Source organism: Corvus hawaiiensis, chromosome 3 (genome assembly GCF_020740725.1).
Source record: "Corvus hawaiiensis isolate bCorHaw1 chromosome 3, bCorHaw1.pri.cur, whole genome shotgun sequence".
NCBI lineage: Eukaryota > Metazoa > Chordata > Aves > Passeriformes > Corvidae > Corvus > Corvus hawaiiensis.
This window is the reverse complement of record NC_063215.1, coordinates 75,298,844-75,351,775: the sequence shown is the minus strand read 5'-3', so window position 1 is coordinate 75,351,775 and position 52,932 is coordinate 75,298,844. Positions and strand designations below refer to the sequence as shown.

The 52,932-nt window shown below is 41.6% G+C and overlaps 2 protein-coding genes across 6 annotated transcripts; one reads left to right on the top strand and one right to left on the bottom strand.

Moving 5' to 3' along the window:
• The first annotated feature begins 3,307 nt into the window (after positions 1-3,307).
• On the top strand, positions 3,308-16,308 carry AGT (angiotensinogen). 5 transcript variants are annotated; one of them, XM_048298836.1, is made up of 6 exons: positions 3,352-3,413; positions 6,436-6,601; positions 8,909-9,722; positions 13,322-13,586; positions 14,039-14,183; positions 14,634-16,308. In XM_048298836.1, exons 3-6 carry the CDS (start codon positions 8,933-8,935, stop codon positions 14,823-14,825), a joined length of 1,392 nt encoding a protein of 463 aa, XP_048154793.1. In that variant the 5' UTR covers positions 3,352-3,413; positions 6,436-6,601; positions 8,909-8,932; the 3' UTR covers positions 14,826-16,308. The 5 variants fall into 5 exon arrangements, with proteins under 5 accessions (XP_048154789.1, XP_048154790.1, XP_048154793.1 ...); XM_048298835.1 differs by having other exon boundaries at positions 8,906-9,722; XM_048298834.1 differs by having other exon boundaries at positions 6,436-6,605; positions 8,906-9,722.
• An 8,180-nt stretch (positions 16,309-24,488) lies between these two features.
• On the bottom strand, positions 24,489-51,416 carry COG2 (component of oligomeric golgi complex 2). The gene is made up of 18 exons (XM_048298433.1): positions 51,297-51,416; positions 50,591-50,752; positions 49,840-49,905; positions 48,827-48,907; positions 48,111-48,214; positions 46,759-46,867; positions 44,880-45,059; positions 43,772-43,896; positions 42,368-42,494; positions 38,405-38,544; positions 35,158-35,219; positions 33,759-33,910; positions 32,281-32,481; positions 31,414-31,486; positions 30,127-30,269; positions 29,470-29,609; positions 26,500-26,680; positions 24,489-24,923 (listed from the first exon to the last, which is right to left on the bottom strand). The coding sequence occupies exons 1-18, from the start codon at positions 51,363-51,365 to the stop codon at positions 24,822-24,824; spliced, it is 2,217 nt and encodes a 738-aa protein (XP_048154390.1). The 5' UTR covers positions 51,366-51,416; the 3' UTR covers positions 24,489-24,821.
• Between the last annotated feature and the right edge of the window lie 1,516 nt (positions 51,417-52,932).

Sequence of the window (52,932 nt, the reverse complement as noted above, 5' to 3'; positions counted from 1 at the left end):
CTGTTTGTCCTTGAGGTGTTGCCAACCTGTTGCACGACTGAAGGTGATTCATGTCACCTCTTTGTATCCACTTTTACTCTCAGGACAGGCTGCTCTGTCCTGGCTGCTTCAGTCTGGGATTGTCTCCTGCTCCTCACAGGCACAGCATGTGCCACAAGAAAGGACCCAAATCAATTATATGTTGCTGATATAACTGTTAGACTGCAAAGTATTTTGAGATCCTCAGGGAAGGAGGTTTCCTCTGCCCACACGCATAGTGGGCCCACAGTCATGCCTCTGTGTGCATGTGCAGGCTGTGCACAGATCATTCTAAAAATGCTCTTAAAAACTGCGACTTCCACTGGGACAGACAAAAAAAAAAGGCTACAAAAATTCGAAGCAATCTTTACGGTCAGGGCCTGCAAACACAAGCTGTGACAAACCAAATGTAATTTTAGGCTGGAATATGTACTAGTGTTAATATAAGCTTTCTTGAGAAGCTGAAAGAGACGGCAAGATGGTGATGCTCCCTCCTTCAACAGGGAGGATTTGTGTCACTGCCAGGGCGATGGCAGGCCAGGCAGCTGGCTCAGCCAGGGCACCTCTCCTGTGAGGAGGGAGCACCATGCCACACCAGCCCTTCCAGAGAGGCCCTGGCCACCTGAGTCAGCTCCCAGGCTGCCCACTCATCATGTGCATTTTGGCATCATCCAGGCAGACACGCTCTTTCCCTCCACCCCAGCACAGGAATGGCACATGTGATCCTTTGGTTTATGGGAGCCAAGTTACCAAGTTTTCCACTGCTCCTTGCTGTGAGAACCCATGGCAGGAGCAGGATAATCCCTCTCTTTCATCATCTGTACTTTGAATGTTATTATTGAAAAGCATTTTTGCAATCCTCTTTACACAAAAAATTGGGCAAGCTGAGTACATCCCTCATGCTCACCAGAAGCTTTCACAGAAAAGTGGTTCCAGCCAGCATGGGCAGAGGTCAGGCATACAGAGAAAACACAGGAAAAATCACATGAAAACCTATTCCTGTTTTATTAAAAAAGCCAAAAATTTATTACTTTGCAACTGCCTTTCCCCACCAGAGACAGCAAAAATAAACAAAATCAGGCCCATGGCAGCTTGCTACAATTCCCACAGAATAGGGGGAAAAATGGTTTACTAAAGTATAGAAACTTGCCTGACATGTTGCCAAAGTGGTACTCCTTTCCTACTTATTCACTCTGGAAAAAGTCACTGACTACTCTGTGTGCAGCTGAAGTTAAGCCCATGGGTCTGGCAGGAGACAGAGACACATTTCAGACCCCAATGCAGTAACTCTGCTGCAGTTAGTACCTGTACCCTGATTAAAAGAGAAAAATACTGAAACCTGGCTAATTAATATTAAGAGCCTACCCACAGTTTTTGAAAATTGTTCATATTTTCCAGGGTTTATGTTGATTTTGAAGAGATAGCAGCACATTCCTAAATGCTCTGTGCACAGGAACAATGCTGAGGCTGAGGGTCAAGTTTGCTGAGTGTGGTGTTTCATTAGTATAGCTCTACTGAAAGAGTGTCTTCAGTCTGTGCTGCAAAATGAGCCAGCATAAGCTGGCCTCAGCTCAGACATCTCTATTTCTGTTGCAAGTTGAAGATGAGCCCTTAGAGAAGAGCAGGAGAGATGCTGGATCAAGCAAAATTCATGACAGCTGGCTGTCTGGGGATTTCCTGTGTTAGCAATCACACCTGGACCATCATGTTCTGCAGAGGCCAGTGACCATGCCCTCTGTTATTTCATTTAATCTCTTTTTGTACCAAGACCTTTGGTCTCTGCAGCATCCTGTGGCAGTGTCTCCTGCAGTTCAAGCATGCAAAAGGGGTCTTCCTTTACATTTGTTGCCTGATAATTTCACCAGGAATGCACTGATTCTGGCAATATTACAAAAGAGCAATTCAAGACTTTCTGTTCACCTTCTGCATTTTATGTTTATACTTCCCATACCACTGGATTCTCTTCCAAATCGAAATGTCTTGGTCTCTGTAGGTACTCTACTGCTCTACAAAGTTTTTTTTCCTGGATGTCTCACAAACAGTGGTTCTTCCATTCCATCCTTATGATCGACTGCCACACCTAAGGTGGCCACTGCAGCTGCTGATGAAGCAGTAGTCTCCAATCTTCCTTTTGTCAGATCCTGCCACCCAGGCATTCTCTTTTTCCTTTTCTCCCTGTCCTTTTCCCAGTGCCTGTTTGCCCTCTCCATTTGGAGCCTCATTAAGGCTCCAGGCTGTGTTCCCTTACCAAAACAGATGACAGAGTGAATGTTGATGGGATGTAGAGGGTCACGATTACCAGTGTCAACTCAACAGGCTGTATAAACAAACTGTTTGTGGCCTATTTCTCACTCAAGATAGGCTTAATAAAAGAAACCCTCAAATTTAAAATGAATTATCTCTCCCCTCTCAGGCTCAGTTTAGAGGCATAGAAAGGCACAGAATTAATTTCTGGGCATAGGGCAGCAATATGGGATACACATCATAAAGTCACCCCAAGACAGCCATGTACATGCTATTATGTCTAAATTAGCCATATATTAATTCATAATCTATGTATGTCAGACATGCCAACTCAAGTTAGGAACACCTCATGTGAAAGTCTGTGGTTTGAGCCTGTGATTTATTATCCCTCCTCCAGGACTGCTGCCTTTCAGGAGACAAGAACATCATCACAGGAGCACATCTGGCCCTTTTGAGTTCAGGTCTCAGAGCAAAATTTGGGAAAGCTGGAAAACAAATGGAACAAAACAGAATAAAATATTTACTATTGTGTCTCCTCACAAAGTGCTGAATTTTATACAGCTTTTCCCAGAACTATTTAGATCAATGAAAACACTTTTTGACAAAGTGGAGACGCAATGTTCTTCGGCAAAAGAACAGCTGCCTGGTCGATCAGTCAAAATTCTAGCTTGGACACAAACATTTTCCCGTTCAAGGCTGAATTACATGCTGCTGTCTGTAGTGGTAGTGTTCCTCTGCCATGGTTAAAATTTTTGAAGCCCTTTTGGAGCTATTTACATGAAGAAGTGCTGGAGCACCATCACCAAGAGATTTTTCACGGGGCAGGGCAGTGCTTCCACATTAGCGCTTCAGAACAGTGAGGCTGACCAGGAGATCTGATCCCTAGGATGGCTGCAAGGAAACCCATAACCGCAGCACCAGTGTTTTTCCACCCGTCTTTGCTTCCTCTCAGCAGCTACCATGAATAACAAGCAGGAAAAACAGAGGCAGGTTTTGAAGAGAAATGAGGGCAGTAGTGGGGGGGGGGGGGGGGAGGCAGGCCTGGCTTATGCAAGAGTGGGTATAAAAGGGGGAGCCAAGTACCCCTCCAAAATCGGAGAGTGGGGCAAAAGGAGAGAACACACCTCACCGCTGAAGAACAGGTTTGAGAGGTCTGTGTTTCTTTGTACTTTTACTGTGGCTGTTGCCGGGAGAGATTCATTAGAAAACGTGTGGGCCACAGGCTTGTTTTGCATAGGGGATGCTTGTAGGAAAGCTTTGCTTTCACCTTCTTTGGTTCCTTGTTGCCAGAAAGCTTTTTGCCCAAATTCAGCGCAGTGCAAGTTCTCTGGCACAGCTCTCTTTAAGGGGAAAAATCCTTGGGCACCAGATAGGTGAAGGGCAGGATAGAGACTTTGCTTTCTAAAGTTGAAGCTCTATCTTTAAGCACACTCTGATTCCTAAAACCATGGCAACCCAACAAAAAAGCCTGACAACAGAGTCCACATATAGTAATTGGAATAATGCTCATGCACTCCTGCTTAAAAATGGCTCAGAAGTAAAATGAAAGACTAACTGTAGTTAAGGACTACTAGGATGAAATGTGTTGCCAGTGTGGCAGGATATGTTCTTCGTACTCTGAAAACTTCTCCTTTAGAAGAAACTGTTAGAAGATAAAAGACAAAGATCTAAGAAGTGCGCTGGTGTGTGATGCATCTTAATAGGGGAATATTAATTGAGTGAGCACAAGTGAATGGCAAATGAGGGGGGGAGCTGTGTCTGAGCTTTTTCACATAAGGTGAAATCAAATGTTCTCCCTCATTACTGGGGCCAGCCAAATTCCCAGTGGTCTGAAGCAGGAGGAGCACTGTGGTGAAAACAGGACACTGAACATTTCCTGGTGAAAATTCTCTTTCTGGAGAAAGCTAGGTATTTTAATTTGATTACTTTTTTGATGGGGGGGTAAGGATGGGGGGCAAAAGATAGACTTCTGTATTCCTCAAAGACATTGACCATTTTTTATCAACAGAAAACAATAGAACTGAGTGCATAAACACCAAAAGAGATCCAAAGGTCGAGTTGGCTGAAAACCTTGAGAAAGTTCAACTAAACTGAACTTTCTTTATGTGGCAGAGCCACCAGACCAGCATGCTGGAGTTGTTGTTCAGGTGCCTCCTGCTCCCGCTCTTCTTCAAGCCAGCATTCCCTGCAGCCAGGGATGCCTGATGTAGGGCTGGTACTTACAGCAAAAGGAGACCAACAGCTGCAGCATGGCTTGGTCATGACCTTCAGGGGAGCTGGAAGCAGGAGATACCCAAACAGCAACATCCTCTGGATGCTACAGCACAAAGGCATAATGATTTAAGGAAAAAAAAATACAGTGGTTGAGGGGTTTGTGATTTGCCCTTTCAGTGTTTATTGTCCACAGCAAATATATAACTCTGACAGCTGTACTATATATTATTAGCACCACTTGTAGCTTATTAGCCAAAGCCAGTAATTCTTTTTAGTAAGGATACTTTTCAGAGTTTTACAAAACACAAGGTGCCCTTCCATGAAACAGCCTTTATTTTTGTGCCCTCAATACAGAGAGTATTGGGCTGGGTTTTCTTTTTATCTGTGTTCAAGCCTCATCTAGAGGGACACAGCAGACCAGCTCATAGGCTCAGCATGGTCTGGCTCTTTGTGCACACTGCTGATGCCTGCCTAGTGCCTCAGGTGGACCCACATGGGTGGTGGTGCAGAAGATAAAGATTTGGGCTGTGCTCACGTCCCACCCTCAGCTCCACTGGCCTCTAAGGGACCAGCTGTCTCCCCAGGTCTGCCTGTGGGAAGGACTCCCCAGGGTAGAGGGGAAAGAAGGGGGATGGCAACCGGAAAACCTAACTTGATCTTTTGGCATTTAGCTGAGCGAAATGTATTTTTCATGGAGGAACTACTTCTCCCTTTGCTTGTATTCTTAGCTGGGCTAGAAGAATTTTAAAGCTGTCTGGAGATGGTGCAGATGCTCAGGGATTGTTCTGTGGGCAGATGCTTCCTCAACTGAGATGCTCAGGCAGCATGAGGACAAAACACCTTGAATATTTCAAGCTGTTTGTTTAAGCCTTCAGTGTGTGATAGCATGTTATACAAGACTGGGCTCAGAACCACTTTTGGACCTCATTAGAGTGAAGGTAATCAGTTTGTTTAAATGAAAAGCAGAACTGCAGAGACAGAAATTTCTCATCTCTTTAGCGTTAGGCACCTGGCACACAGCCCTTGGGCTGGCTGGACTCAGCTGTTCCTGTCTCCACCTTCATCTCCACCAGCTCCAGCTGCCCAGGTGCACTGAAAACATTCCCCTCTCTCAGCTCTCTCCTTGAACCGAACATGTAGCTGGGCACTGCGGTACAAATCATGCCTGACTGGCCCTCTAAAATCAAAGCACAGATGATAAATCAGCCCTACTCCTGTTAGAGCCATGGGATTTTAACTACTACGAATAACAGGGGCACTGAACAAGACCCGGTCTGATCAATTGCACTATCCCTGGTTTGATTCACTGTTTATTTGCTTAAATAGGAAGAAAGGGCATGCCAAAGTTGAAAGATTGTTTCAAAAGCAGCAGAAAGATCTGCAAATCCCAACCCCTTTTCCCAAACAGGACTTGGGAGACTGAGACTGGGAGGGATGAAGTCTTTGTGATCCAGCTCTGGCAACCTCACCTATCTGGCTTTCATCTTCTCTATTTCAACACGTTTTGTTCAAGAGGAGAAAGAACAAAGCCTTGACATTCTGAACAGATCAAAAGGGAAAGAAGGGGTAAAAACTGAGAGCTAAATCACTTTATTCTGCAGTAGCATACACACCTCACACACTGGTGTGTCCCCAGGCTGCAAGGTAGAGATTAAAGGCAATTTACCTGTGAAGACAAAAATCTGATCCAACCATACAACAAATATAAGTACAAAGAAATCTGCATTCTTTCAGTCTGGCCCAAAATGAGGTATTTTCAGCTCCTATAATCAGTTATTCTGCATAGTAAAACGCCTGTGTCTGTCTTAGTAAATGTGTAACTGCAGGCTGCACAAGTGCGCTGGCTCTGGCTAAAGGTTGTGTATCCACCCCTGGAACTTTCGATGCAGCTGGTGTTAAGGCAGGTTCAGGTTTCATTGGGGCCTGCCTGGCCTGAGGTAACTTTTCTCGGCCCCCCAGGCTGTGATGTAAAGCAGCTTTGCGCAATGCCGCCGCAGCCGTGTAGAAAGGGCAGAATTCCGCCCGCAGTCCCACCGCCCCGGGGGGGAGAGGTGTCGTGAGGAGCTCGCCTGAGGGACGACAGCATCGGAGGGACAACAAAGGGGCGACACCCCCCAGGACAGAGGCGAGTAAGCACTCTTACTGGATTTGCTTTGAATGCTGCTCTTTCAACTCAGGTGTTCACGCTTTCCCAAAGGGCTCGGGGCTCTCTTCTTTGGCCAAATAAACGAGGCTGACTTTCCATAGATGGGGCTTAGGGTAAGTGCTTGGCAGTGAGAACTGCTCCTCTTGCTTCTGGTCATGGAACAAAAGCTGACAGGGGGGCTCCGGCAGCCAGAGAGAAGTGACCACTGGGTGCCAATGGTGCCTAATGGCACAGCCTGCCTGGGTGGCACAGGGTCACCCTCCCTGCTGTGCAGGAAAGATTAAGTAATGCCTCAAAAGAATGGTATGATGGAGAGAACGGTGTGGGGAGGGCATTCCTTCTAATTTGTGGCTTTTTGGTTCATTTTCCTGAGCATCCCAATGGGAAAAATGCATTGAGTAGTCTAGAAATCCACTAGCACAGTAGCTGGGCTAACTGTGAAAGTGAAGTTGGGAAGGCACCTCCCAAGATAATTTTTTAACCAGTCAGAAGCAATGAATAAGCTCTGTCATGCATGTCACATGCTACCAGCAGGTTTGGGGAGGTGAAGAGGGGCCAGGAGCAGAGGCGACAGCAGCACAACTGTGCTGCCCATACAGTAATTTAGAGGATGAGGTGGGAGTTAATGGGGAAGAACAATCCTTGGGTGAAGGCACAGGGACAGATCCACAGCAGGTCCTCCCCTGCATGCCTCTGGGGTGCAAATATTTTCAGGCTTGACCTACAGGCATTCAGTACGAAGACACTTAGACATCCTGAGTGACCATCACAGCAACAGAAACTCCATTTGCAAACTCAGCAGTTAGATAGGAGCCTACAGCCTGGGAATGTAGATATCCATGTTAGCTGGCATATGTACTTAGCAAGATATGTCTAATTACCAAGCATCTGCACATCTCCATTTTTGTATGTGCAAGAGAGTGGTGATACTGGGATATTATTAGGTATTAAATACTTGGGGACCCCTCAGGGGAAAGAATATGGTTATGCATTGTAAATTAGGCTGGGAAGGGGCCGGGTCTTGAATAAATAGATTTAAACCCAAGCACTTCCACCCTGTGTAAAGTGTTGGTGAGACAGACATTGCTCTGTGTGCTCTCAAAAGGCTCAGGCTTCCAGAATTACAATACCTGACAGACCGGTGCGTCTCAAAAAGCCTTGGAGAAAGAGAGCAGAGAGGAGGGCTTGGGTACTGCCAAGGCATTGATAGCATTTTGCCCATCCAATGAGCTCTGCAGAACTTGAAATGGGTGAAAGAGGGTGAACAAAGCTACAATGAACAAGGAATTACTAGAAGAATAAAAATGCAGCTCTGAATAACAGCATTTTGGCTGATGATATGCATTACAGATGCATAATTTTCAACACATTTGGATTTCAAATACACAGATTAACAGTCATATACTAGAAATCCAAGAAAGGTGTACAGCAGAATTACCAAAAAGCTGGATATAGGAAAAGAGAGAATTCTAAAAACGTAAAATTTGTCAGTGGGTATACGTGTGTGTTTGTGTATCCATGACATTCTCATTCCCAATATGCACGACATCCTTTGTAAAACAAGAGCAGCAGGTGGTTTTTTAACTCAGGAGAAGACTGCCTGAAAACCAAAGTAAAACCCAGCCTAACCCTTCTAATTATGTATTCAGATATTGAAGGTTTCAGTGTGAGCACATTTATATAAGGGAGCCTGGAGTGTGTTTGCCTAGAAGCTAGAATAAATGTTTGCACTGGGCTATGAAAAGATACCATGCTCTGCTAGTGCCAAGTATTTTGCTGACTAGACATACAAAGCAGGATCATTCCATGTTTGGACCTTAAGAGAACTGGTTTCCAAACCCACTTCCTGCATAACAGCAGGCAAATTGCTTAGCCTGTCCGTGTGTCAGCAAAGCTCAGTGCAGCAGTTTGCAGAGATGGCTCTGACCAGGTCCCAGGAACAAATGGTGTTGCATTTGTTGCAAACCAAGGTTTTGCAGAAGTCGCATGCTCTAGGTTTGCAGGCATAACCAGCATCCACAACCTTTCCCATGCTAAATCCTTAGAGTACTGCAGTGGGTAATGGAGTCACATCTGTTTTACCATTTCCCACCTGCTGCCATTGGAACTGGTATCTGTCTCATCCTGGGCTTTTGAGGGGGCAGAGTCAGACCAAACACCACTAAATACTGAAGTTCCCACCTTTGTAATGCCAATGCAGCAGTAGCACCTCACTCTGTGATTAAGAAAACTGTACTTAAAACAGGCTGACCAGTCTCCTTTCCTCCTCATTTCTTCTTTCAGCAGACACCGTGGAGGCAATTTTCCAACATGAATCTGGCAGCAGATCTTCTCTGTTTGTTGGCTTGTCTTACCGTGGTGACTTGTGACCGGGTCTACGTCCATCCTTTCAATTTGTTTTCTTTCAAAGAGAGTGACTGCGACAAGCTGGAAAAATTGGTTCAGGAGGGAAACACCATTGTCCCTGTCTCCATTGAGTCCCAAACCACACCTGAGTATGAAGGTGACGTGAATGACAACAACAAGCTGGAAGCCCCAAGCCTCAATGCCTGGGGGAAGGAGGAACGGGGCTACCTGAGGGACTTGGTGTACGTCCTGGGTATGCGGTTTTACAGCACACTGCAAAAAGCACAGAGGGGCCAAAATGTGCTCCTGTCCCCAACCAGCCTCTACATCTTCTTGGTGTCTTTCTACCTGGGCGCCTCAAACCAGACAGCACTTGATTTGCAGGGTTTTCTGGGATTTGTTCCCCCCTCTGGAAACCCTGACTGCACTTACACGGCAGTCGGAAATAATTTACTTTCCAGCCTGAGGACGATCGAAAGGCTTGCGAACAGTGGGGACGAGGAGCTGCTCTTCTCCAAGACACTGAGCCTGTTCTCTGCCCCTGGCATACCCCTATTTCAGCTGTTCATGGAGCACTTGCTCCTCAGTGCTGATGCATTCTACACCCGAGCTGTTGACTTTACAAATCCAGGCAAGGCAGCAAAACAAATAAATGCCTTTTTGGAGGCCAAAAGCCAGGGACAAAGCAAGTGCTTACTGGCAGACATCGACCCAGCCGCCGACCTGCTGTTTGCAGTGGATGTCCGCTTGGCAGGTATGAGGCAGCACTGCTCATTTTGGGAACAGGCATGGGGAAGGATGGGCGGTAACCCTGCTCCTGGGAAGGAAGCGAGGTCATGCCTGGCCAGTGGGGAAAGGGAAGGACTCAGATAAAAGGCTGGACCTCTGCTCCCCACCACTGTGCCAGGGGTCCTGCCTGCACTCTGCCATGAGCCAGCAAGGGCAACAGGGAAGGAGGAGGGGGGGGATGGCATCCAAGAAATTTTCCTCATCCAGGACACTAAGGATTAGGAAAGGTGCGGGAAGGTGCATGAGAAAGAATTGCGCAGCATTTCTGGCAACAAAGGAACTAAAAGTCAAGAGGGGCTTCCAGCAAGGTTGATCTGGGTGTAGCTTTAAAGAAAGCCAAAGTAGCTGGGAGTAGAAGGCCAGAGGTACAGATACAAAAAAAGCTAAAAAATATAATGGGCATGACTCCTCCAGTGGCTATTAAACACAGAAGTCTGGAGGCAACATCTGGCTCAGGAAGCAATCAAACAGTTGCTTTGTCAGTTATGGAAGCAGGGCAGCTTCTACAAACCTAGAAGAAACAAGGCAATTATTTTCATTGACGCTTCATTGCCTAGAGTCATTCCATGCTGCTGGCCCAGAAATCCCCCTGCACTGCAACTGAGCCTTCTCTTCTGAGTGTAGCCACTTTCCTAGATCCTCATCAGTGAATGTAATACCAAAGACTGCACACTTCAGACAGCTTGCCTACCTGTAACAGTATTTCAGAAAACTTGCAGTGAGCCCTAAGTTCCTGAGTGGGCCTCTACTGCGAAAGGTGGAGTTGTGCTGCCCAGAAAACCTCTTTGTGCCTCCATCTTCCCACCTCAAAATTGGATGTCAAGTTTTCTTTGCCTTTCATGGGTGCTGTCATTCTCTCAGCAAGCTGTGTGCATCAGCTTTCTTTTCATTGCAAGGTCTACCACAGATACGATATTACAAAAGTAATTGTGTTACAGACTCTAGCATGGTCACAAGAGCAGATTTTTCCTTTAATAGAACCATTTTTTCCTCTTCTCCTGTATTGGAAACTTGTAATTTGTATAAGCTTAGAAACACATGCTCAAGGGTCTGCCTCACTGGGTCAACTCTACTGCCTCCTCTCTCTCAGAAGGTGCATTTGAAATGTTGTAGTCTCCACATGTGGGATGGACAAAATTGGCTCAAGAACAAATGAATCACATAAGCAACTCTCTTCTAATAAACACAGAACATGACTTTAGCATTTGCTTTGCCATTTGGTTGTGAAGGGGCATCCATGACAGCTGATGCTGTCATGCTCCTTGTCTGTCCCTACAGCTGCAAAATGCAAAAAGTACATTTTTTGCTCTGGAGCATGTTATATATGCTCTGAGATGCTATTAACAGCCATAGCATTGCTAAAGTGACATGAATCAATACAAAACAACAGCTAAATGTTCCCATGGTCTCAAGTGTTGTTCATTTGCACACAGTTTTTTTCACATTTGTACACTTGCTGCCAAGAAGGGTCTGCCATTTAGAATTCAGTGCAGAACATCAGGTGCAAGTTTCACTGATAGACGTAGTGTTTAGTTCTTTGGGGTCTTTTTTCAGTTGCGAAATAATTACAAAATGTATGAAAATAGCACTGTGGGACTGCACAATCTTAAGCACCCCCCTGGTTAAACTCTCTTGAACAGACAACTCGTACCAACTTCATTTTTAACTAGAAATTTGTTAGGATGTTTTTTGCTTTTGTTTGTTTGTTTTTTAAGTAAAAACTTTCCACAGAAAGTCATGCTCTCAGTAAGTTTGTCAGGCTGGCATAAAGCCTGTATTATAGAACATGGAGATCATCACCTGAAGCAGAGACATACACCATTTATTTCCTGCACTCCCAAGTCAGTACTGCAAACTACTATTTTACCCTCCCAGGCTATGTCTTTGCTCTGTGACTGACAGCATTTTTCACCTCAGTCATACTGTAGACACTGGTTTCTTTCCTAACCCAGTGGGGTGCCAAACCTACAACTTCTGTGTCCTGATGTGAGAGATCTCCGTGTAAGAAGCCACTTCTTCCAGTGTGTCAGCTCTCACCTTCTGTAGATGGAAATGGCCATATTAGGGCCTTTCAGGAGAGTACATACCCAGTTACGTGTCTGAGGGCACACCCTCACCTAGCAGGGAGCCATTTCCAACACTGGGCTGCTGATTTGATACTGTTCACAACTGGCACAGTATTAATGGACTCACTCCCAAAGTCAGTAGCAGAGCTTTGAAATTTTGCAGTATTTTCACAAGAATATTTAAAAGCAATTACTACCCCATCTTGTTACATCTGGCTACCTGCAGGCTCTGTGCTTTTTCCTTCTTACAGTCTTGACTTCTGCAAATTCTGGTTATACAGACCCTGTGAAAGTGTCTCCTTTCTGCTTGCATTCCTTATTCTTACAAAAGAAAAAGGTGAACAACTCTACTTCCTTATTCTTAGTTTGGTTACACCTTCCCCATCTCCTACCTGCCGCTTCTTTTGGTGAAGTTAGAGTAGGTGAAAGTGCCTAAATGCTCTTTTAATGCAAGCCCATTCAAGAGGCAAGTGTTCATATGCTAAAAAACCACTTACTGCAGATTAAATATGTTAGGATCTAGCATTTAACTGGATTTAATGGAGGAAAGAGTAGTTAACAGTACATCTAGACCAGCTTCTATTTTAAATTAATATACCAATAGTAATTAATTTAATGTAAGGAGCTGCTTTCTTTACTACAAAATATACATCTGTTTTCCTAATTCTGTAATTCCACTAAACAATTTCAAGATTTCTGATCTCTGCCCTTCTCACAGAGGGCAGTAGTTTCTTTAATGCTAACAGGATTATCTGTCCAACTGGGCAGCAGCACGGATCTATGGCAGTGAGAAAATAACATGTTGAAATGCAAAGCTGCACAGAAGCAGTGGGAGGTGAGAGCAAGGATTCTCATAGTTGTGAACTGGGAAAGAAATTTATTTTAAGGTCTAAGAACTGTTCAAGTATGTCCTTTTTAACCTCCTTGGCTCAACCAACACTTCAGTGTTGTGCTTACAACCTTCCCCATTGCTTTGGTTTGTAAGATGGTAAAAAGGGTGAGACCTCAGGCAGAGCTTGTGCTGCCTTCCCTCTCCTGAGCCCACCCAGCTGCCTGAGAGTGCTCCTGCAGCAAGGGCTGGCCCTGATGGATGTGCTTCCAAACATGCCATCACCACACTCAAGGGAAAGAGAGGAAATCAAGCAGACCCTCTGCACAGGCCTGTGAGCCCCTGGGGACTATGTGGCAGCCTGGGAGGAAGCAGGCAACCAAGCAAGCAGGGACACTTTCCTGTCCCCAGGAAAGGCCACAAAGCCAACAGAAATACAGCAGCTTTGGTCACAGTCCTGATGATTGTGGTCCCTGTGCTGTGAGCTGGTACCACCAGAAGGCAGATTAAAGGGGGGATACATATGTTTACAGTAGCTAAATGTGATTTTATACATGCAGTCCTTCTCTAAGGCACAGTGTGTTGTTCTTAAAAAGACTGGCTAAGGGGCAGAGGGGAGTAGGGAAAAGAGAGAAGAATCGATTTCTCCTTTCTCAATCTGTTTTTCAGTGAATTTTAAGCAAGCCTTCCTGCTCAAAGAGCCTCAGGAGTTCTGGGTGGATTCAAACAAAAAGCTCTTGGTCCCTATGTTGTCTATCACGGGGACGTTCAAGTACAAAACTGATGCCAGTGGGGCTTTTTCTGTGGTGGAAGTCCCCATCAGCAAGACGGCGCTGCTGGTGCTGCTGCAGCCCATCAATGGCACTGACCTGGAGCACGTGGAGTCCGAGCTGACATGGCAGTCCTCAGCCTGGCTCCAGCAGCTGTCCCCAAGGTAGGGAAGGGGCACATGCACCCTCCCATAGGGAGGGAGGGGATGGGGTGAGCCACACAGGCCTGCCTGCTCACCTGGGGTCGGATCCAGCCAAGGAGGCTTTATTACCAAGCACAAAGAGAAACCCCCTGCACAGCCAGGGGGCTCACTTCAAAGGAGCTCAACTTTGGTGGGATCAGCTTTTTATCTGGGGGTATTTCAAGGAAATGAGCAAGTCCCGTTGCATCCCACCCATGAAGTGGGATGATCTGGGGTTTAGCAGCAGACCCAGGGTGAAATCTGGGTCAGTTCACACTTGGAAACAGTAACAGGCACCCACTGTGTTTGTGCCCCCACACCAAGCACTTGTTGCAGCTGTTTTCACACGCCCATTCCCCAGGACTGCCCAGCCACGATGTTTTCACAGTGGAGAACAAGCACTCACTTGCCTCTCTCTCTCCATCTCTCTGCAGAGAAATTAAATTAACGCTGCCGGCATTGACACTTGAAGATAGCTCTGATTTACAGGAGCTTCTTGCAGATATGGAACTGCCGGCACTGCTGGGGAAGGGCGCAGATTTCAGTAAGATAAGCAACGCCAGTATAACAGTTGGAAAGGTACAATATTATCACCGGCATTCAAAAAAAATCATGCTTCCTGCACAGTTTCAGCCTCTTAAACTGAATAAATTTACCTAGAACAAAGCAGTCAGAGCCATGTAGGGGACTGAGTATTACATACAGTGTATGTTTTGGATTTAGAAGGAGAATAATGTTGATAACACAACAGTTTCAGTTGTTGCCAAGTTGTGGGAGGAATGAGTGAGCAGCCGTGTGGTACTCAGCTGCTGGCTGGGGTTGAACCATGACACAAGGGTAACATGATTACAGACCAGCCCAGTGTAAAAGCAGTTATACAGCTTTTGCATGTTATGGACAAGTACTCCCAACACTTTTTTTAAACATCTGTGGAGTACAATGTGCTTTATTATTTACTCAGACTCTCATTTGTCCCATCACGATCGTGCTCTGATGACTCCAGAGTTACTCATATGTTTTTCCTTTCAGGTAATAAATAAAGCCTTTTTCAAACTGGCCAGTGATGGAACAGATCAGCCAGAAGAGCCCGCAGCACAGAAGGAAGATGGGGCATACGTGGATGTAACACTGAACAAGCCATTCCTTTTTTCTGTTTTCGAAAAGCAGTCAAGAGCAATGCTTTTTCTTGGCAGAGTAGTAAACCCTCTGCATGAGGATTAAATGCAAACACAGAGGATAAGAAAGGAGTGGAATGATGCACATTTCCCATCACCACCTTCTTATTCATCAGATACTTTTGTGATGTTGTTGAGTGCTCTACTTAGCTTTGAGATGAAGCAGTTAGCATTTGAAATACAGCTTTTTGAAAGCTAACACCTTGCAACATTTCATCCTTGTTCATCTATTTCATGTGAGGTGACTGACATCCTTCCTCCAGCTTCCATTTATTGTCTCCCTTTTGCTCCTAGTTCCCTTTTTGGATGCCGCAGGGCAGGGCAGTGTTTCAATGCAAGGCATCACCTTGAAAAACAGATATATAAGCAGCATTTACTATAGAAAAGAACCTCTTCATTCTTTAAAAAGATTTTTTAATTGTATGGTCAGTTTTGCAAGAGAGACCCCCTTTTACATTGCAGTGAAGATTTTACAACTATCCACAGAGATTTCTAGCTTCATCAGCAACATTTCCCTTCAAAATGCTGCCAACAGCACAGGCAAGCTTTGCTTGTCCCACTGAGACAAGATTTTTTGCCTTGGAAGCAAAAACATGCTTAGAGGAAGTTTCTTCTTTCTGCAGCCCAGATGGATATGTTCACTTCTTAACTCTATGGAAATGCTAAAAATAGGGTTTGGTAGTACTAATGAACTGTGATGGATAAATTCTCAGAGTGTGACAGAATTATCTCTGATTTTTTTAGGGAAAAAAAACCAAACCACAAGGTCTACTATTCCAATACAATTCAATTTCTTGGATTACTTTATAACCTGTGAGGCATTCCTTACAGCCTTATAGCAAAGAAGGACATTACTGGTTAGAGTCCAGTTCTGTAAACTTTAACATCCAAACCATATGTTCTTTAAAAATAGCATTAATGGCAACAATATATATTAGTATAAATAGTGGATGTGGTGCTGCTTCTTGAGAATAAAATGATTACAGCAGTCCAGTCCAACTCTTAACAGAGTCATAAAAATTTGGATCATTAAAGTGGAACAACAGATTATTAGATGACTGTTGAATTAGGAAGTGAGGAATTGGGAAACAAACCTTGGTACTAAGGAAAGCCTGGAACAAGGATTTCCACGTCCCATCTCTAGATTCATTGTTAGCACTGATGGCACTTAGGAAATAACTGCAAGCCTCTTTGGCATATCATGTGAGACATATCCCACAGCGCACAGCAGCTCATTATCATCCACAGTGGTCGAAATGTGTATCTAATCTAAATGCACTAATGCCAGCAGCTTGCTATCAGTGATGTTGATATGTGACACATCCTTGTAGTTTAATGGAAAATGCCATAACATTACAAATAAAATAACCCTCAAGAATATTAGCCTACAGCATCCATGTATTTATCCGTTTATATTGTATGTATTCCAGATGCTCTAACATCTAAATACTGTACTTGTTTATATACAGAAGTAATTAAGTATGAATATGCAGAGTGGAAAGACACAAATAAACCCACTTCCAAGTTTCTTTGCGACAGTTCAGTTGGGCTTTTGTCCATAAATAAGTTCAGGCTTCTGAAATCTGCTCCAGATCAGATTTATGTCTTTAAGACAGTAAGTTGCATATCATCAAGCACTACAGCCAATGGCATATCTGTAAGAATGAAAGCGGCAGCTTCATAATAATTTAAATGTTATCCTATTTACTTGTTGAAGTCAGAAGGTAGCATTGGCTACAAATGAAATTTCAGATCATGAAATGTTACATTTTTATGAAGAAGATGGAAAATAAGGAAGGGAGCCCCTGGATGCACTGACAGAAAGTTCAGGGGAAAATACCCTTATCCACAGACAGGGGATCCATGCTCTGGGACTCCATACCCTGTTTAGCGGGTAAAGGAAGAAAAACAAAAAACCAAACCCAGTAAAAGCCGCATGCGGGTAAGGCTGGTGCCAGGGAGAACAGTGTGGAGAGAGCAATGCTGGGGCAGTGCCGCGCTGGCCTTGGCATGCCTTTTGCAGCTGCAGCGTCCCTGGAGCTCTGGGCTTTGCGGTTTTCTCAACCCTAACCCTAAGTATAACCCTAACCCTAGGCGGAGCATTAAAAGCCACATGGGGGTAAGGCTGGTGCCAAGGAAAAAGTGTGGCGGAAGCAATGCTGGGGCAGTGCCGCGCTGGCCTTGACATGTGTCCTGTTCCGCTGTATAAAGGGAGTCGGGGAGGATTCTTTTTGATGGATTTCTCGGACGAAAATAAAGCGCAAACGCGGCAATATTGTATCTGAGAACTATTTATTGATAGGAAAAGGGTAAGTATTACTAAAGGGAGGTAGAAAAAAGAGGAGAGAGGAAAAAAGAGAGGGAAAGAAACAGAAGACAGGGACAGGGATACCACGGGAATTCTGAGCCCTTCGTCGGCGTCAGCTCAGCAGGCGGAGCGTGTGTGCTGCGAGCCGCGGTGCATCTGCGTCCGTCTCGCCGCGGGCTGGGCGCGATGTCCGAACAGGAGCCGGCTGCGTGTCCCTTCCGTCGGCAGAGAACTGGTTGCTGTGCTTACGGGCGTGCTCCGGACTCTCAGAGTCCGGTGTCAGCTGCTGCAAGGTGGGTGCTGCGGGGTCGGCTCTGGATTCCTTACGCGGCGGTCGCGGCTCTGGCTCTGGCTGCGCCCGGCAAACGCGGCGGAGGCGGCGGCGGCGGCGGCGTCCGCCCCGTCGGGAAGGCAGCGGAGCACCAGGTCTTCGCGGTGACGGGCTAGTTCACAGAAATGGCAAAGCAGGGCGAAACAGGTACAGGCAGGAAAGCAGGGCCACAGGGAAGGAAAAAACGAAGGGGGGAAGGGGGCGGGGCTGGCCCTACAGGCGAGCCCCCCCCAACCTCCAAAAAACCCAAAAGCAAAATGGCTCTCGTTCTGTTGCAGTTAACTGTTTTCTGTGTGCTAGGCACCTCCCACAAACCAATTTCGCAGCCTTCAATCCGGGCTTTATCCCACAGGCTGAGCGTGGAGGTTTTTTTTGCCCTGATGGGTTGCTAGAAGAACCTTCCCCGGGACAGGGTTGCCACTACATGTACAGCCTTTCTAGGAAAAACATATGTTGAGGCATTAAAAAAAAGTAAGATTGGTTCCTCTCAACATGCCTTTTAGAGCTGCAGTGTCCCTGGAGCTGTGGGCTTTGTGGTATCCTCAGCCCTAACCCTAACCCTAGGCAGACCATTAAAAGCAGCATGGGATTAAGGCTGGTGCCAAGGAGAAAATTATGGAGGAAGCAGTGTTGGGGCAGTGTTGGCCTGTGCATGTCTTTTGCAGCTGCAGTGTCCCTGGAGCTGTGGGCTTTGTGGTTTTCTCAACCCTAACCTTAGCCCTAACCCTAACCCCAACCCTAGGCGGAGCAGTAAAAGCCACATGGGGGTAAGACTGGTTCCAAGGAAAAACTGTGTGTGGAGCAATGTTTAGGCCACTGTCATGCTGGCCTTGGCCTGCCTTTTGGAGTTGCAGTGTCCCTGGAGTTCTGGGCTTTGTGGTTTCCTCAGCCCTAATCCTAACCCTAGGCGGAGCAGTAAAAGTCGCATAGGGGTAATGCTGGTTCAGAGGAGAAAAGTCTGGAAGGAGCAATGTTGGTGCAGTGCTGCACTGGCCTGCCTTTTGTAGCAGCAGTGTCCCTGGAGCTCTGGACTACCAAAGACTCTCTTCAAAATAGAAATTTTTTGGTGGAGAGCACCTCTCCATTGACACCCTGGAGAAGAAAAGGAAGAAGGAAGGGGCAGAGATAGGAAACTAAAAACATTATTCCCAGAATAAGGACTGCAAAGAGAGAAGTGCTGGAGCAAATGCTACAATACCAACAACCTAAGCTATCTGTACAGGTACCCATTCTCCTAAATATTCAAATGTAGAAACACAACCAACCAACCAACCACCCACCCCCCCCATCCCAACCCCCAGCTAAGTCTTTCTGCTTCCCCAGGAAAGTATACTCTTCTGAGACTTTGTTTCTGACATCAGTTTTACATGTAAAATTTTTACAGCATATTGTACTCTTCACTCTCTTCCAATTTCACTGAATTCCTCTGTCAGGCACACCGTGATGCACGTTCCAAGCATTCTAGACACCACTCACATACTTAGCTCCCAAATGCAGTCTACAGCCTAACAATCTAGTGAATGAAGCACCTAAACGCGGGGTCTAAAAGGTGGGAGATTTGGAAAAAGAGAACTAAGGCAAGGATGAGCTTTTTGCATTTCATCAAACAGCACAGTTCATCCCTGAGCATAGCTGACAATTTACTGACAGTTTAAACACCAAAAAATTTTTAAAAGTCTATGCAGTTTGCTTCCTCATCCCTCCAGTTCAACCTTGAAAATACAACAGTTGATGAAACAAGGAGAGTAAATCTTCCTCAAGCAGTCCAGCCAAATACTGCTAGTTATCTTTAGATGATGAGGTTAGAACAGTCTAGTCCACTTCTGGTATAACCTACCAAGTTGAGAACTCAAGAGGAGAACATGACACTGCTCTTTCCCTCCTCGATATTGTACAAAACCTCTTCCAGCTGAATTCCTTCCAAGATTAGAAAGGCATAGCAAGTTTTCTAAAGGTCCTAGAATGGAAGAAGAAAAAGGCACAAAATCAAAACTGCATTGCTGTTATGAAGTGAAATGCATTTAAAAAATTACCTAAGGAATAGAAGAAATAGGATTAGTAGCAGAAGACATCTCCATTGGAACACACTTACATGGTAGATCCTCTGCTCGTTACTGATCCAGTGTTTGAAAATGCTAAAATTCATTTTACCAAAGTTAATTCACACATTTCTTTCACCAGGGGTATCACAGAAATTCGTAATTGATGTCTTACTCCACTGAAAGAAGATTAAATCCTATTCAAGTGAGCAAAGATAAAAGATGGGGAACTGACATAGAACTAGTGATACAGACATTTAAAGCAATCATAGGACCATTCAGTAATTTTGATTTTCTATACAATGTTACTTCCTGCCCTGAAATTAAAGCTGGTCTTCAATGGAAAAGAACAGAATTCAGCCTCTATCCTCAGAAATTTGATGAAGACAAGTAGAAAGCATTGTTATTGCAGGAAGATGTGGAAAATCACTTGCAACTCAAGGGCAAGTAATCTCTCCATGCCTTTTTGGTTTGCTACACAGACTACATCCTTTTCCCCAGTTTTGGAGGATACAAACAAAACTGTTTAATCACTAATGTGCACAGATCTCAGAACCTGTTACTTTGGTGACAGCCGTTACAGAAATGTGATTGTATAGTGATGCACACCTGCCGAAATGAGCAGTTGCACAGATACTAAAATCTCAGGCTACAACTTACACATCCATTTTATAACAAGAAAACATTGCTGAAAACAACAATATCTACAACAAGATGTGTCTACTCCTGACTCATTTATTAGAAGCCTGGAAAAATATAATACATACGCAATGTGGTGTTGTATTTCCCATTGATTCATTTATTAAATGCCTTTCACATTGTTCCCCCCCACTGTCCCCTGCCCCTACTCCTGGCCACTCCCTCGGGTCCTCCCTGTTGGTTCCTGTACCCCAACTCTGCCCATGTACCGCCCCTGAGCCCCTGAGGAAAAGCCCCTGCGCCCGGATCACGAGGTCTCTCTGCCTCTGGGGATCGCTGGGACAAGATGTAAGATTAAAGATCCTCTAAAACCCTCATGGGGAGACCCTTCTCGCCTCCTTCGCTGCCACTGTGTTGTAAAGCTGATAGCTGCTGGAGCAAAACTGCAGAGCCATCCAAAATGGACTACGGGAGGGCGACAGTGGTTGTACTGCCCTAAGCAGCTCCGCTGAGCTCTCAGGGAAAGCTGCAGCTTGCTAAACTAAACCTAGCACTACAACAACACAAACTTCTTGTTCATAAGCAGTAAGAGTTACATCCATTCTGTAGTGTGTGCCTAAGGCTGAGAATTTCCACATGCCTGAAGGAGACAAACAGATCTGTCATCTGACAAGTTGGTTTGTTGCAGTGGGTTAGTTCTTGCACTGGTTTAGCAAGCTGCGGCCTTCCCAGAGAGAGCAGCAGGGCTGCTTTGGGGAGAACGGCTGTTCCGCTCCCCTGCAGCCCTTTCGGGCAGCCCTGCACTCCTGCTCCGGCTAGCTGGGCTCCACAACATGGTGACGATAAAGGAGGCAGAAGGGTCCCTCCATGTGGACCTCAGAGAAGCTTTTATTACATGATGACAAGCCCGTTCCCAGAAGCAGAGAGAGAGACAGGTGGTCAGGGAGCTTGGGGTCTTATCTGGGGACAAAGGGGGGGGCGGAGAGAGCACATGGACGAATCATCTCAGGGGCAGGGGCGGAGCATGGGCGGAGTTGGGGTACTGGAACCAATAGGGAGAACCTGAGGGTGTGGCCAGGACTAGGAGCAGGGAAGGCGGGGACAATGTGGGAAAGGCAGACAATTTAGTAAGAAAAGCAGTGGGGAAATACAACACTACATTGGTTCACTTCGCTGTTTCTTTCTTCAGCAATAAATTTGGATGTTCCCTTGATTGTGTATGTGCCATGAACAGAGAGAAGCTAAGCAAATTAGAAAATCCAAATCCTGCTCTCCATTACTCAAGATTGAATCCAAGCACCACCACATAATTTTAAGCAGCAGGACTTTCATCACTGCCTCCCTTCAAAAAATTAGTTTTAGAAAAGTCACAACAGCCACCTATCCTAATTGCTTCAAAAGCACCATGATCACATGGTTGTGTCTTCTCAACTAAAACACCATCAGTTTCCAACAGTGAGGATTGAAGGCCCTCAGGCTGTGAAAGGTTTGCTCACTACAGCTTCAATGCTACACAACAGCCATGTGCTACAAACCTCCTATCTCTAAGTATTTGGAAAATTTACATCATCTGGGCATTGAGCCCCAAGCTCTCTAAATACTTTAGGAAGAAATAAGTATTTTTAATTAATAATCAGGAACTAGAATTTCCAGGGTTAAATTTTCACAAGGTAAAAAAAAAAAAAAGTAAAAGAAAAAATCAGAACAACAAAACAATACCAGGGCATTCTCTGACTTTAAAGCCTTAAATTCACCTCCTACTGTGCCCAGACTATGTTGTCTATCCTTCACATATGAAAGAGAAGCATCAATAGGCAGATCACTCTAGGTTCAAGAAAGGTCTTCGTTAATCCTTCTACCATTTTAAACCCTAGTAACACTTTCAAATTTCCTGCTATATAAAGATGCACCTTGTACTGATGTAACTAGGTTACGAAAATCCTACATGTGTTCAAGCGAGTTCTAATAGATAATATAATACAAGTCAGAAATATGCCAGCTCTGAATAAATTCTAGATAGTGAATCAAGTTTTAATTTGAAGGAGAACTGTGGTGGCCGGTTAGCCTGTGGTAGAAGTGACAGAGAGAGCTCTCGGTAAGATAGTCCCTGGTACCAGAGACTTAAGTCCGGTCACAGTGACAAAAGCAGCCTCTCCCAAAACGCTTCGTTCTGTTACGGTAATCTACCCCAGTTCTGCTGCCCCGGTTGGCTGTTGGCCGCTCTGCCCCCTTGCTACCTTATGTGTTCCATGCCACAGAAGTTCTCCACTCCAGGTTCCCCCCCTTGGCCTCTGCCCCTCGCCACTCACCCAGAGCTCTCCCATTGGACCCCATTCCCTAGTCCTGCCTTTGTACCGCCCCCATGCCCTCAGATCATTGGTTTCTGGCGCTTGCTCCACTCCCGTATTTAAACCTGAGCTTTGCACAGTTCTTGCCTTTGCCTCTGGAACCCTCCGCAGTGTAGAAGCAATGAACTGCTCCTGTGGAAATCTATGCAAAGACCCTTCCTGCCTCTTTGCCATTGAGCAGTGTTACTGAAGCTACCCATGCGTTTGTGAATGTGTGTGTAGCTGGATCCTGCTGAGCAGCTTCGCTTTGGAGACACTTTTTAGAGATCGCTACACCTCACGCTCTGGCACAGAAGCTGCAGAGCCAGTGATAGCAATAGAAAACAGGTAGTCTGAATGTAATAACCTCTAAGTTAGATACTTACATTAGAAATTATTTTCAAAATTTAAAGTGCTTTAAGAGCTTTTGTCACACAGCACCTCACGCCAACATGGTCTGTGAAAAAACCGAATCAGTTAAATGAAAATTCAAAACCCAAACAAGAGCTAACCATATCCCATGGTGAGGGAAGGCGGGTAAGTGCAAAGCAGTAATGAGAAACAGCAGAATCCTCTCTCTGCGAGTACTTTATTCCAGAGTTAAGGCACACAGTTGCCTGTTTCAAACACTGTCAAGCCCACAGATGGAACTTGCCATAAGAACAGCTACCACAGTGGCAACTTGAGAGAAGCACAGAAGGCAGGAATTTGTGATAGGAAGGTGCCGATTCCAGACCTGGCACAGGTGAGATGTGGTTAGCACATCCTAGTTAAGGCATCCAGACAAAAAACTCTGGCAAACTGTGGGAGAGGAAGCAAGTGTTCTACCCATATCACTGCTCAAAAGCACCCTAAGTTACGGGACAGGTGGCATCTGTGACCACCAACAACCCTGATGTGCCCCCAGACCCATTTCTGGGACCTTCCACTGGAGGACTGACGCGATCCACAGTGTTACATCAGACAGTGTAGAACTCCTCTCACGGGGAGGTACTGAATCGCTCCAAACCAAGCCTAGAGACACTTCAGAGACAGTCAGAGAAGCGGGTATTTGCTTTATTCAGTGCCAGGTGCGTAGGGGATCGCTCCTCCTAACACACACACACAGAGCACTCCATACAGCACAGTATGAATATTCATCACATTCCTTGGGATAGGAGTGGTTAATACAAATTACTTCTTGGAAGTCATTAACATCATTAGCCTATGTGCCACGCATGCACTGTTGTTCCGGTTTGGCTGCCACCCCAAGACAACTGTGTACCCTGGTGGTCACACTGAGGAAGGCTCCTCTTCTTCCTCGGGGGTCCTTCTGATGAAGGTTAGTAGTCTTCGTCACCATGCACTTTTCACCTTTCCAGAGCGCGCGCAGTTCTTCCTTGGCTGATTCAGCGGTTTCTGCGCTCGTTTCAAACAGGTTCTGTTCCTCTTATCTTGACAAGGTGCATCGTGTTTCTCTTACCTTGACACGGCTAAGGCACATCTTGTTTCTAAGGCTTGTGATTAACATTTGCTGACTCTTAACAGTTAACTCGTGCTTACATGAGTTAACTATTGATCAACCCCTCTCCAGTGGGCATTCCCACCTGAACCTAAACATATATGAACCCATTGAACTCTTTGTTTCGTGGACTTCCCCCACCCCCATGGATCAACACTGCAACCATCACGTTGACCAACAAACATCTGGAATTGCAACAATGTTGTGATCTTGTTGCTGGAGCTGTGTGTGGTGATATCTTTCCTCTCCACTATGTACTCATATACTTTCTTTCTTTTCCCTGTATATTTTCCTAAGTGATATCTTTATACTTTCATATTGTTCTATTTCTATAGACAATAACCAAAACAGCTACATACCTCTTTTCCATTGCAACCAAACTGTTCTAAAATAAGATAAATAATCTGATATATATAGATATATCAAAAAAATGGTCATTCAGTGTCCTTTCACTCTAATCAAAAGTTCTGTTAACAAGAACCTCAGTTACTTTGCCTCTGGGGCAGGTTGTAAGACAGCCATCAATCAATACATTTGATTGAAAAACATATGGGACATCAAAAGTTAGGAAGACAATTTATTACATATTATTTTCAACATATAACTTCATTCTTGTACATTTCAAGTTGTACAACAAAAATAAGAAAAACATTTTCCTCTACTTTTATTCTAGAGTAGAAAGTTTAGAACTTTGCTTGCTTTCCATATAATGGATAACTATGATAAATTCTCCATCTTTTGGTGAAACAAGTTTATCGAGGCAGAATATACACTGATTTGTTGCTCAAGATACATTAGGAAGCACTTCATTGCTCTTTATTTGGTAAAACAAAGAAGAGTTGTCTCTCTTTCTTTTAGGGACATTGTTTATCTTCAATCACATGCTTTCAAAAATATCTAGGATGGTTCCATTGTGGCCTGATCCTTGGCAGTTAGAACCAGCTCTGCAAGGGCTGAAAAGCTTTTTATGCTGCTTGTTTCCAGTCCCATCTTTTGTACCTAAAAAGATACAGAAAACCCATTAATTTTCTTTAAAACATCAAAAATCACTAATTATTCCACTTCAAACATGTAGTGAAGCCTATGTTTTATCCTGCATTTGACGTGCAGTAAAAAACCCAACTGCATATACTGCAAACTAAAAAAAATTTGCATCCAACTTTGCTCAGTTAAGTCTCTTCAGTTACCGTAGTGTCTTGCAGAGAAATATTTCACCATCTTGTAGGCAACTTGTAACTAAAGCCAGCTGGAAGTTTTCCAGCGAAACAGTCAGAAAGAGAAACTTGGCTGTAGTTGGTTTAAATGCATTGATAGCAACTAATTTTTTTTTTTTTTCAAACTCCAAATGAGGTTTCTGGGCAATACTTTAAAGATCAATATGAATACATCCATGAACAGCCAACAGCACAACAGTGAAACCATTTCAACAGGCTGCAAGAGCCTATGGTTCTAGCCTTGAACTTCCTGGAAGACAAAAATGACTCTACAACTACAGAGGTTGCAGCAAGTATTTTCTTAGCCAGGAAATCTATTGCTCTGACAACAAGAAAAATATGGCCATGAAAAAACTAAGAGTGCAGTGAAGCAGAAAAATCTGGATCTAACTAAAACCATAATGAAGTGACTCTGAAAAGGTGTTTGCTGCTGGAACTCTTTGTAGTAGTCACATGTACCAAAACATCTCCTAAATGATTATGAATAATCTGTCCCAGTTCAGCTTAAATTCACACTGCAGTGATGGAAAAGAAAAACAAAAGCTCAACCCCAGGCAAAAACTGACAAATAATAGTTTTTGTTATTAAGATTTCCAGAGTTCCACCTAAATCTTCTTTGTGATTAGTCTCGTATCTGAGAAAAGCATCTGCTCACACACAAGGAAACTTAATCTACCTGTTATAATGCATCAACAGTGTCTGCTCATAAACAAGATTGATGACAGCTCCTTGGCAACTAATATTATGGACTCTTAGTTGAAACTTTGTTTATATCTAGATACAATTTTCAGAAATAAAGGAGTACAAAACAGTATGCTTATACATTTTAATGTAGCTACTGCATACATTTTCTTCTTTTATGTTTTCCTATTTAAAATTTCATATTTGGCACTGAAAAGCACTTACAGCACAACAAATCAGGCTGACATCCTCACAGCTCTTGGGAACAGACCCTGACCATGCAGAAAGTCAAGGCTGGAAACACCCCAACCGAAGGCACACAAAAGCAGGGCCATAAAGAAGTTTCTATCAGACCTAATTCAGGTCCCTGCTCTCTGGTCTGTAAACACAGTGTTTCTTCTTAGTGCTTCCAAGCACTAAGCAGTACTTGAATTTTGAGTAGTAAGAAATACAAGCTTTGCATTTGTATAAGAAAGGACAGGAAAGCATGCTAAAGTGGTATCTACAGTCACCAAGGTCTCAAATAATCTCCTTTATATAAAGGTGAAAACACAAAGCAAAAACACAAACCCCAAACCCACACCAACAAAGCTTTCAAGACCAAAATCAAGGTTCCCTTTCCTCTTCCACCTCCCTTCCAAAACCATTAATAATAAAAAAACTCGTTTCTCATAACTTACTTGTTCACCAAAATACTCAACGTCTAGGGCCAGCTGCAGTCGGATTTTGTTATCATCACTCATGCCCCCATTTGTACCAACAGGATTTGAAGTTGTGGTTCTTCTGGCTTGCTTCAACCTTTTTAGACTCTCTTCCATTTTCTTAACAGAACTGAGCACATCAGATACAGTTTCATAATACCTAAATTAAGGAAGGTTAATGAGAAAGAAAAAATTCCACTTTACAGAACAGCCTACTTTATACACAGAAGTACATCACTGGCCCTGCTGACCAGTGCCAGAAGGAATGGCTTTCCTTGCAAAGAAGCTACTTATTATCATTATCAATTCATCAGTATTTCCATTATTAGTTCCAGAGGTAATCTGAAGATTACTATTCAGTCTTGAAGACTCCTCATCACATCATTTTTGACTTGTTCAAGATGTTTGTACTCAATAGTGACCAAGGAATGCAACTGCTCAATTTTAAACAGTCAAAATCAGCCCCTCTACAATCAATAGAATACCGAGTAAAACTGCTTTTACAAACAGGACAAGAATAACAGCCTGACAGACCAAAACTCACATATTCTTAGGAATTCTTAGGAAACAGAGCAACAGTGGGAAATTAAAAGATCCTAAGAGGAGTTACCAGATTGAGCTATTCTGTAATTTGCTATAAAATCTCTAACTTTCGAAGAGCCCCTCTATGAAAACTATGACTGTAAGAATTAAAAAAGTTAAAGAATCTTCCTGATGATTACTTTTAAACAAGGAGGCAACAGAAAGCAGACAAGCTCTTTTAAAGAATAATCAGATAGGGATAGCTAAAAAAAAAGTGCTTGCCAGTGCCATGGAAACTTGTTTCACGATACCATTCCATGAAAAGCAAAAGTATTCCAATGAAAGTCAGTCGTGTTCTCTTTTCATATCTTGGTATTTCCTTGTCCCACTCACTTGTGATTAATTCCTACTTCTGCTGTACTCCCAAGTCCTTCTGCCGTTTAAGCAAATTTAGCCTCCAGTGACTCTTAACTAGTGTATGCTCTTTTCTCTTTTTTCATTTGGATGCAAGAATGTATTGTCACTGCAGGAAATTAATTACTTGCATCCATATTCTCAAGTTTCTTTGACTTGTCTCTTGTCAGTGAGGATAGATATTTTAAAACAAACTAATACACATAGTAGCAACAAACCAGGAAAACAGAATTCAAAAGAAAATTCCTTAAGAAATGAACTTGTCAGTCTTACAGGTGTTTAAGCACTGCCACTGTGTTTAACCTAGAATTTAATTCAGTTTTGGTAATGTTAACATGGAAAGTGAAGAACTGCTTTTTGGGGGGGGGGAAAAGCTCTGGTTGGGTCCAAGGAACTATGTAACAGCTACTTTGCGTGGTGTCACCAGATTCACTGAAGCTTTAAAAGCAAGACTAACCAGACAGAGACGTAGAGAGACAGACAAGAATTCATTCTAAGGTATTTTAGCTCTTGTGACTTGAGATTCCAGGAATCTCTGCAGTTCTTCAGCAATGTTACTTAACAAATGCTGTGGGTTAACAATAAGCTTCTTTTTATGCACTAATAAATGGTTAAGAGACACCAAGCTTGAAAAAAAGAGGTTTTGTGCAAAATGAAAGTGACCAGTCCAGTCTAGACCAACCTAAGCATAGCCCTGTCCAAAATACTTAAGAAAAATTTTAAGAACAGTTAGTGAATGTGTGAAATTGTCTTACAATTTTAAGTCTATTCTGAATAACAACAAAAAAAGCGCACATTAATAAATACCTGAGAGGTAGGTACCAGAAATGGAAGACTAGGGAGGCACAAGGAAGCAAAGAGCAAGAAAGAACTTGTCTTCTGACTATGGTTTAAAACCTCAGTAGTATTATGTGGCTAAATCTCAAAAAAAAACCAATCCATGCTCAGAAGCAGTCAACGGACAATATAATATGCTAAGAACTATTAGGAAAACCATATAAGGACAGACAGAAATCACACATTATACTTCAACCTGCATGGATTCTTCTGTCATCTCTGACTAGAAAGGTCAAAAAAAAAACCCCAACAAAGCAAAACTATAAAGATGGGAAAAGGAAAAAAAGCCATCGAAATAGGCTATGGTGACTCTTTAGTTAATAGGCAAGGCTAGACATATAAAAAAATTACAGCTAGCACAGAGCAAATTGTCCACAACGCAAGAAGTAGGGGGTATCCTGTAAAATTTTGTGGCAGAACTTTCAAACAAAAGCAAGTCTTGCTGTCTCATGTTACATGCTTTACTGGCAGAGCTCACAGAATGCAACATCCCTGCTCAGTAGGAATTTAAAATACAGCCGTAAGAATGTAAAATACAGCTAGACAAATGGAAACAAAATCCATTAAGGAACTTAATGCATATGACTATTCATGTTCAAAAGCCCTCAAGATGCTAACTAGGAAACAGAAGATCTACTAAAGAAAGTGTTGCTTTATGACTGCCTTATTAAAACTGTGAACAATTAGCTCTTTAACAGTTTAAAAAGTCCAACGTTGTTTTTTTTTTTTAACCACTAAAAAGTTGGATAATCATTACATACATTAAAAACCTCAAAGGACAGTAGAACTCAAGTGTCTTGAGAATTCAACCAATGTTCATTGAAAATAACATGAGGTTAAGGTCTTACATCAATTCAATTCTGAAACAGAACGTAAATCTTTAGTTCACTGTTGCATTCCCAGAGCTAACCAGTTTTTCCAATGCCCTATCCACCACGTCATGGTTTCCACAGCTCTGAGCAGGAGCCAGGTCTTTGGATTCCCTGCCCAGCTTTTCATCTGCTGAATACGCAACACCAGAGTAAATTCAAGGAAATATATCCCACCTAAAGAGTGCTATATTTTGGCTTTCTTACAATTGTGTTAATTCACAGTGTTTTGGTTTTTTCCTGTGCCTGTTCAATGGACACTGGGGTTTTTAACTACAGCAAACAACGTTCTGTATGGTTCTCTTACTTTTGTGTGCTTTCCGAGAGAGCACCTTCCAGCCACTGATGAATCATGGGCTGCTTCAAGGTATCTCTGTAGTCATTCTGCAGTCGGTGGAAGGGCTTAAGAGCACTGTCAACATAAGGTGAAGCTTTAGTTGGCACCTCCTGGTAGATGACAGGGAAACAAGTCAGGGAAGAAAGAACCAGTCATTTACTTACTAGAAGTATTAACCCAATTCTAGCACATATGCAAAATGCTAAGGCTGTACCTAAGCAAAGAGATACATAAACCATTTAGGACAAGTCAGTGAAGCGATCATTATACATAGGAAAGGCATCACCACCAAAGTATTCAGTAGTGTTCTACAGCATGATATAATATAGAACAAGGTTCAAAATGACCAAAGCTTTTTCAGAGATGCATGTGCCAGCCATTCCTATTACTAGGGTATGATCCTAAATGCTCTTTCTGCTCATGCCAATTCCAGAGAAAGCTGAGCAGACTCAGTGCCCAAAACAGACTATTACACCTTGGTTAAAATACCTACAGCTTTGTACTGTACTTCACTAAATTGAAGACACTGCCATGGGCTCAGTCAAGCAGATACGGACAGGCCTGAAGAACTCATAACAATCTCAGCACAGGCCTTTCTGAGATTTGTCATTTGCAAGCAGCACTGACCTTGTTGGTTCTCCTGTATAATCTTGGAACTTCCAGTGCACTCTTCAGGTATGCAAAGGAGGACTCAGTGAGATCCTGGATAATTCTGTTATTCAATGTTGGCACACAGGCTGATAGAGAAGTCTTTGAATCTTCCAAGGCTCCTATTAAAGTAAAAATGCTGAAATTTAAACTGAGCTACCCTGCCCAATCACACACAAGTTATGTGAATCCCCTCATCCTCCCAATCTCACTCACTGTCTGGTGTCAAGTACAGGATATGCTTACCAAATAAATACACACCAGCCATTTATAAAACACTGCCAGTAACGCCAACCACTCCTCAGGCAGAAACACAGATAGAGGGAAGCAAAGACAAGAGGAATAAAGTAACATCCTCCAGGTTCAGAGTTTTTCCAGTATTACCAATGAAGCAAGGGCTTGAATCAAAAGGCTCTGGCCTTCCAAAGAAACAGTGAAACTCTCTCTAAATTCCCTATGGAATGACTGGAATATGTTCAACTCAAAGTCGTGATTGGCAATAGACCATCTACTGAGCAGGGGATGCGCACAAGCTCCTACATCTCTGACAGACTTGGACATCTACCAGTAGTTCTGATTTAGAGATTTAAGTGGAATTCATGATGCAGAACTTCTGGCTATGCTTGCAGACAGGGACTAGTTCACTCATGCTACATGCCTAGATTTAATTATTAAATTAAAAACAAACTCCATATTTCACATAAAGAATCATCAGATGAAAGAAACCAAACAAACGAACCAAAGAAAGCAACCCAAAAACCAAACCAACCCAAAACAAAACCAAACCAAAAACCTAGAAAAAAAAAAAGGAGGCTAAAATACTGAATCACTTCTACCCTCTGAAGTTAAGGTATTTAACTATGATACTTTGATAACCCTCTGCCTCACATGATTCATCAGGCCTGAGAGAGAACAGTCATTTCAGAAAAATATTTTAGTTTCAACTGGATAATGGAAACCCTCTTCTTATGTCTTCTTCCCCAATTCTTTCAAAAGTGGGAGGTTAAAGATATGATATGAATCTCCTAGGATAATGTCCCCACTTTCTGGAGAAAAATCCTAAAAGCACTTTAGAATCACTCAATTTTAATCATCGAACATTTTCCAGACTCAACGTGTCTGTTCAAGATTGGTTCTATTTAACAATTTAAACAGAAGGCAAGTTTCATTAAGTATTTTCATCCTAAATAATGGAACTGTAAAAGTTGATTTCATTTGTTTGGCAGAGGGAATTTGGGAGAAAGGGAAGGAGCCTCTCAGCTTTACCTGCAATGCAAGATATATTCTTGAAGCCAATCATTTCAAGCTTTGGTTTAATCATGTCTAAGATGTCAGGAATCTGGAAAAAACAACCCAAGACCAAGACAGATATAGTCACGTTATAAACATTTTAATTACTTTTCCTACATCCTGCACGTTTGAAGTGCATCACAAGACACCTTCAGTTTCCATGGTTTTACTGCATTTCTGGTAAATCAGTACTAGAAGTTTACAATATGCACAGGAATTTAAGCCTACACACTAAATCCTCTACCTTACTATTGTACTCACAGGAAATAATTTAGAACTAACAAAATCCACTTGCAATTTACAACTTCACAAATCACAGAAATTTCAGCCTTACTGAAAATAAATACACAGGAATCATCCCTACTGGAAGAAAATTAACACCATACATCTCTCCTTAAGATTCTGGATCATTAATCAAGTATAATCATAATCATAAAACCTTTTCCAACCTCCAAGACTAAAACCAGCAAACATTTAAAAGAGAAGATAGTATTAAAGCTGAATGTTGCACCACACTCCAAGCTGCAACAGAGACTTTACTAGAAAAGGTAAGATCAGCAGAGTGACACTTCACACCAAAAAACTGCAGAAACATATTATTTTAGGGGTTAAGTCCAGCAGCTACCAATAAAAAAAAGTTAAATACCTGAAGTGGTTTCCCCGTAATCTGCCATTTCAAATAAGCACAGAGTAGGACCCGTATTTCAGGTATCAGACACCCCAAGTTTTAGCATTTAAGATTACAAAAAAATTATGGTACGTTATTTTAAACAATCTAATCCCCTTACAAGATGCCAAAAACATAAATGAAGACTCTTTCTAAGTAAAGTCAAAAGCACAAACCCGATCCTGGAGTTTGTCCAGATCTGCAGCAACATATATCAGCTGAGTACTAGATATAGAAGACAATGGCAGACTTTCTGGAGAAGATCCATTCCCTTGGTCCTCACTGGGGTTGAGACTTAAAGAAGATTCCTTTCTACCAACTGGCACAGGTTTTTTGCTTTCCTTTGTATTCTCACTGGAAATGGGCCTTGCAGAAACCTGAAACATCAAATTGAAACGTGAACTATAGCAATAGTGAAGGCAGTTAAAGTTGGACAAACTGAAACAGTATACAAAGGATTTCTATGCTCTTAGCATTAAGAATGCCACACTTTCAAGGGATATTACCATTCCTAAATTAAATAGATTTTAATATATTTAAAATAAATGTTAAAAAAAATTTGAGTGCACTACGAAGTTGGACGATTTGGAACAAATATGTCACTAAGGTTAGTAGAGGGCAGTCTGGTCTGGCTGTCAAACAACTCCTTTCTCCACCTCCTCAAGCTCTCTGCTGTCAGGCAAGCGCTTCCCTTGACTACTTTTAACTCTGGTACTTATCAGTACTTTTCACGAGATAATTTAGCTGAGAGAACTAAGTCACTGAGTCGCAAAAGAAATTATAAATGGAGATCTTACTGCTGTCTTCAACTACTGAAGGGGCATGTACAGAGAAGATGGAATCACATTTTTCCTTGAGGTACAGTGACAGAGTAAGAGGCAATGGCTATGTACTGTAGCAAGAGAAATTCAAATAGGAGGAAGAAGCAATCAGTCATTGGACCAGGGTTCCCTGGAAAGACTTCAACCACCATCTTTGGATATACTCAAAATTCAACTGCAAGAGCCTCTGAACAACCTCATCTAAGCTGGTCCTGTTTTGAGCAGGAATTGGGACCAGATTACTTCCAGGAATCTCTTCAAATTCCAATTATTCTATTGTGCTGTCTCTCCATGGCACAAGAAACAGAGGCTCACTTGTATGGCTGGGAGCAGGCAGCACAAGAGCAAAGCACAATTTCTCTGCTCAGAAGCAGTGATCATTGATGCTGAGTCAGCTGCCCAGGTAGCTTTGGTAAAACCGAAGTTTTACATTCTCAGTACTAAACAACTGATCCAAGTTATATTATTCCTTCTTATTTGAAGGGTTATTTTTCACCTGGCTCTGTTTCACAACCTCATTCACTCTATCAACAACACAAACAGAAGAGAACTAAGATTTTGGCTTCTTGTTTCAGTGGTAGAGGCAGCATTAAGCAGTATGAAGTACAGCTTTGACAACCACCAGACAGTAGCACTGCAACAGTATTAGTATTTGTGACTAATCACGTATTTTGCAGTGATACTTTTTGTAAACCAAACTCATGAACTGGTTGAAGGTTAAAAACCATTAATTTCCCAAAAAACTCTTAAAAAGAGGTCATACACTTTGCTTCAAAAAGTCTCTTTTTGATGGACATGCCCCATCATCAAGCCCATAAGCAGGCTGCTCTCACCTCACCGATGAACACAGAGTAGCGTGCCAAGATCTGCAGGCTGAGTTTCCACAGGCGGTGCGCTAAAAGCGGTAAAAACATCTGATCTGACCAGCACTTCAGAAGACTCGTCCAGACCATGTGAGTGGCCAAGAGACAGAATGAGCTCCCAGCTAGAAATGATGAGGCAACAAAGGTCAAGTTCCTAAGCACATTTTTAAAAGATGCAACATCAGTGTAACTGCATTGCCGGAGATTAAAAAAAACAAAGTGTTCCAAAAAGATAGAAATGTATTAAGCATTGCCTGAAACAAACTCTTAAAATACTATCTTCTCAGTGCTTTAGATTTCACATTCCACTAAGTCTTGCTGTAGCTGTGCAGGCAAAAGCAAGAAATGAGAATTTGCCTGCAATAAAGACAGAAACAGCTTGGCCAAATAATCCACCTCAGGAAATAACATTTCCAAAATAATTTTGGCAGTCTTTTGAAGTTACATTAAATATGCCTGCCAGCCATAACATAATACTCCCTTAGCACTAAACTATTGCTCCTCTCCCAGTTATATGAGATATTTGCTATAAATATTTGTTTTAAACACTGTACAAATATCTATATTTAAACACAGTACTTTTAAAGCAGTTCACACAGTCACGTTTTAGAGAATACAATTAGAAAGACAAGGAATGTGTCTGCAAGTTTCAGGCCTATGCCTTGAAGTGGTAAGATTTATGTATTTTGTCTCCATTAGGATTTTTTTCTCCTTGTTTTCTTCAGAGAGCACATGTGTATACACACATACAGACATTTATGTGGCTCTTAGCTACGTTGTTCATAAGTACTCACCCTGTCAGCTGAAGTTAGTTCTTCTAATACAATTACAATATGCTTCTGATGCATATACCAGGTTATACCCTTCCACTCTTATTCTCATTCTTCCTGTGCATACCTCCTCATCTCCTCATAAATCAATGTATGTTTTTGGAGCAGACACCAACACTATGAATGACAGCAAGCCTAACTGCTGCCAACAGACAGCCTCTAGCATTTTCACCTCCACATAGTGCTACAACAATTAAGAAAAATATGCTCCAATAACACAGCACAGCCTTTTCGTTGACACTTAGAGGATGTCAAATGCTAACTTAACTCCTTCTTGCACTGAGGGGATGGTTCTGTCAGTATGTTAATGACTGCTGCTAAAGAGGGGGTTTTTAGTAAGCAAAGTGATCACTGAACAGAACTCTCACACTGCCATCTCTATAGTCATGTTTTATACTGTTTGATCAAGTTAATGAGAAATCAGAAAGCTCATGTGAACCACGGGATGCATGTTACTGAATACTCAAGAGACAGAGTAATCACTGCTACTTATACAACTGATTCCTTTACAATAAATATTTTTTGCAATAAAAGTTTACCTGGTGCTTCCTCTAGTGTATCTGAAAGTGCTTCTTCTAAGGTCCCTGCGATTTCTCTGAATCTGAGAGAAAGAAAAATTTTGAATATTACAATTCAAAAGTTGCTTAAATTGATGCCTAAACATTTTTCAGTGTTTACTTTAGTATTATTTCAATGTGCTATCAATGGATACACACAGATTTTAAATCTGGGGTTATTTTTGCCCAACTTATATTGGAATATAAACCACACCAGCATTCAAACACTTGAAAGAGAACCTTTGACATTCTACAGACACATACAAAGCTTATGCTTTGGGAAATTATATAAATCATGGTTGCAAACATTACCAAAATGATAGCTCACAGAGTGACAAGTCCTCAGCTTCAAGGAGTGAAGTTTTTTGTTTTGCTACTGTTTTTAAACTAAAAGCAAACAAATTGACACATACTTGCTTTAACCTTCAGATATGTCATGTGATACAGGAGCTCTAGCTTTCAACATGTTTGTTAATGAGCAGTAGCGTAAGATTTTGCAAACAATTCTGTACCTAATAAAAATCAATAGTTCCTCACAGGACACCTGGTTTTTAAAAATTCCCCCATTTAAAAATACCCCTTTTCTAAAAATTCACCATTCAAAGCAAAAAAAAAGAAAAAAAAAAAAAAAGAAACAAACCAAAATCACACCTCCAAAATTTTTTCAGGTGTAACAGCAAGAGTTATTAAAACCTCTAATACTTTCTATACTTCCATCATTTTAAGCTCCCCTATAGGAAGTTATATTGTCATTGGTTTCCTCTTTTTTGCTTTTATGTACATCACAGAAACTCAGTAAATCTTTCTATCAACTTACTAATTACAAACCTGTAGGGCTTCTCTTACAGTCTCCTGTCATTTCCAGATCAGAACAGGGGCCCACCCAGCTTTTCTTGTTCAAACTCCTAATGGACTAAGATGAATGTTTGGCAACTAAACATGTTTGTGAAACAGCTTCAAAACCTCCTTTCTGCCTATGCACTGCTTCCATCAACAGAGCAGTGTCTTTAAGTCTTAGGGTGAACAGGATTAGAGAACAGAGTAAGATTTTTAACAGTGACAATTTTTGCTGAATACTTCTTACTTAAGAAATAATTTCCCCAGTGTGGGGTTCGTTACAGTTCCACAATCAGTTGTACTGACATAACTGAAAGAATGAAACACGGGAAGGAGTTACTGGGGCTTTTTGTGCCAGCACTGCTACAGAAGAAATGCCTGAACAACCATCTGTTCCTCAAAGGATCATTTCTAAAGGTTTTAGTACTGGCTGATTTTTCTGGGTAATTTCTGTAATTGAAAAAAAAAAAAAGAAACCCAACAATCTTAACTATAAATGCCATAGTGTGAGACTACAGTTCAATAAAAATCTTGTATGACTTAAAGGATATTAACACACACCAAGAAAAAGCTTTCCTGATATATATAATTAGCATGTTGCATTATTTTCACAGTTATGCCCTAAAGACTTCATGGACACTTCCAAAGTTAGCAGATTATTCCAATATAAAGTAATAATATGGTTAAAGGTGAATAAGCTGCTCTTATCCAACCATTTCTCAAAATAGTACACTATTTAGACTTACAGTAATCTTGGATTAAAGGAAAATGGTTTTTTAAAAGTGTTTTAATCAATCAGAGCTCAGAATACCTAATGGGAAACATTTTTGAAGAGAAATAATATGCTGAAGCTCCATTTCAATTTTATGAGCAAGATTATCAAAGTTTGATCAATTGATCTCCTACTAGAAAAGTTGCACTTGAAACTAAAGGGGCAGACACAGAGACCTATTAATGACACATATCTGTTAAAAGGATCATAATGGCTGCAGTTCCACAGACACTTCTAGTCTGTGTACCACAATAGAATAGAATATTCCTCACCCCTTCCCTTGGGCCAGCATGAATATTTGTACAGTTTAGTGGTTTGGGGCAATTGGCTGGAGCTGAACATCAGACTTTTTTTTTGTACTGAGTAACGATCCTTATCAGTTCACTACACAACTGCAGGAACAGATGTGCAAGCAAAAAACCAAACCAGGGTATCAGATGCTGTGACTGCTGTTTTACAAAACACCATGGACCACCAAAACACTAAGATCCAGCTCCGAGCCCCATGATCTTGTCACTTAATATTAACTCTACCACTCATAAGATTTCTGCATGGAATTCTTCAGCACAAGGGTAGATTCACCCTGGATTAAAGAAACTGTATAAATGTGACTATGGCAGTGTTATTGCCAATTACAGAATTGTGCAATATAAAAGGTCACTAAAAAGTGAAAAGGTGATCCAGGTTTAAAATAACCATAAATTTTTCTTCCCCCTCTTTTGGAAATTCTACCTATTTTTTTTTATTTATTTATTTTTTAAGAGGATCTCAGAAGGCTTCACACCAAGAGAGATCACACACGGCACACTTGGGACACAGGAGACGTCATCAATGGTTCTGCTCCTTGCCTGGAGGGTTGCTCTCCAGCCCTACAATGACATGTAGACTAAACTTTCTAAAAATACAGCTTTACATTCTATTTTGCTCATTAAAATTCTAACATTGCTAGAATTAAAATAGGACTTTCTTAGGTCTCTCTGTTCTCTTCTAGCTGTAAGGTCTATAAAAGGTAATACTACAGGTACATCAGACCTGCTGGTAAAGTAAGCTAGAAGTTATTCCTTAGCTCCTCAGGAATAGGGAATAGTGGGACAATCTTTGGGAAGGCAATGTTACAAGACCCAGCACTTTAAAGAGTACAGCCTGTGAGACAAAAAGAATATCAGAAATATGGCTAGATCTGAAAAAGCTGCAAGTTCTCAAGGGCTTTAATTCTATATGTCTACAAAAAAGATTTCTTCCCTCATAGTAAGTATTCCTCCGAATTTGCACAAGTAGCATTCAATATACAGCTTAGTTTCAGGGACACTGGTGAAAAAGAATTTGAAACAAGAATTGAAGACTTACTTAGATCTGTTCCTGAAAATCTTACGAGTAGCTTATCAAATCTGGTGTAACAACACAATACATACTGAAGAGTAGCTATGTGTTTTTTGCTAAATTGTTGAAAGATATATAAAACAGTTACTTGACTTAGTAATTCAATTCTTAGTTTGATTTCTACTATGATTTGTTGACAAGTGAAACTTTGAACAACAAGGAGATGTGACCTTAAGCCAGATCATCTTGCTGTGACTAACCTCTACTTTTGAAAGACTGAACAAAAAAATGTACGCCAACCTTATTTGAAAATATACAGGCAAATTCCATTTATTGTTAAAGCTGTGGTAAGAGGGATGAGCTCTTAACCGTTTCACGCTGGCCTGGGAGCCGCACTGTCGTTCAAATTTCCGTACGAAATCCATACTTGTGGTGTACTTCTGCAGGAAGAGAAGGAGCATTTTGATCACACACAGGCTCCCAGCAAACAAGGAAGGTCTCCACCCATTCAGCAGAACTCTTGTCTCACGCTACAACTAAGCTCGAGGTTCAGGATGGGCTGACGCTGCCCCTTATCACCGAATCATACAAGGCTAAAATCCTGGACTCAGTGAAACCAAAACCAAATTAACTCGTAGGTGTTACTCTATGGTAACAAAAGCTAGTCCAGGACACTTCTAAAAAGCTAAAACTCTCCAAGCAGAACTGATCAGAGATTCATGAGTATTTCTGAGCTCAGTCACTGGGGTGGTGCTGCACAGTACTAACAGAGTCAGGTGCAGGAGGTAAAGGTATACATACAACAAACACAAATAATCAGGAATGAAACTCAGAAGTACACATAACCAACCACACACGAGAATGGAAGCACAATATTTTTGTCTGTTACACAAGACCCATATTATAAGAATTTATAGATATTTTTCCCTAAAAATGTTTTGCAAATATCAAATATTTGCAAAAGAACTTCAAACAATTTCAGACAAACTAACTTCATCCAGTGTATACTTCTAATAAAATGTTTATGAATATTATGAGTATTAAATTGGATGCAAGCAAAAAAACCCAAAACATTAATCCCCAAACACACTGTGGATTTGGTCTCAACAGTATGAGAACACTTAAAATAATGAAATAATAAATTAAATCATGCACAAAGCAGAAAGCCAAACACTTGATGAAAACCAGAACAGTACCAAAAAATGTTATTTCATACAAAATAGACCTTGTTAACAGACCACAAAACTTATGTAAATAAATTTAAAAACAAAATAGAACTGCAGTTAAAATTACTTCTATGGAATGAAAACTAGTTCTGTTTCTGTGCAAGTTTCTTCTACTAAAAAAAAAAAATAGGAAACAGCCATAAAACCTATTATATATTCTCATAAACCCTCCTCTCCTGAATTAATGAAATAAGCCTGACTGAATCTCTCAGTGCTTCTGACTTCACTGCAGGGTTAGGGTTCAATCCACAATCCAGAGCACTATGGGAGTGATGTGATTCTGCCTCTTGTGAAGCAGTAAAACATCAGGAGAAGCTCCTGCGTTGCTGCTTAGAGGGTCTGCTCTCAAAAATTCCTGTGAACAAAGGACATGAACTGCTACGGAGACGCTTTTGTATTGTGTATCTCAGTAAGTTCATAACTTTCTTTTAAAGGTACAATTACAGAATATCTTTTTTGTGACATGGCAGTTTCAGTGTCAAGACAGTATTCTGAAAAATGCACACAAAAGCTTTTAAGTAAGTTCTTTTCTCCTAACCTGGTTGTATATATAACACAATGGACCCATAAAAGGTATGGGAGTTAGACCCGGATTGAATGACAGATTAGTTCTCTTTCAGGCCTCCTTTCTTAGATAATAAACCCAGCACTGTAAAAACGTCAACAAATTGTTAATGCTCTGCTACCCTAAGTGTAAGTCAGAGACATAAACCAAACACTCTGTAAAGACCTATTGCTTTCAGAACAGAAAGGACCTCAAGAGTCATTTATCTCAGTACTGGTAACATTATATCCAGGAGAGGGAACTAACTACAAGATTCCTATTTCAGCTTCTAGGATTGGATTGTTGACTCCACAGTTACTTAAGAGAAGTAAAATTGGGAACAAAAATGGAGCAATTTTCAAACAGAGAAATCTAAATTTAACCTCAAATGAATGTTTAGTGATAAAAGGAGTATTCTTTTCAAATACCCATAAACCTACACACCTGACTCAAATAAGGGCACATCAACCTGAAATAATTTTAAAAAACCACCTTGCAAAAACAAACACTTACTTTAACACACTTAACATTGTCAGTCTGATTTTTAATGGATTTAAAACAAATGTTTCAATCCCTCTCTCTCCTCTACACCTAAAAACCTCTTAACAGATAATACTGCATATTCAAACTTTTCAGCTTTAAACCTATACATAGATACATATGGAAATAAACATGGAGAAAAATACTTTTCTGCATTTATCAACCTAGAAAACAGATATGAAAGATTGCCGTCTAAAATCCGTGTAGCATTGCTTGGCTCATCATCAGAGCAAAACCAATTTTAAAGGTCTTTCCCCCCACTCTTATTCAGAACTATTAGTCTTTAGATAGGTATAATAGCATTTTCACACTTGGCATTTCAACCTTGTACTGATTTTTAAGCAAAATATTTTAATGATTTCAATGACTCTGAGTCGCTTAAGTAGTCAAAAGCAGTCTGGAAAGTATTTTGGATTTACTATGTGATTTACCTGAAAGTCATGGGCGGGTGTTGGGTTTTTATGGGGTTTTTTTTGATTGTTGGGTGCTTTTAAAATAAACACAATGCCTTCGTTGGCCAGTATCAGTGTAACGTAAGACCGCCTTTTAAGCAAACCCAGCTTTTCTGAAGACAAAATACATTCCTGTGTACACCATGCAGCAGAGTACAGCAAAAGCCCAACAAGGCTCACAAACTGCAGGAGTATCCAGGGCATAACATGAAAGCTTGAATAGTGACTTGAAACTTTATGGTAAACTTAAAATTCTCACGGGGGGGGGGGAACACACTACGGTGTCATTTGCATGGCACTACCACAGCTTTCTTCAACATCAGCTTTCTTCAACATCCATGTAATTTGTTTCTTCTTCAGAGACAGCACTGCAAACACTCACAGTCATGCCTACCTACCTGCCTTCAATTATTCAATCTATCTGTACGAAAGTGTTCTTAAATTCCAAGGAAAAAAATCTAAGTGTTTAGTAAAAGCAGTTTTGCAGGAACACATGAAGAATCACATGCCTTATAAACCTCCACCAGCAAGCCAGCATTTCCTTAAGTCATTTGTCCTGATATGTCTAAGATGCCTTACTTCAGACTATTTATCACTGCCTCCCATCTCTTATCTTGAAAATAAAATGTTTCACACTAATCACAAGTCAAATTTCCAGGAATAAAAAAAATCCAATTTTTCAGTAATCATGGTTAAACACAAGCAGACGAGACGTGAGGAAAAGCAGAAAGCTCATACTTTCTACTTTTGACATACTGTAAAGTACTGCCAGAGCCAATCTTCATACTAGGCCAAGAAATCTATTTCACAATTAGTAAAAGATGATATTTTAGAGACAGAGCAGCACTGCCAATGAAGAAAATGCAAGAGTGACAAGTACTTTAAATTCATTATTTAATGTATACTTGCTTCATAATTATTTAATGTAAGTTTACATTATTTAATGTAAGCTTGTGATACCAGAGAAATACTACTTCTGTATTCTAAACCCGATGGTGCTGCCTCCAAGTACTTTCAGGTTTTAGGTAACTTGGGTTTATAATCACAACATAATTTGCAGTACTGTAAGAAAGCAAAAGCTAAAACAAGCAAGTGAAACAAAGAAATTTTTTAATCTTCCCATAGTAAAAAACAAGTTGCAACCCAGGTGTTTAATTCACATGACAGCTCTTGCTATACAGAAGTTCTAAACTTGAGTGAACACTGGAGTCATCCACTCCCACCTTCAATTATGTTGCAATTCTACTCCCAAAATGAACATTAATCCATCTGACTAAATGGCATTCAATAACTTCTGCATGAGCTTTCCTAACAAACTTGAGGGGAGAATTAATTCCTATGAAAATTGAACCAAGTGGTTTGAGATAACATCCTCTTCCAAGCCATGCAACAACATGAATTTAGACAAAAACAGCAGAGGGAAAAAAGCTAGAGAACATGACTCACCCAATTCTCATGTGTGTCATGGAAATTAAAAATGGAAAGAACGAAAATTAATTACCTCATGGAACACGTCTGGGTTTCCAGGGTTAAACAGTGATGGTAACTGCTCTTCCAAACCGCGTACTATTTCTGGCCACACTGAATTCACTAAGAAATCATACCCAGGAACAATATCTGCTTTTTCACTGAAAAAAATTTGCAATTATTCCATAGTTATAGTTTACCACCAGGCTTCTATTTGGAGGCAGGAATAACTAAAAAATACATGCACTGCATTAGACAAAATGCAATGAAATTTTTTTACATATTTATGCTGATTCCCTTAAACTGTTTTTCCTTTGAAGACTCCTTATCTGATTCCACAGTCTCAGCAAATCCAAGGTATTTTTTGTAACTCTCAAAGTGTTTAAAAACTTTTGCAAGTGTGTACTGGAAAATTAGTACATTTCAGCTGAGAACGCCTATTATTATTGGTATAATTCAAGTTTTAATAGCTCCAAACTTCTAAGACCTACCAAGTAGGAATAATGTGACTAATGCAATGAAAATAAGAACTTTTTCCTAATTGCTCCAAATTGTATTTATACACGATACTGTGTTTGAAACAAAGGATTAAAAGCTACCTCGATTATGAAAACTTATAGATTGAGAGCAGAAGAGATAAAAGCATTCAATTCCAATTTAGTACACCCCAGTACAAAGTAGAAACATTCCATTATTAAGAAGAACAATTAAAACTTGCTGAGGGATTAAAAGAATTGAAATGTTAGTAAAACTTAGGAGTCATAAAAAGCTCAGCAATGGATGACTAATTGGAAAAGTAATTCTGCAGTCCCTAGGGGCTACAGCCATAGTTCTGCTAATTACAGCAGCCTACTATATTAACCATCCTGAAAACAGATGAATAAATGGATACAATTCAGTAGACCTGAATTATTTAAGCTTGAAAACAGGCAATTTAATTGCATAAGGAATTAAGCACTTTTTGAGAAGACAGTGGAAGCACAAATCAATTAAAGCTGTAGTTTTGGTACATGCAATAATCAGTCAAACCTCTGAGTATCATCCCCACTTTTCTGATGTGCACTAACAACTCAGTAACTTCTGAACTTATATTTTAATAGCTTTTTTATGCTCTTCTCCCTGGATGAAGTGTTCAGTCATATTTAATGGGTTCACAAAACCAAGCTATCTGACACATCATATTATGAACAGGACTCACTTCTACTAATGAAATACAGGATTGTTGCCTCTGAAGGTCTGGGCCACAGCACCAGGAAAGTCTGTTCACTGTTTTGTTTTGAAAAACACAGGCATGAGATAGAAATCAAACCTGACTATGAATCTTCAGGAAAGGCCAGGTAAGTCATTAATGCATGAAAGCTAATAATGCAAAGCATTTCAAAGCATATGATACTTGTTATAACTTCAGTGCAGCTGAGAGAAAGCCCCAGATATTTACCTGGAAATTGCTCCCCCTGTTACTTCACGCAGGAGACGGCAATGATGAGGAACAAACTCCAACAGCCTATTGTACATAGCCTGGAGGCCATTAGGGTGGGATTGCACATACTGTTCCACAATCACCTGCCCGGAACAGCTCAGTGTTAAACGCCAGAAAAGTGAATATAAAATATGCTGTAATGAAAGACTCACTGTAACAATCAAATACTGGGATAGTCAGTATATTACTTTTTTTTATTATAGCTTCCAAGTATAACTTGCCAGCTTGAATTATTACTTCCTTTAACACAGCACTCTTAACTGCCAAGACTGGCCCCAAAAATGGGAAGGAGCTCCCTACTTTTAAATGTGAGCCATTGTGTCTGGCTCCCAACCCACTGCTGCACCACTGTCACCTGAAGCAGTCTGTCAAGTTAAACAGGCAACTGGCAAACGGTAATCAAACTCAGAATAAAGCAAAACTCCTTCTAAATGTAGAGGTGGTTGGTCCAATCCCAAATACAGGCAAGCCAAAGCAAAGAATCTTCTCTGACATTGCTAAGCCTTTAATGCAGCTAGCAAAGCAGTTTGTCTGGACAGTACCTCATACTCAGTGAAAAGGGATAATCTCTGCCATAAAGAGAAGGAAGACAGCAGGACAAGAACAATAGCTTGTTTCTTGGTATTCTCCCACATGTCTGAACACATTTGCCTCTTGCCACATAAACAAGTGGAATGGTGCAGAAGTGGTGAAGAAATAGACCCTGAGAAAACCGAGGGGAAAATGACATGCCCCACACTGTAGAAGTTGTTACAGCACTTAGCAGACACCCAATGAAAACCTGTCCTAAATGGGAGAGGTTTGTTTTTTTGATTCTCTAGCCCAAGAAAAATGTAGGTAATAAAAAGAATCCCAACTGGATATAACTGGAAATTGGTGACAGGCAGGCAAGAGAATTCCTCCATCCTTTTTTTCTTAAACAGCAACAACAAATTGACATTTTGTTGGGGCTCAGTTCTCCTGTTCTCTCCACAAAGATATTTTGAAGCTGCTAGCAAAAGCTGGAGGCTAACAGGAAAAACAAGCATGTTTGGAAAACAATTGGAATTTTTTTACGTTATCTCACCTCATCTACATAAGGTTTTACAAGCACTTGACCAACTAATGCCTCTGCATCTCGTGTTTTGTCAATTGTTGCGTAAGTGCGTAGACAGTGGCGTATTATGTCAACATTTGAAGTTTGAAGGCCTTCCAAGAGCAGCCCTTCCAGAGACTGCTGCAACATGGCTGTTATTCCAGCTATACGCTACCAGGAGAAAGAAAATACAGTCATAAAAAGCCAGAATCAAAGCCTTGTCATCATTGTTGAAGTAAATTCATCCAGAAGTACCTAAGTCAGCTTTCTATCCTCACTTGAAAAGTACAAAAGTTTTGGTAACTGCCAGTGTTGAATGAACATTAACAAAACTTAATGGGTTACTGATGCTATGTAAGACAGGATTTACTATAATAAGGCTAAAGGCAATTATTTTCTTCTATATGTTGTAAGTTATGTGGTAATTTATCTCAGGTCTGCTTTATCCTGAGGAAATACATCAATAATTGTTCCTTGTTCAACTGAACCAGTATGTGACAATAAACAAAAGATTTACAATAAGTGACCAAGGATAACAATTGTAGCATTTATCCCTCACTGTCAGAGACTAAAAAGACAGTGTGTACCCAGCACTACTTGTCAAATTACCACAAACCAATGACACTGAGTGACACCAGCAAAAACCAAAGCAGTTAGATTCCTTCTGGCTTTGGCCAAACAGCTGCTTCAGTCTACACATATATCCCCCTTTTGGCAAACCATTTTTCCTGCTCTCCCGCTACATCTTTTCTACTAGATCCAACTCATTGCTACACTTCCTGCAGATATACTCATGGCCCAAGATGGTCCCTTCTGTATTTGACGGGAGTTCAGCAACACACATTAAGGTAGTCAGTTGAACTATGAACATGGCCAGAAAAATTTCTTCTCTGCCTTTTTACATGCTGCATTGTATCCATCCATCCTAAAATGATTCACAGAATTCATACTGAACGCACAAGGTCAGGAACCCAGCTGCCAAGTAGTCATGAAAGCTACATTTTGAAAGCAACAGGTACAGGACAGCAGTCCTGGCAAACAGCATTAAGGAAGCTACATGACAGATGTTCTCCCACCACATACACTACTCTGCTGCTCACGCTCACTGCTGCTATTATCCAAGTTTCATAACTCAGTGGCCAGAACAGTCTTGTAAACTGTCCATGTAACAACATGATTCCATGGATGTCTGGAGCTGAAACAAGTTTATATTGCCAACAGGCAGAGGTACAAAGTGGAAAACTGGAACTATGAACTACCTTACTAGCTTGAAAGCCATTAAGAATGACACCTTCATGGTAATCATCTTAAAGCATTACCCCACCTCCATATTCACAACTTTCTTTAAGCACGAGTTTTCATTAATTCCCTCTCCCCGCTGAATGAAGAAAAAAATCCCACCAAAACATCAATTAATCTTTTACAGTAGGTAAAACAGTACACTAGGAGATTAGTAATGGCCAGCGTAATTTCATGAGAAGACAAACTTTAATATATTCAAGCCAGCCACTGTGTAGGCACATTCCATTTATATTCTGGTCTGTACACTGCAGCTAACAAAACCAACGTAAATCTCTACAGTAAGGCCTCAAAATCAATAAGCAGACGAACTGAAAGACACATTAGGATGACAAAAATGTCTGTCGTATTTCCTACTCTTATTCTCAGTAATTTATCCTAAAGAAGCTAGCAAACAGGGCAAAAATCCCCAGAAAAAGCAATAGTTCTAGTCAATTGATAAAAATGACCCCATGAAACCCATTTTTCTCCATAAATTAATTCAATAAAACTCTGTGGAAACAGGTATTTGTCTTCCAGTTATACTGGTTTTGCTTGACTGTGCAAGTCTTAAGTGTCACGCAATACTTACTGGTCTCACTTTATCCAAAAGGGGCATTCCTTTGCTTTGTACTGCATGAAATTGTAGTTGATTAAATTCTGTGGCAATTCTCTCTAAAACTTGTCCAGTTAGAAGCGGACTGGAAGAGATGATATAAAATGAGAATACCCAGTTAAGATCCCTTCAAACCAACTCAATTTCATCTGTAACAAGTAGACAGAGCTCTCCCTCAATTTCAAAATATTTTGAATTCTGATAGGTACTACTATAATTAGTGCAATCACACAATAATGATTTGGAGCACACTACATGATTAGTGAGTTTTGCAGCTCTAACATGAAGTGGGTGAAGCAGAAGCTGAGAGGAACATAAGCTCTTGCCTCAGCAGTATGAAGCACTTTTTTCTAGATGGCAGTTTTATTATCACATGAAAAGTCAGTCTTAAGAGAGCTCAGAAACTGCACAAGGTGACCTTCACCATCCGGATTTGTTTCTTACTTACCCCTTCTGTCATATAGTAAAACTAATGACAGTTATCTCTAGAGAAATAGTCCTGCTCTTCTCAAGTCCACACAATCCCAATAATGAGCCAAATTTTCAGCTGATCAAGTATGATCTTAATTGCAAACTTAATTCTGCAAAGTGCCTCACCCAACTGAAAACATCTGCTTTTGTCCCTCTAGGTATCAACCTACTTTTTGGTACACCTCCCCCCCACTACCATGTGATCCAGCACACTGAACTGAAGAGACAGTCTCACACTGTGTCTTCCCTCCAGCTTAAATTGTACTTGTGTCCCAGTAGAGCCTTTCCAGTGCATGACTGGTATATAAGTTCCAAAACTGGCTGAAAGACATCTTCCAATCCTCAGCAAAGGCAGAGGAAGAGGTCTGACTGGAATTTGTTGCAAACCTTCCTTGTACCTGAAGTACTGTTTGCATTGCATGCCTTCAGCTATTCTTTCAGCAGTCCTTTCACTTACACATAAGCAGGGAAAACAAGAAAAACTATTTTGTTTCACTTACAAATGATATTGGAATAAACTGCAAAGAATATTTCAGACATGACAGGATTAGTGACTATAAATAAAACAAAACAACCCCAAAAAACAACAAAAAACCCCTGCACACCAACTTCAAAAGCTTGCTTACTGAAAGCACCACGAGTCATGTGGAACTTTGGAGTCTGAGTTACACATTCTGTGAATGACTGGCTTGCAGAAGACTAAAACCAAGAAAATACTAAAATCACAGTCATTTATTCCATCAGAGTTACATTTCTAAAGATATATCCTCGTGCTTGTAAATTCACCTTCAACAACACCATGAAATTAAGTTAGTCCCATCAATTACAAACAAAACTGAACATTATGTATTTTTTACCTGTTTCCCTCTAATGAGGACAATTCTTTAGTGCCTTGGGAATGTAGAATCTTCTCAATTTTCTCAACCGACTGAATAACATGAATAAGTCTCAGGACACACATCTGTAATTAAAGAAAGATTTTTCATGTCTAACCCCAATCCCAATTGACATCACCTAAAGAACAGTATTTTGGATGGTTTCTTAGTTCTTTGGTTTTTTTCTGGTGTAAGTTTTCTCCCTTTATCTTAAGACTTGAGTCATGTCTCAGTTGAAGCGTTGCTCACATAAGTCCATAAAACCCCACAAAAAAATGTTTGTCACAGATGTAGGACAGCTGTTCCTATCCCTGATTTTTTTCAAAGTTAAGCACAAAGACAAATGTTAGTGTGTCTCCCACCCATAAAAATTAAACAGCTGTACTTCAATTCCATTCATAGTGAGTTTATATACTACTTTAGCCAGAAACAAGAATAACTATAACTTTAAAAAAAATCCAATCAAATCAACATATGTTTTGGGCAACTACAGTAAAACACAGATTTATGATCAACTAGACACTGTAAAATATAAAGCCTGTCAACCAAAATGTCAATATATTTTACAAGTACAAAATCCTGCACAGTGTGCATCTAGACAGGCTAAAACCTTCTAAATTTCATTTTCTCTGAGTTAATGGCAAAACCAAAGTCATCTTAGGGGTGATCTTTCAAAGGTATTAATTTATCTGTTGTACCTTTTTTCTTCTAATATCTTCTTGTTTAGTCATCCGGTCATCCACTGCTTGAATTCCTTCACTGACACATGACTTAAGACTCTGTGAGAGAAAAAGTCAGTATGTAAAGCTTGCTTCCATTTAAGGTTTGAAAAAAACCTAAAAAAATAATCTAAACTTAAAACAAGACACAGATTAATAATAATATGGGACTAATTAAAGCTACAGTACATCAGTTATACTCTAAGTGAAAAAGCCATAAATACAACCAAATAATTGAAAGTAGAACCTGCTCCTTAGGTATTGCCACTGCAAACACAATTATTTCCACCAGAAGTGTTCTTTTAGTACCTTAGAGAGACAAATGATCTTTGCCTAAAAACAGGCAATAAATCCATTATGCTTTTACGTCTTCCAACTGAAACGATAAATCAGTTTAAAATAGTATTTTTCATATAATAAGGATTTCTCTACGCTAACTGGACCCTGTTTTCTGTTTTAGACATGAAGGGTGCGATATTTTGAAGGTACATTTATGCAGCAAGCATCCCTCTGAACTGGCTGCTATGATGATCAAAATTTGCCTCTTCCTATAAATACCAAGTCAGTGAGGAAGAGCCAGAATAAGATCCACCTTCAAGAGGGTGATGTTTTATGGTTAAACCACAGAGTGAGCAAAGTAAGTCCATAACAGGACTGTGTTACATCTGAATTTTCTACTACCATCTTTAAGTTACTCAAATATTAAAACAGTGTCAAGACATCTCCATAGACTTTTCCTGCAAGAGTCTATTCACTTGTCAAGTTCACAAAATTCTTTATCTCTTGGTTGAAATGCACTATAGGAAACATAAATTTACTGCAACTACAACTGCTTGAAAACACAATGCTTCTCCTACTAGCAATCTAAGTCATCAATTTTCAAAGAGAAGTTTATTATAACAAATATTAACTTGAGTAGAAGACATTCCATACATCCTATGAAAGTGAGCTGAAGTTTACCAAGCTGTCTACAACGATTGTTTTGAACATACCATAACTTCTTCCTTTAACTGTCCCAAGGGTACTGAAAGCTGATTGAGAGCCTTGTCCATGCCAACCTAAAGAAATTACCACAAACACATTTATTACTTTTTTTATAAGTTCATATGTGAATTACTGAAAAAGCCTACCATTTTACAGATACTAAAAGAGAACTGAGAAAACACATCTTCCTTTATAATTTCCACTTTTAAATTCAGCGCAAAAACTTGTTATCTCAAATACAGGCATAAAGATATGAGACTGCTTTCACACAAAGACAAATGATAAACAGAATCTATGGGAATTTTTCCTCTGAAAAATATGCTAAGTCTCAGTCTTTGAACCTGTATAATTGGGATGACTACAATTTTCAGACACGAAGTTGGGGTTTTTTTAAAGATATTTTGACTATACAAAAAGTTTAAAGACTCCTAAAAGAATCCTTCAGAACAGTCTTAGTTGTATCATTGCTATTCTATTTTAATAACTTATTTCCTTCAATTTTAAAAGTGCTGACAGTTTGAAACAAAGTTTGCCCTGAGTCTAACTCCCTAACAAATCAGCTTTTCAAGACAAAATGCATACATCTAAAACATTTACTACAGGCCAAGAGCAATTCTGTACAGCAGCTAAGTTCTACAGGAATGGCGTCTCAGTGGAAGGGGTCACAGTTTAAGATGCCTTAAATTGTAAAATGCCAAAATAAAAATCCCGCTGAACCACATTAAGCCTGACCTACACAGTACAACTAGTAACACTTACTAGATTTGTTGAGAGATTAACAAAATCTGCATAATCCTTATTTATGAGTTCTACCATAGCAGTTTTAAGGAGTTTGTAATAGAGCTCCAGATCCTCTCTGAGCTCTTCCAGCTGCACACGTTTCCTGCAGTCTGACACAAAATGATCAACATCAAAATCTGCCTGGAAGAGGAAAGAGAGGAGTATGTAAGTAAACAGTTCACACAAGGAACACACCCAAAATAAAGTATTCCGTATGCCTGTGAGTTGACCAAACTAAACCTCTAGGCTTCTCAACGCAGTAGTTTCCAATGTTCCAAACTCTCGGTTTTTAGGCTCAAAAGCACAGCGAGTCGTGGGGCTAAGTACCTTAGTGACCAGCTCTCCTAAATACAGGAGAATTAAAAAACAAACAAACCACGAAACAGCAGCCAAAAGTCGAAATTCAGTACTGAGAACTACTCCAAGCTCTCCAAGCAGTGAGGCCTTTCGGTCCTGCCGGTCTCAGAGCCCAGCCCTGCCTGCACACGGCCGCATCCCGGATCCCCCTGTCAGTGACATCCTCGGCGCTTCTCGCCGCCCCCAGCCGGGAGAAGGGCCGTGGCGGGGCTGTAAAATCCCGACCCAGGCTCTGGGCCCCTCTCTCCCCGCAGGGAGCCCGCCTCCCACATCCTCAGGAGGCTCCTCGCCCCTCCACAACCCTCCAGCCTCGGCGGCCCCCGCGCACCTTCATGAACTCGTCCTTATCGAAGCAGAGGTTCTCGGGGCCCCGCGGCAGGCTCATCCTGGCCTCCATGCCGGGCCCCGCGCGCGGCGGCCGCACCGCCCCCTCGGCCAGCGCGGCACCGCAGAGGCGCGGCCGCCGCCGCAGCGCCCCCTGGAGGGCTCCGGGCGGCCCTGCGGGAGGGGGTCCCGGCGGGCGGCGTGTGGGGCGCGGCGGGCTAAAGCCGGCCTGGGCAGGCACTGCGGGGGACGGCAGAGAGTCACAGGATCGAGTAGGCTGGAAAACGCCTCTGAGATCATCGAGCCCAACCGGTGACTGAACACTACTATGTCAATTACATCATGACATTGAGTGCCACGTCCAGTCTTTTCTTAAACGCCTCCAGGGACAGTGACTCCACCACTTCCTAGGCAGCCCATTCCAATGTCTAAGCACCCTTTCTGTGAAGAAAATCCTTCTAATGTCCAACCTAAACCTTTCCTGGCCCAGCTTGAGGCCATTTGTCCCTTTCCTCGTTATGGGAGAAGAGACCGACCCCCACCTGGCCACAAACCCCTTTCAGGCAGTTGTAGAGAGCAGTGAGGTCCCCCCTGAGACTCCTTTTCTCCAGGCTAAACACCTCCAGCTCCCTCAGCTGATTCTCACAGGACTTACACTCCAGACCTTTCACCAGCTCCATCACCCTTCTCCAGACACGCTCCAGCATCTCAATGTCCTTCCTGAACAGATGAGCCCAGAACTGGTCGCTGAACTCACCAGTGCTGAGTCCAGGGGAGCAGTCACCACCCTGGTCCTGCCAGACACACTACTGGTGACAGAGGCCAGGATGCCATTGGCCTTCTTGGCCACCCAGGCACATGCTGGCTCATGTTCTGCTGCTGTCAACCAGCACCACCAGGTCCCCGTCCAGTGGGCCTCTTTCCAGCCACTTTTCCCCCAGCCTGTGGCACTGCATGGGGGTGTTGTCGCCAAAGTGTAGGATGCAGCACTCAATACTTGCACCCAACTTTGTGTCCTGTGGATTTACAAAGGGTAGACTCAATCCCCTCATCCAGATCATCCAGTAGCACTGCCACTGTAACCTCTAAACCACTAAACCGTTTCACCCAGAGCCAGATCCAGATGCCTCTTGATTCTACCACTTCCCTGGGCAACCTATTCCAGTGCCTGACCATTCTACCAGTAAAATTTTTTCTAATATCCAATCTGAATCTCTCCTGTCTCAGCTTAAGGCCATTTCCCCCAGTTCTCTCAGTGCAGGCATAGGAGAAGAGACCAGTCCCCATCTCACTACAACCTCCTTTCAGGTAGTTTTAGAAAACAATGAGGTCCTCCCTGGGCCACCTCTTCTTTAGACTAAACAAACTCAGCTCCCTTGGCCATTCCTCCTAAGACATGTTTCTCGACCCTTCACAAGCCTTGTTGCCCTTTTCTGGACAGGCTCCAGCACCTCAACATTCTTGAATGATTTGGGTTGGAAAGGACAATGTCCTTGAATGGGTTAGGTTGGAAGGGACCTTAAAGTTCACCTAACTTCAACACTCATGCCATAGGCAGGGACACCTTCCACTAGACCAGGTTGCTCAGAGCCCCATCCAAGCTGGCCTTGAGCACTTCCAGGGTTGGGACATCCACAGTT

Coding starts and splice junctions, on each gene's coding strand:
- COG2 (XM_048298433.1), bottom strand. CDS start 51,365: ATGGAGGCCAGGATGAGCCTGCCGCGGGGCCCCGAGAACCTCTGCTTC. Junction 48,908..49,839: donor AGTTAAAGGAAGAAGTTATG/GTATGTTCAAAA, acceptor TTTCTCTCACAG/AGTCTTAAGTCATGTGTCAG. Junction 32,482..33,758: donor ACTCTGTGTTCATCGGTGAG/GTGAGAGCAGCC, acceptor TTGATGTTTCAG/GTTTCTGCAAGGCCCATTTC.
- AGT (XM_048298832.1), top strand. CDS start 8,933: ATGAATCTGGCAGCAGATCTTCTCTGTTTGTTGGCTTGTCTTACCGTG. Junction 9,723..13,321: donor AGTGGATGTCCGCTTGGCAG/GTATGAGGCAGC, acceptor TCTGTTTTTCAG/TGAATTTTAAGCAAGCCTTC. Junction 14,184..14,633: donor CCAGTATAACAGTTGGAAAG/GTACAATATTAT, acceptor TTTTCCTTTCAG/GTAATAAATAAAGCCTTTTT.